The following is a 56,882-nucleotide window of genomic DNA, read 5'->3' as shown; positions in this document are numbered from 1 at the left end:
TCGCATTGTCCCAAACCTGTATGGCTTTGTTTTATATCTGAAGCAAAAAGGAGATGTTTAACAGAATGTTCTCTTGAACACAAAATTAAATGGCCAGGGGCTGTTCAAATCCAGCAAAAACAAAACTGCACCAAGAAACACTAATAAAAAGTGTTTTGCATTGTATTCTGAGTCTAACACTGTGTGAAAAGACTTAGGTAGGCCTACAGTACATGTAACTTTTTAATGAGCCAATAAAGTTTTCATTTTCAACCTGGGTCAGATTTTGGGGCAAATATAAAATATGTGAAAAAAGCGGCACATGCTTGCGGCAAGAAAATAAATGATTTATTGATCATGGACCATGAAAAATGGTAGATCACAGATCTGAAAACTCCACAAGCAGTATTCCTAGTGCTCAACAGGTTTGCCTACTGCCCTTTTTGTTTATTTATTTTATTTGTTAAATATTATTAATGTTATAATGATTCAATTATTCAATTATTACAAAACATTTATTTAAAAAATCAAAACTCAGTACATTTACATTTATTCCTTTAGCAGAAGCTTCTATCCAAAGCAACAAACAAATAAGGGCAAAAGAAACACTTCAAATTAGTATAATACAATATTGATGTCAAAACAAGTTAGTTTAGAAGTTTTTGTTTGTTCTCCCAGAAACATGGAGTGTTTATAAGAAAGTGTCTGGTGCATATGGTGAGGAGAGCGCATGTCTTCTACAGATGGTTTTCTAAGCCCTCTCACCTGAATGCTTGCATTTGTCTCTCCCCTGCTCTGTACATCTCTGCTGAACTTCATAGAGATCGAAAAAAAAAAGAAAGTGTGTGCTAAAGCAAAGCTCTACAACAAGAAGCTTTCAAGTGCAGGTCAGTTTCATCTACTAGTTTTCATCACCTTAACTAAACTAGAAAACAAATGTTTTGTTTAAAATATTTATTTTAACAATTTTTTTGTGATGTAGTAATTTTTGTACACTTGCTGTAAATCTGAAAATGTTTTTTAAAGAGTGAGATGACAGGTTGATATTATACACACACACACACACACACACACACACACACACACACACACACACACACACACACACACACACACACACACACACACACACACACACAGAGTAAAAAGTGCTACCTGGAAAATAGTTTTAAATAAATTAAATTCCTTTTAGATAGGACAAAAATCAAGTGGATAAATTCTGATTAAATTGGAAAATAATAAACACACATACACACACAGAACCCAACAGCAGTATAATTGATTTTAATTTTTTGCAAAAGCTTGTGTAAACATGAAATTAAAAATTGAAGGCATATGAAGCAGACATTTTTCTTATTTATTTACTCCACTGCCTAACTCTACTACTGCTTCTAATTACAAGCAACCATTCATTAGACCAGCCTTACAATTAGCTCTTATAAAAATTGGCTTTTTTCACAAGCTCAAGACATTACATACAGAATCATCAGTAAAAATAAAACCATGATGGCTAACATTTGCATAAATGAGGGTAAGAATTCTGCCTCTAATAACCCACTGGCTTTTCCTCACAGTTCTTCTCTTTTATCAGTAATTGTTCCTGTTCTCATTCTAAACTGATGACTAACGGGTTTGATCCAGTCCCTAGACCAGGGATGGGCAAACTTGATCCTGTTCCAACACTAATCACACACCTGAACATGCTAATCAGTGTCTTTAAGATCACAAGAAATCTATAAGCAGGTGTGTTTGATTAGGGTTGGAGGTAAACTGTGCAGGACACCGGCCCTCCAGGATCGAGTTTGCCCACCCCTGCCCTAGACAGTCTCCTTGTAAAATACAACCCATGTTAAAATAAAGTGGTTTGAAATGTTGAATTCAATACATTAATCTGCAGGCCTATTAAATTACACATGGAGTGGATCAGATAATCTTTGGCGAGAACCACAACATAAACAGGTAACTCAAAACTCAACACGCTTATAAAAAAGGCAGGTTATGTTGTGAAATGAGAACTATCAACTATAAGATAGCCCATGATCGAATGATGGACAAATTTGTCAGTATGTTGAACCATGATTGTCATCCTCTTTTTGTCATCTTCTTTAGTTCAAGATTAATTCAGCCCTGGTGTTATAGGAAACGATACAGGAAGTCTTTTTTACCAACAGTGATTAGATTGTATATAATCAATGTCATAATATAAATTGCAAATTGATAACTGAAATTGTATTGATAGTCATGGACTATCAAAGCTGGTCATTTTCACAAGCAGATAACAACTCCAAACTCAACACGCTTATAAAAAAGGCAGGTTCTGTTGTGAAATGAGGACATCCACTATAAGATAGCCCATGATCGAATGATGGACAAATTTGTCAGTATGTTAAACCATGATCGTCATCCTCTTTTTGAGACATGCAGTACAACTCGTGCAAACTCTTTAAGCTCAAGATTAATTCAGCCCTGGTGTTGGAGGGAATAGATACAGGGAACGATACAGAAAGTCTTTTTTTACCAACAGCGATTAGATTGTATAATCAATGTCAAATTTTGAATGGCAAATTGATAACTGAAATTGTATTGATAGGCATGGACTACTGTCTACTTATTGCTTGAAACTAAGGGGTGCAGTATGGATGTGTGTTTTTCCACTTTTATTATTTACTTATTTCATTGTATGATGAGCTCTGCTGTGACGTGAATTTCCCTTTGGGATTAAACTACTACGAAAAACTAAACGAAATGAACAAAGCTGGTCATTTTCTTTTCAAAAAAAGTAAATATGTTGTTCATAAAATTTTTAAGATTGGCTTTTAGAGGCATTTTTAAAAGAGTGTTTTAGGATTTAAGTTATATGTAAGAAATTTTAATTGGCAAACTTAAAAAACAATCCTTCCTTGACTTCCTAGTTTGTCAATAAAAGCTTGTTTTTTTCTAATTTTACTTCTTAATCCTCTTGCCATTCACCATCATATACTGTTTAGTAAGTCCTATAAATGTCCTTGTCTTCACCTGAACACCATCACATTCCCCTCAGCTGATGTTTGTACAGAAAGCCGGCTTTGAATACAAAGAGTATGGCAAATTGTTCTATGTATACCTCAAATATTTCCTGTTTATCAGATGGAAATAAATGAAATCACTCTCCAGTATTGACAAATAGAGGAATTTCATATCACTCTTGTTTGTTTGTGTTTGCAGAAGCTCAGTCAGCTCTACGTCACTGCTCCAGCAAACAGTATTAAGGCATCATGTGAGCCTGCATCGCAGTTTGTTATATGGCACGTATAAAGGGCTGTTTATGGTCTCATATGAAATACTCTTTCTTGCTTTCATCCACGGCGTCCTGCAGGGCTGGGTCTCTGCGAAGGGCAGCATCTGCTGTCTCTGCAAACTCTGTGCCCTTGGCCTCATTGGTATGATATGTGCCCTTGTGCTGGTACATGTATCGCAGAATGATGGCCAGGAGGAGGAGCAGGACCAGAACCACTGCCGTAATGACAACTAATACACACACGCACACACACATACACAGAGGTTTTATTTCACATTTTTTATGCTAAAGGCAACATTATTCTGCAAATTCTGTTGATTGAGCTTGACTGTAAAACATTATTCCACATTTTAGCTTTTTAAAGATGATTTTGTAAGTAACCTAATTACTGAATTTGTTGTGTTTTTTCTGTTTTGCCTTGACTTATGTAAGTCAGCTGTAAGTACTTATGTTTGTTGCTTCAGCTTAAAAACATGCGCTGAGTTGAGTTTGTCCTAAAGATTACTTTTGTAAATCTGCTGCACTGAAAAATGGCTGTAAATTTAAAGGTAAAAAAATGAAAAAATAATGCAGCAAAATAATAATACGTTTATTTTATTAATAAATTAAAATTAACATTTTTATTTATAATTTTTAAATTTTTATTAATAAAGTTAAATTACAGTACAGTAAATTGACTTTCCCAAAAATGACTGCATGACACTTAATTTAAGATTTTTTTAAGTTACTATGCTTCTTTTTTTTTTTTTTAGATTTTCCTCATCAGTTACTTACAGTGCTCAGCATATATAAGTACACCCCTCACAAATCTATCTTTTAAATTAATATTTTAACAGGAAGCAATACAATCTCATATTTGTGCATAAACATTTGATTTATCAGTACTGAAGCCAAATCTGGAGCTTATCTAAGAAAAAATAACTTAAAATAACAAAAAGAAGTACACCCAAATTTAAATCTTATAGAAAAATATTAAATACAAAAAAAAAAAACAAAAAAAAAAAAACAGGAAAAATATTTTTCCTGAAATTTCCAAATTTGTTGAAATTTTGTATGTTGTATTTTTTTGTTGTTGCAATACTTCACATGAATTTAGTTGTATTATCTTTATATTTCTAAATATGTTTTGTGACTAAAATATTGTTTTAATAAATATATATGTTTAACAAATCTCTTTTGTTTAAATGCACCAAAATATATTTCCCATATTCACTGAGAAATTGATAAAAATATACATTTTGAAAATATGGTTTATTCAATTATGCTGAGCACTGCACATTAGAGTTAAAAATGTCGTAAAAAACACAGAAAAATGGTACTGTAAAAATGTGTAAACTGGTTAACTAAGTTTTACTTATGTGAATAACCGTAAATAAACTTTCCCAAAATCCTCTGTATTTTTTGTTGACATTTCTGTGGTTCTTTATAGGTTTTTTTTTTTTTTTTTGAGTGATGTACATTAGAGTATTATGTTACATCAGATCCACCACTGTTTTGACAGTGTTGATTTTACAAGTATGTATTTTTTCCCATAAAGATTTTAAAATGTCTTAGTTAAAGCAATATAAAATATGAAACAAACCAATCAGCTACGATGAGAATAACATTAGAAACTCTGATTTGATACAAATAAGTCCAAAAGAAAATTGATGAACACAAAGTCATCAGACTTGAACAAAATGGCTTTAATAAGGGAAAAACCTTCAGTGCTGGGTTCCAAACCCCTGGATACTTATTTTCTTTTTTGGTGAATATTTATATTTCCTGACACATCTTTAGCTATTTTCAAGTGGGAATTCAACTGAAAACCATTTTCACCATCATTATATTAAAGTGAGAAGACAGGGAAATGAGGTAACAGTTTGTTAAATTCTGGTGTAAATTTAGCTAACAAAAACACTGACAGTCAAGCATCCAAACCAAACCTACAGAACATGCTGTGTAGAGGATCATAGTAAAACATACAGTGCTAACAAACTAAATTGAACAATGAAATATACAGATTGTATCGTGATATTCAAGTGCAGTTGCTTGAAAAAGGATTTGAGGGCAAGCATCATTAGAACCCTGCTGAGATTTGCTGATTCCAATTATTTCTGTGTATAAGAACAAACCCACACACTGATTATTCACGTGTAAATGAGCTAAAGTTAGACAACTGCGGGTCTGGTACTTCATTTATTTATTTATTTTTAGCACAGCCAGAGATCTTCTGAGGCCAGAAAACATCTTGTGGACAAATTACCTCTCATTTGTACAAAAGTCATCCAAGCCTCTCTGATCATCATTGAAGTGCTATTCTCAAAACGTTCTCGTAACTACACGCTCTAGAGGCAAAAAGCATCTTTCTCCACTAACAGCAGTACATTTGGAATGAATGAATTTTCTTTTCCCAGTAACATATTGGTAATACTTACTTCATTACAGTACATGAGCTATTTTATCAGAGCACAGTTTTGACTTGGAGAGCTCTTTAAAGCATCAAATAGTCTACTAGGACTACATAGTCAGAAATCAAAATTGATATTTTCCCCATATGCTGCCTGAAGTTGTTAGTAGGTTTTGGACTGCCACAAGACATTTACAGCTCAGACGACTGGCTTAAAAACAACTGTGTCTAGACCTAAACATCTATCATGCAAATGATAGAAACCATCAGCACCAATGGTCTCTATGATTTATTAAGGCTTACAGCACTTTTATGGAGCCTTTGGTATTTTGTTACATCAATGGAAATACATTTCAAGGGTCACATCAGGTACACTGTAAAGCCCAACAGGCAACTTTATCAAATGAAATGAGTGTAGTTAACTCAAATTTACTGAAAGTTAATTCTACTCATTTGAAAAGAGTTTTGAACTCAGTGTTGAAGGTAATGAGTTAATTAAATACCTCATTACTTCAACTTAAATGGAGGAAGTTCACAGTACTCATATAAATTAGTTCTTTAACTTAAATGGTTTGTAGCAATCAATCTCAAACGGTTTGAGTTGCCTTAACTTATTAGTTTTTTGTTGTTGTTTTGAGTTCTCTTCATTTATCAGGTTTTACTGTGCTCAAATTGCTTCATTTACTCAAATGGATTGAGTTCACGGAACTCATTAGGATTAGTTTTTTTATAAGTTTTTTATAGTTTTTTTTTTTTTTTTTTACTTAAATTCTTTGTTGTAATCGTTTTCATCTAAAGGTTTGAGTTACTTTAACTTTTTGTGTTTTACAGTGTAAAATAGTGACTGTATATTTTTACATTGAAAGTAAAAAGAATAATTAAAAGTTTTTAAGCACTTACCTCCAACTATGGCTTCAAAATAAGGTCCCCCTTGGGATAAAAAGAAAATAATTTGATTAAGCAAAATTTACTTGATAATGAAAAACATTCATAAAAATACCTGAGTATTGTCACTTTTGATCTCATTTTTTTGACAAAAAAATAAAAAATAAATTAATCTGCCAAGACAAATGTTATGATGTTGTAAAATTATATGATATGGTACTAAGACTTTTTATGAGAAATCTTAATGATTGGATCAAATTAAAAATGTAATTCAGTTTGTTCCACCGTAATAATGGTCAGAAAGCTATTCATGACACAATTATGACAAAAATGTTTATGACACATTTATGACAAGTTATGTTGTCTTGATAATGTCAAGACATCTCAAACAATGTCATCTTTGCATTTAAAATTACATAACTGAGTGAATTACATTTAATAACAGTTGTCATAAAAATCTGTTAACTCTCCTTCATATTCATGAGGTGTCACATTATAAATGTGTATAAAGGTGTAATGACACTCTCATGAACACCTTCTTTAGGTAAAGTGTTACGAATTGGGTACGCAGAATGAATATTTTCATTTACTTTAAACAGAATGATCATATCACATATCCACTTGTTCTCTGATATTTTGATAATATGCTGCCATACTTTTTGGGACAAATATATGCACACACACTGTGGTGCTTAAGAAGTGACAACTAAATTTAAATACAGAAGTGAATACCGTAAATGATCACTGCATGTGCACAAAACACTATTCACGGCTGAAACACTGATGACTGAGAGTGGAGTTATCATGGCACCATAGCATGTTCTGGTGGTGAGTGCCTTACCATCTACCATCTGGTAACACTTTACAATAAGGTTCATTAGTTATTGTGTTTACTAACATGAACTAATCATGAACAACACATGTACATAATTTATTAATCATAATTGAACATTTACTAATGCATTATTATTAAGTCCATGCTTGTTAACATTAGTTAATGCACCATGAGTTAACATGAACAATGAACTACTCTATTTTCATGAACTAACATTAACTAACATTAACTAATACAGTATTAAATGTATTGTTGATTGTTTGTTCATGTTAGTAAATGCAATAATTAACATTAACTAATGAAAAAAACATTCATTCATTCATTTTCTTGTCGGCTTAGTCAGATGCCCTTCCAGCTGCATTTATTTCTGTTGATTATATGGGTTTGTTCTGGTTTGTTTTTTTGTAAAGATCTGGCTACCAGAATGATTTATCTATCCCTGTAATTTTCTTCATTTTTCACACAAATTAGACACATCTCTTACACACATTTGAACACATCATTAATAACTTGTTTGGTTCTATTGCAGTCTCTCTGTGTTAAATTAATGTGGTTCTTACTACTAGTATTTTGTTGCGTATGGAGGGATTTAGCCAGCTGAAACGCTTAGCAATGGACACTTGAGAGCGTGTTTTTCCTACAGCTGAGACACCAATATGATGATGTAATATTCATTCATTCATTTTCATTTTGGCTTAGTTCCTTTATTAATCAGAGGTAGCTACAGCGAAATGAACCACCAACTTATACAGTATATGTTTTACGAAGTGGATGCCCTTCCGGCTGCAATTCATAACTGGGAAACATCTATACACACTCATTCACACTCCTACACTACGAACAATTCAGCTCACCCAATTCACCTATACCACTTCTTTGAACTGTGGGGCAAACTGGAGCACCCGGAGAAAACCAGGCGAACACGGGAAGATCATGCAAACTCCACACAGAAATGCCAACTGACCCAGCCGAGGCTCGAACCAGCAACATTCTTGCTATGAGGCAACAATGCTACCCACTGCGCCACCGCACCGCCAATGATGCAATATAATAATTATTAATAATAAAAAATTCCATTACTGTTATTGTAGTTGTTGTATGACAAGAATGTTTGTGACAGGTGGAGCCTGTGGTACTTGTCCTATTGCTCCTCCATCGTGATAGGATGGATCACTGAAATACGTTGAAATATTTTGGGATGTGGCTTATTTATGTATAAGATACAACATTTCGGTTTCATACTTCTTGTGGGGCATTGCAGTAAATATCTAAATTAGGAGTGTACAGAGCAGAATTAGAATTAGACATCCCAATGATTACCTTGATAACAAAACATTTAAAATAATAAAAATAACAAGGCAAAACTATTTTATTTATCTAAAGGCTAAAGGCTAAATTTGCATTGGATTTTAAATCCCAATAATGCATGTAAACTACATTCATAACACTAGAACCAAAAAAGTGTCAAAAATGTCAAGACTAACACGAATGTCAATTTTTGTCAAGGTTGTGAATTGACATCAAATCGATTAGCATTTTAATGTGTTTTTGATATCAGTTTCTCCTGAGATGATTTAAGCAGTACACTTTCAAAAAATGATAAAAAAAAAAAGATCAAAAAGACTTTCCGTTATCATGTGGTAGTATTTCTGCTCATAGCCTCTGTTGATTTTAAGGATAAGTATTGTTTCATGGTTACATCCTCTCTGAGTAGCTAGAGCTCTAATGCATTTCAAAATAAAAGTTTTTTTCCCCCATAGTAGTGCTGCAGTGCAGTCACGTAACCCTTTCGTACATCAAGTCCTTTCACACTTCACTGATCCCTCACAAAACACATACTGTTGACTTTCTTCTAGTGTTGTAATAACACACGTGAATCTTTCATGATGCTTTGTTTTTATAGACAGCTGTCTCCCCCACTGTATTGCAGCGAGACTCATTCTCTCTGTCACCATGGGGACAAAAAGCTCGTTAAAGAAAGTGATTGAAGATAATCATGAATTATTGCTAAGGCAACATCTGCTGCCTTGACTTGACTTTCACTGAAGGACGGGCATATCAAACATGTTGCTTTCAAAATGGAGATGAATCTGGTGAGACCCCCAAACTATTTTTAAACAGAAAGGATAATGCAGGTTTGACCAAGCAGATGCCCCCAAAACATGAACAATTAAGCTCCCTCATTAGTGTCTAATAACCTGTTACATTGTGATTAAAAGCTCATTGTTATTTGGTGTTTACAGCGCAATTATATTTGGAGTAATTAAGGAGACAGAGAAAGATTCACATTTGGGTAATGTGAAGGGCATGAAGGTGTGTTTGAAGGTGTAACATCCTTGTGATCTTAAATATCTCCTTGTATGAGTTCGGTAATTAGCTGTACTTTAGAAACAGTCTAGTTTTAGAAAAAAGAAAAGTACAAATTGACAAACTCAGAGACTCTGAATCATTTATAAATCAATCAAAAGGTTTTCTCTCCACAGCGTCTCTTTCTCAGAACTCCATTAAAACAAGGAGGACTGTGATATAACAAACTTTGGTGGCATGTGCCAGACTTCTGCAGGCATTTTGTCTTCTAGACTCACATTAAGATCTTCTTCCATCCAATCAATGGTTAATAAACTCGGAAGTCCTGCAATTACAGTTCATCCCAAGACTGTATTAAGCCGCGGGCACAGTCGAGTTTGAAAATGCTAAATTCTATAGTACGATGAAAAAAAGATGATTAGACTTTTAAAAAGGTGAGCAATTGGTCTCTCTTTTAAATTCCTGTACAGAGAGGTCATATTGTGATCTTCGCTTGATCTCACACAGTCACATGACGCAATTTCGCAGGTTAGTAGTGATGTGCGACACTAAAATATTGATATCTCCAATACCAGCTTTGTGTATTAGTAGTCCACTAATACGTGTGAGTGAATTTAAAGCATGAGAGTGCCATTAGAGCAACCTGCTGCTTTTGCAGTTTGTCCGTGCTGTTACTTTATTTAAAAAAATACACTGTATGAAATAACTCTAAGAAATTACCCTCTTTATCATTAGTTCTTAAATTGATGTATAGATTCAGCTATAGGTGGCATCTTTTGGTGAGACATGGGAGTTAATTTGCTATTTATTTTGCCACAGTGCATTATGGGTATTCTTTAGCCAATAAGTTTGCATCAGTTGCACATTTGTTTAAGCAACAACAAACAGAACACATGAGTTCACCTTTACGAATGCTAAAATATCCTTTAGTTTCAGTTGGTAGGAAAGTTGGTCCCTTTAAAAGGTGAAGGACACAATAGCTAGAGTGTGGAAATTCTGCACCATTATTTTCACAGAGCTGAATTACAAAAATAATGATCACTTTTAAATATGCAGAATTGCCACAAACTTAACACTGCTGCTGTTTCGGATGCTAAAACAAATGAAGCATTGCTATTACAGCAAGTACTTACACTTAGTTAGTACAGTATAGGAATGCATAATAAATTACAACGCAAACACATGACACTGGTGTGTTTTTTTTACCCCCAGGCTATTTAAAATATAGGTAATTTTTTTCTTCAGAAGAACATTAAAGATTAAAAACATCTACAGACAAAACAAATATATGCATACGCATAGATTCTTTACACTAAGGTCTTGTGAGGCAAAATGATCAATCTCTGCAAGAAACTGAACACTATACAACATTTTTACCTATACTGCAGCCTTCAAAGAGTCTTGAGTGATGTCAGCTATGTGAACAAATCTTTCTTTTAAGCCAGTTCTAAAAATATTCTTTATAATGTTCTACTGAAGAAATAAAGTCACCTACACCTTAGATGCCCTGAGGAAAGTAGCAGCAACTGCTCATTTTTGAATGAACTATCCAGGGTAGTAGAAAATATTTTAATTATAGGCTTTAAATCATAAAATCTCTGACACATGGATTTTAAAGTGTGGGACGGGGAGTCTTGAAATTCTAACGCTAAAATATATCATGGCTATATTTCTCATGCAGCAGTGTGCATAGTGGATGTTAAGCCCGTTAGAAAAGATCTTTCTAAGTCACACTCAGCGAGAGCCACAGCACCCCAGGACGGATTAAATCTCTGCTAAATTTGCCATGCAAACACGAGGGAGCCTGTCTCGCCTGGAGGCGTCCCCTCGTTAGCCTCGTTAGCGAAATCCGCCAGCCGCTGTGACATGGAGGAGGACATCTGTGCTGCGTGGCCAGATCTGAAGAACGGCTTTTTTTTTTCACAGCCTGTCATGAAACCCGATGGGTTGGACCTGAAAGATGATGAGGGCCAAAGGCAATCCTCCCTCTCTCTCTCTTTCTCTCTCTCTCACTTCTGCCACACAGACCCAGAGCAGAGCAAACCCAGCAGCAAGACATTTGCTTTCATCACCTTCCCAGAAGTGGAGCTAATCTTGCCCAAAGCCAGCTTTTGAAGCACACTGGTAATTGTCTCCCGAAAGGATGGGCAGCAAAATCATGAGCCAAAATGAATTCCAGTCCCTTCAGTTCTTGGGTGGGAAACGCATTAAGCTGATAATTTTCCAGCTTGAATTAATGCAAATTTCTCATTGTTGCTGTGCCCAGTGCCCAAACTGTAAATCTGTCCAAATTTCATCAAACTGGAGAATTACCAAAGCAATGGCATTCAGCTCTGATGTGAACATTTTATTCACGTGGACAACCACCAGTGCCGTGGGTTGTATGCATTTTCCTAATACACACTAGGCTAAAGTAGCCCAAAATTGTCTGCTTTAAGACATCCAGTGCACTAGGAATTCAAGCCAGACTGAAAAGTACGCAGCAATTGATATTATGCTATAAACCGTTCATTCAACTGTTCAAAGTGAAATGCCTGGTGAGTGATGCTGAAGTGTGTTCTGTGGCAGTGTTTTATTATGCTGGTTAATACAAGTATTGCAGTAGTTTGGAAATCAAATGGCATAACAGCAGCCTAAAGACAAACTACTGTTTCGCTTGTAATTTGCATGCAGAACTTTGCATACTGAGTTGATTGATTTTGCCACTCCCTTTGATTTCAATATGGTAAAATGTAGCACAAAAGACCCATCACCTTTCTAGGGAGACTCTATAGTACATTGTCAAAACCACATAAATGGAGGTGCTTGTCTCATCTCGGAGGTGATGAAGTGTCGGGGCAAGCCTTCATGTTTCATGTAGAGAATTAACAGCTTCTCCGATGTCTGTCAGAAAAGCACTCAAGTGTGGCCAACTGCCTGTGCCAAACTGAGAGTGAAAACAGCCACTAAACGCCTGGCTAAACTCTCTCTTAGAAACTCCTTTCCTCTCTCTCTTTTTTGTCTCTCTCTCTCCACCTTTCAGTTGAATGGCTGTTGTTTATTATTCATATCCTTTAGAAAAAAAAGAGCAGTTTAAAAATGGACAGGTGCACTTGAAAGCTGAAAGGCCATCTTATTCAATCTTTTTTCTTTCTTTCTATATATATATATATATATATATATATATATATATATATATATATATATATATATATATATATATATATATATATATATATATATATATATATATATACATACATACATACAATAAAGCAACTACTGTGTATAACATGGTATATGCAGAGCAAGTGTTTCTTCCCATACTGATAAACTTCCGGTGAAGGATAAATGTGACTTTTTCCTTGATGTTGTAATGTAAATAAAATAAAATTGATTTAGTTGCTCAAGTGTAAAATGAGACGAAAAGCTGTTTACTCGCATGTGCCGTCAGAATCGACAGGCTAGTGCTCCATTGAATATACTGGGGTAAAATAAATGTTCATAGACATTGCCGGGAAAATGTAATTTAATGCAGAGCTTCTTGTACAATCTGAGACCCACTTTATATTGAATATCACTCAGCCAGTGGAGATCGCGGATTTTTAAAGAAAACTGACCTTAAACATGCCAATTTTGTAATGGCATAGAGTTCACTGGAAGCGCTTAACCCAGGTTACTGACAAATTAAAAGTCCTTTAGCATACTTCCACATGTAACCTATAAGGCGTCAGTATATACTAAAAACAGCAAAGGTTTTAGTTTTTAAATGCCAGAGACCTTCAAATGTGATCATTCCTATTCGAGTGATCCCCATTCTGAAATGTTAAAGGCAAATATACAGTAGCTTCAACTTCTTTAGTTTAGGGGTCTTATTTGTAAAGCATGCATATGCTCAGAATGGAGCAGTTACTTTTCGAATGTGTGTTTGCGCATCATGCATCACACACAAAGATTAATTCTGATTGGTTATTTTCCAAAAAACACCCCTCAATCACATTCTTGTCTCGTTTTATTAGACAACGAAAAGTCAGTATATATTATTATGTTTGTCATCATCATCACTTGTGACTTGTTCGTTACGAAAATTATGGTAAAAACCTTTATCAACAAAATTAACACTGGCTCAGATTTAATCTGAGAGACTATTTGAGCAGTGTAGTCAGATTTTTCTTAACAGAAAATTAAACGGACCTTTTAATCGTGGCAATGTTGAGAGTGCTTCCATTACATTCAGTAGCCACACATTTCATTTTATTTCATCTTGTTGTATTTCATTTTATTGTACAAGAGAATTTGCATTGTCTTGATTTACAAATGCATATTCATTACATCAGTTATATTTGTACAAAATAAGTTTTTTTTTGTCAGTATATTAATGTCACATTTAAGCATATAAGGATTTAGGACCCACAACCCTGCAACCAGAGTAGACCTAATGGTCTTCGTTGTTCTCAAAGATAATGTGTTCAATGTCAATTATGCTGCACTGGTCAGGACGCAATGTTTGATATCACATGTACAGTGAATGGGAGTGTATGGTTGTTTTCCAGTGATGGGTTACAGCTGGAAGGGCATCTGCTGCATGAAACATATGCTGTATAAGTTGGTGGTTCATTCCGCTAGGGCAACCCCAGATTGATAAAGGGACTAAGCTGAAAAGAAAACGGATGAATGAATGTACAGTGTATACCTTAAATATACTTATACCATACTTTAAATGGCTTACTTACAACTGCCACTTACTATTATAGTAAAATATGTTGTATTAAAAAAAACACCACACTTCAGCTTTAAACCAGCTGGTTGTAAAATAAAAGCTCAAATCCTACTCTGTGAAGGAGCATTAAAAGCTAAGCAGCTTCCTCTTAAACAGCCCATTGCCAATGAGGATAGTGACAATAGCTGATAACCTGAGGGAGCTGCAGAGCACCCTCAACTTATAATGAACCTCTAACAAACCATACAAATGCTCGGCCCAAGTTAATCAAAATATTTTAATTAGAGACATTTTTTCTGTGATGCAGCAGCCACAGTGAGGAAGAATAAGACCACCACAGCCAAATTCTGTGTAGCTTCCTGTAAAAATGACTAATGGATTTCACACTGTTTTACATACTTTCTGTTCTTCAGAGGAGGTAGGAATGAGAATTCATTCCCACAGTCCTTTAGTAGGCAAAACAAAAGCTTGGGGTTTTTAAAAAATAAAAGCAACTACCCAAAAAGTTGTAGGCGAAGCAGTGGTGCAGTAGGTAGTGCTGTCGCCTCACAGCAAGAAGGTCGCTGGGTCGCTGGTTCGAGCCTCGGATCAGTTGGCGTTTTTGTGTGGAGTTTGTTCTCCCTGTGTTCACGTGGGTTTCCTCTGGGTGCTCCAGTTTCCTCCACAGTCCGAAGACATGCAGTACAGGTGAATTGGGTAGGCTAATTTGTCTGTAGTGTATGAGTGTGTGTGTGTGCGGATGTTTTCCAGAGATGGGTTGCGGCTGGAAGGGCATCCGCTGCGTAAAAACTTGCTGGATAAGTTGGCGGTTTATTCCGCTGTGGCGACCCCGTATCAAAAAAGAGACTAAGCTGACAAGAAAATGAATGAATGAATGAAAAAGTTGTATTTATAAAGAGCTACTATGTGTGAGTACGGACAAATGTAAGTGTGATATAATTATTTGCACAATATCTCTTTACACAACACACAGCACAACACAGATTATGAGAAAGGCCATATTTGGGAGGAATTTTAAGCTTTAACAGACAACTGAATCACTGTCTTCACAGTAATATGATTGATGACTTAAGCTCAGAATTACTTGTAACCCCTTATTCGTCTTAAGATTGTAAAGAGGAAATATTGATCAACATGTTATTTACAATGTCTGCAATGCACAGATCCACAAAAAGCAGCCTTGAGTGAAAGCATTGCTGTCCATCAATAAATCTCTCATTTACTGGTCAGGAGCTCTTCTCAGATTCCTCTACACCACCAAGGCTATTCAGACCTTTAAATCCTCCTCTTAAACAGGTTTTATGATAGTCATTTCTATCAGACTTGAGAAAACTAGTCCCTATATTTCTACTTGTATTGTTGGGAATGGAATTGCTCTGCAAGATCATATCAGAAAAATTGATGACTGAGGAAACGTGTCAAGGCTAAAAAATGTTCATCAGCCCTCTCATGCGACGACTAACCACAGCAAAAACTCACTTTAAGTACAGTAAAATTAGTACAAATATATTACAATCAGTACAGCATTTACAGAAATGATTGCCATACCAAGCCACTATCTGTTTATCAGTGCATTAATTTGTGTCAACAACTTAAACACGTTAAAAATGTGCTTGTGGAAATTTTGCTCTCATTGAAATTTTTCTTTTATCCTATTACATTTATTTCTTGTTTTAGGCACTTATCTAACAAGAATTATCCTTAGAAGTTTAAGGTAAATTGTTTAAACAATAATAACAATAAAAGAACAACAATAAAACAATAACAACATCTTACACACAAACCATTTTATAAAGAAACAAATCTCACTAGTTATACAATTAAATCTTTTGATTCCTTGTAAATAAACGAGTGAAAATGAAAAGTGCAGTATGTAAGTTTGAATCCCAGTGGTAACTAGATATTGCACTCCTGGATTAAAACAAAAGCAAGGAGGGGGGTGAGTGATTTAAACCGTGTTCTAAATAAAAGCAACGACACCCGATAGACAGAATATTTTTCATTTTAAAGGGAGGTTTTGTTCTAACCAAGTCCTCCAATTGATATATTAGAAAAGACTTTTATTTCTCACAGGTGAACAACAGAAAACTGACAATGATCACCTCAGGTACACCTCATGTGCTTTATTCAGTGTTAAATTCTAACAATGTGAGTTTGAATGCCATTTACATGACATGTATTGCCATATACTGAAAGCAGCAGCAGCTAGTTCACCTTAGATCTTGAAAATAAATAAACCACGTGGCTTTAATGTACCTGCTCACAGGCCCGTGCAGAGACCGTCCAAAGGGCATGTGCAGGATACATTTTTTGAAGGGGGGGGGGGGGGTGCTGCAGATCTGCAGAGTGGATGCGCGCATACTGAAGAGCGGTGTTATTACGCGCGTACTGATCAGCTGTGTTGTCACGCGCGTACTGATCAGCTGTGTTGTCGCACGCGTACTCAGGAGCGGTGTTGTAGCGCGCCTACTGAAGGGCGGGACCGAAGGTGTGCCGCGTCGCGGGGGCACTTTTGATCATTTTGGAAGGGCACTTTCTATCCAAGACTAAAAAGGGCATGTGCTCTGCACAGGTTGAGGCCTATGTGTGCACGTGCCTGCCTGCTCACCTAATGTTTGCGTTCATTATATTTATATCATTTGCTAATTAATAATCTCATATGGAACTCTGAATCTGTCACCTGTCCACTGAAGGTTGCATTTCAGTCAAAGGTGCATGCTTTGAGAGCATTTCTAAATAAATAAATAAATGAAATACGCGATTTTCCATCAAGGCAAGCCAAGGTGCTGAAAAATAATTGGCTAAAGTGGCATTGGGCAGGTGTCACGGAGACCATTTTTTTAAGGTCCCAAATCTTCAAAAAATAAAAAAGAAAAAGTAAAAAAATAGCACAGTTGAAATAGCACTGTGGTGCAAAGTGCTTTTCCCTGTGCTCAGTGAAAAAAAAAATCCTCCTAAAAGTAATAGCCACTAGCCAGCAAAACAAAACAAAAACATATTTACAAGACAAGTAACACTTGGCTAATGTTTTATTTCTACAAATAAAGGAATCAGATTAACCTACTGCTTCACAACTCCACAACCTTACTCCTGCACCCCACCACATATGTGCTTACCCTGGCCTTTTAATAGCAGGGGAGACTGGTATGGAATAGCTCATACCGTCACAGGAGGTAAGCATCAGGTAAATATATCCATAAACACTTCCTTGATCAACATTTTGATATATGTACACTCCATTTGCATACTATAAAGCTTTACACCATAACTAATTATTTTTTATATTTTATGGTTTTTATAAACCCCTTTAACTTAATTGTCCCCGACAATTCACAGTGTGCACCCTGTGATCGGCTGACGGTGAGTATGGAGTGTGGGGTTTTAATGGCTGTGTGTGAGGAAAAGTTTATATGCCGTTTTGCCGCAGGCTAGTGACAGCATCCTTTGTCACAGCAGATTAAAATTACCAAAACAATGACAGACGTTCTGACACGGAAAATACATTTTCAAAGCAGAATATTTGACTTCAGCATTGTTTTTCAGAATGTTCACTTGGCGTGTTTCTTAAATATCTGCAAACATTGTGTTTATATGCTTTAGAAGAGTCAAAAATGTACATACAGCACCTTTAAGAAACTATTAATTTCTAATAATCTTATAATATAATTATAAGATAAAATTTTAATTAAAATTATAATTCTTATAATTTTGTGGGTTTTCATATGAGAATTATTATATTTAAAGCTGGGCTATCTAATACTAAAACTGATTCATATTCAGTCAGTAGGCCAGAGTAGAACTCTAGCATAGAGACTAGCATAAGGAGGTTAATCACATCAAGTTATTGCATCGATTTACATCATGCAACACACATGCAGCTCGGTGAGCACACAGACAGGGCAGCCACCAGGACAGGTGCAGGTATATTTCACACAAGGGCTCAATGGTGATTATAGTCCTAAATTCATAACCACACCAGGCTGAGATGAAGGAGACAGAATGAGGAAAGCACATGTTAGTCTCCTCCATTCCTAAAAGAAAAATGAGCCGAGTACAGAAGACAGGGAAGGAAACAGAAGTAATGGATGTGACTAATGGAGTGAGATTTCAGCATGTCTGGGAGGAGGAGAGAGGGTGGGAAACGTGCTGAAAGCTTGTGCTGTTACATTGAAGAGAGGAAAGAGGGACACATTTCTGTTATTGAGCTGGGCAGTTTCATAAGGGAACCGATGCTGTAGGAAATGTTATTCTGCCCTACCACGACACAGCTCTGCTGACATTATCACATCCGTTGAAGACTACACAATGACAAACATTGCATATCAGCCCTGCAATACACATATCTCTCCTACACTGTAAAAAATGTCAGTGAAAACTACAGTAAAAAACTGTAAAGCAGCAACAGTAAAAGACTATTTAAACCAAAATAGTATATGACTGTATTACATACATTAAATCACCGTAATTTAAGAAAGAGTACATAACTTTAATTTTTACTCTTTTAATATGTAATAAATACAACTTTTTACAGTAAAAATATATTTTTTTGGTGAAATAAATAAAAAAATACCGTAACTTCTCAAGCAAGTAATTACCCTAAAATCAACAGTATAATTCTGTGTAAAAACACATTTTGTTGATGTGTACTATAAAATTTACAATATAAAACCTTCAAAAATTCAACAGAAACTTACTTTAAATTCTACAGTAACAAGAGGTTAAAAGAATGGTATATGTTAGTCAAATAAAAGGGATAGTTCACTCAAAAAGAAAAAAATCCAAACCCGTAAGACCTTTGTTCATTTTCAGAACACAAATTAATATATTTTGGATTTAATCGTAGTTCCTCCCATAGACAGCAAGGGTTCTTACGCCACAAATTACAATGTTAAAATCCAAAGTATTTTAATTTCTGTTCCGAAAATGATTAATGACATATTTATTTTTTTTTTTGGTCAAACCATCCACTTTGTTGAAAAACAAAAACAAAAAACAGCATATGCTGGTAAGGTATGCTGGTTTCAATGCTGGTCTTGCTGGTCTCAATGGTGGTCAGGGCCAAGATATTACATTGAAACCAGAATACGGGCATCAAAACATAGGCTACATCACCAGCATATGCTGTTTTATTTGAGTCTTTAATGTAAAATGTTATAATATTCTGTCATTTACTGTACTTTTGTGTATTGTTCATTAAATAGGCCCTATGGATCAAATCTGAGATTTAATTGCTAAAGGCAATGAAAAACAAATTCAAGATATAATTGTAAAAATACAAATATATCGACCTTTATGTAATCATTCATTCGTTCATTTTCTTTTCGGCTTAGTCCCTTATTCATCAGGGGTCACCACAGCCGAATGAACCGCCAATTTATCCAACATATGTTTTACACAGCGGATGCCCTTCCAACTGCAACCCATTACTGGGTCCATCCATACACACTCATTCACACACATACACTACTGCTTGTCTTTGGACTGTGGGGGAAACTGGAGCACCCGGAGGAAACCCACGTGAACACGGGGAGAACATGCAAACTACACACAGAAACGCCAACTGGCCCAGTCGGGGCTCGAACCAGTGACCTTCTTGCTGTGAGCACTACCCACTGCGTCACCGTGTTGCCCACTATGTAATCATGTTGTAAAAATATTAGATTTTTCATATTACTTTGTATTTAATCACAACTATATAGGTTAAAGGCTGAAATAAAAGGTTGAAATAAAAGATGCTAGAATGAGCAAAAATAAAAGATGAATTATGAAGACAATTATGAAAGTGTTTTTAATTATGAAATGTGTTTTATTATTGATTATTTATTATTAAACAGCATGTTTTAAAAATTCTGTAAAAAACATGAACACACATGCAGAGAAAAAAAAAATCACGATCTGCATGCAATGCAAGTGGTGAGTCCAATGCCTATTTTAAATTTTTTCATAGGGTAACTTGCAAATTGTGAAGTTGGGGGAAGACTTTTTGTCTGACGCAAAGTGTATTTATTTAACAATTACTTGTTAACTTGAGTATAAATTACGAACATTTATACTATTCAAAGTGCATATTTAAATGTAGTAATAGCACCACTCAGTAAACGAAGGTGAACTGTCAACGTTATTTTATATTTCAGTTGGCGAAAAATGAGCGCGCACACCGTTTAAAATGGCGGAATAGCACCGCCCAATGAGCTAAAGTGAACTGTCGACATTTTATATTTCAGCCGCCGATTTAGCGCGCCCGCTCTTCAACTTGTGATGCTTAGTGCAAACCTTTGGCACCTGCTAACTCCCTGCTAACGAGGTAAGTCTGTTTGACAACACGGTTCTACACTAAAAGTACATTTTTACAGAATCAGTATTAGCGATGTTGAGTTGCAATTTCTGTGGCAAGTCAGTCAAATCATTGAGGGCTTATGTAATACATTGCAAACTTCACCGAAATGAACCGCGTTTATTTAAGTGCTTTGCAGCCGAATGCAAACAGACTTTCTGTACATATGCATCGCTTAAGGCTCATTTTTACAGAAAACATAACGTAAATGCGCCTGTTAACGTTGCTGTCGGGACAGATGTTATGCCTATTAAATGTGCAATGGCGTTATGTGATCGACAGTGTGAAGATGCTAAATCTCTAATAGCACACTTGAAAGACCACATTGTAGAAGGACGTGTTGTGAGTTGTCCAGTAAGAGGATGCACAGATGCTTTTAAAGTTAAATCTTCCTTTACCTCCCACATGTCACGGAAACACAAACATTTCACAGAAAGCACAATTAGTGACTTGTACAGAGACTCGTCGGCTTATCAGTCATCTTCACAATCTGTAACAACCGAATTAACGTCACATGACTGTGGCCATGAATTTGAATGTGATGTAGATACATCCGACGATTTCAACGATCTTTTTCTTAAAAATATTTGTTTATTTTACTTAAAACTGCAAGGGCAGCTCTTAGTGCCTGATTCAACCACACAGAACATTGTTGAGGAGATTCAAAATATACACGAGTTGGGTCAGACATATACTTTAAGTAAACTTGCTTCACAGCTAAAGAATGAAACATCCTTAACAGAAGATGAGATCACCAAAATTTGTCAGTCTGTCAAGGAATCTGATCTGTTTTCTGCATGTCATACAGGGCCAATGAGGACTGCACACACAAGAGCTCAGTGTTTCAAAAAAAATTTCAATTATGTGGAGCCTAAGACTGTTTTGTTAGGAAGGGATGAGAACAGAAAAGATAGGTTTGCCTATTATGTGCCAGTCAAAGAGACTTTAAAATGCTTATTGCAGTCTGATATGTGGCAGGATTGTATGTCTGAGGAGCACCCCACTGACACACCCACAGATGTTTTAACTGATGTTACTGATGGCCAGATGTTCAAATCAAATGAATTTTTTGTTCAGAATCCATCAGGCCTAAAACTAGTACTGTATCAGGATGCATTTGAAGTTGTTAATCCTTTAGGCTCTGCAAAGACAAGACATAAAATATTAGCTGTTTATTTATCTGTAGCTAATTTGCCACTTCATGTAAGGTCAGACACAAACCACATGTCACTTGTTTTATTGTGCAGAGAAAAAGATTTTAAAGAATTTGGGCATGCTAAGGTGTTCTCTAATTTACTAGCAGACTTAAAGTATTTGGAGGAGAATGGAATTCCTGTTTCAGATGAAACCGTAGTAAAAGGAACGGTCTATTGCATTGCCGGCGATAATTTAGGATCCCACTGCATTGGTGGGTTCTCTGAAAATTTCAGCCGTGCAGAACATTTCTGTAGATATTGTCTAATTACTCGATCTGAATTTCAGGGTGATCCAAATCTGTGTGGACCAGCCCGGACAATTCAAAACTATAACTCAGCAATTGACCGCATCCAAGCAGAAGGAGCACAAGACGTGGAAGGAGTAAAATTCAGGTCAGAATTCAATACTTTGAAATACTTTAATGTGTGTCAGCCTGGTCTGCCACCTTGTGTGGGACACGACATATTTGAGGGTGTTTTGTCATATGATGTGGCACTGTATCTGAAATACTTCATAAAAAAAAAAAAAATGGTTCACATACTCTACATTGAACAGGCGTATTAAACAGTTCAAATACTGTGCCTCAGATGCTGCTGCTAAGCCATGTGAGGTCAACCCTCAAGCAGGTAAGCTCACTGGAAATGCAATACAGAACTGGAATTTTTTAAGACTGATGCCTCTCATAATTGGTGATCAAGTGAAAGATGCAGCAGATGATGTGTGGCAGCTGACTCTGCAGCTGAAAGACATTGTGGACATGGTATGTGCTCAGAAAATCTCTGTTCCTCAAATTGCATATCTTGAAGTCCTTATTGAAGAGTATTTAGAATCCAGAACATCTATATTCCCCGAAACTAAGCTGAGACCTAAGCATCATTACTTACGCCATTATCCAGCACTGACTCTGAAATTTGGCCCCTTGATTAGATTGTGGACAATGCGTTTCGAAAGCAAGCATAGCTATTTCAAAAGATGTGCAAGAAATTTGAGGAATTTCAAAAACCTTGGTCTCACTTTGTCTAACAGACATCAGATGTTGCAGGCTTATTTATCAGCAGGCTCCAATAGACAGGCTGTTTTGCAAATTAAAGGTGGTTCTCCATTCTACTCAACACTGTACAGTAAAGGCATTCAGGATGCAGTCAGACAATATGGTTTCACTGATACCAACACAGCTGTCACAGTAGAAATGGTTTATAAAGGAACAGCCTACAAGAAAGGACAGTTCCTTGTCACAGGGTATACTGACTTGGTGGAATTTGGTGAACTTGTGCTCATTTTGGTAAAAAACAACACCGTTTATCTTTTGGTGTCAATGTACACAGCAGAATTCCTTCCTCAGTACCATGTGTACTCAGTGAGGAAAGACAATGAAATGATCCAGTGTTTTAACATCTGTGACATGATTGATTTCTATCCATTGGCTGCTTACATGAAAGATGGACAACGACTGGTTCCATTGAAACACAGTGTTTTGTCACACTAATTATGTCTTGTGCTGTCAAAATTGAAAGTTTTTTTTTTCTTTTTGTCTTTTTACATTTTTTTACTCAGAATGGATGACGTAGAGCCAAGCAACATAAGCAGTGCCATTACTAATGTGTTACCAGACCTACCAACCTCAAATCTAAATATTGTATTGGAGACATTACAATCTTTAGGTGTGGGAGCCACTGAAGATTTACAGTATATTAAGGAAGCTGATCTGCTCACAGTACTGAGACCAGTTCAAGCTAGAAAACTGTTGGCTGCATGGAAACAATCCAGTAAGTACATTATGCAGAAAGTTACATTTACTTGTAAGTTAAGATAAAAAAACAAATTTCATTCTGTACATTTAAATTTCAATTTATTTTACAGCAGAGACAACTGAATTCCATAGTCAGTCAACATTGACCTCTCAAGTGTCCTCAGCGTGCTCCTCAGTCTCACTGTCTTCCTCACCCTCACCCTCACCATCACCCAGACACATGATTGCTACTGCAGATTGGGTCGACAGCTTCCAGATTCCATGGGAGAAGCTCCCAGAAGCCTTAATGCAGAGTTTGGAGAGAGGGAAAAGGCCAAGCTCAAAGTTACGCAGAGAAATGATCCGAATTGTAGTTGCTGAAATGATGCATGCCTCTTCTTCTCCTGGTAAACAATCCTCCACAGAGGTTGCGAAGAAAATGGTAGCAAAGTATCCACTGTCACTGCAAGATGTTATAGAAGGTGATGTGGTAGGAACAGGATATCACTCACTCGTCAAGCAGCTGCAAGCACGAATTGAAAATGTAAAGCGGTCTTCAGTACCAAGAATATTAAAGCGCAGACGGGGGTCAGATGAATTTGACCCAGATGAAATCACAGCTGAACAGAGGGCAGCTGTTCAGGACACATATGGCTGCATAAAGTGGGAAATGAAGTTTATGCCAGTGAGTGAGACACTGGAAAGCCAAGAAGAGAAAAAAGAGAAAATGAAAGTGATATTTGAACAGGCAACCTTCAACACAGAGGAGGTAAAACATCTCATGAAGTGCACATACTTCTCCCAGCGTAAATCAGTGAACAGTGGAACCGATCTGCAATTCCTCATGCAAGAGTGGCCTTTCTTATTCAAGGAAGTTGGCATGGCAGTTCACTTTCATGAATTAACTGGTGTTTCCCTGAAAGAGACTTTCCTCAGTAATGTTGAAAAAAAAGGAAAACGTGTTTTAGATTTCATGAGAAGTGTTTGTGCAGAAAAAAGCAAACATGTTTTGCAAGCGGCCACAAAGCTGAAAATTCTGAGAGGACAGCTGGAGGGCTGCTCAGAAGATGTAAAAGATCTGGTGCTCCTCATCCTCTCCTACTTTAATGAAAAAGAGGAGGACTTGTTCTTCTATGTGGAAGAAACTTGTATGGCAAAAGAAGTACAAGTGGAAGGCTTACCTGTGACTCCATGCATCATTGTATGCGGTAAGTTGATCTGTTTTTTTGAAGGAGTCAGAGCTCATGTGTAATACATGTGTAATAGTTATTTTCTAACTATGTTTTCTTGCAGGAACATCATGTTATGCTGCAAAGCATTTCATGCTGAGTGTTGACCAGAAAATTGTCAACGAATACATCTCCACCTTCATCTCGGCTGTTTGCATGATGTTTGCAACCTACTACTGCCTCAACATTCACTATCCTGTGGGTCTGGGCTCCACACTTGAGTTTATTCAGAGGTAAATAATTTTATTTATTTATTTATTTTAAACAAATCACTTAATCTAGTGGTTAATTTTGAATTCTTGCATTCATAAAGGTGTTTCTTCAACATCAATCCTGAGAAGGGCACAAAAGTGGAAACTAAGAAAAACAAGAAACAGCTAACAGTGAATCCAAGAGTCCTCACACTCATTGCAGATCTCTCAGATCATGAGTGGAGAGAGGCATGTTAAATATGGACTTTCAGTTCACATCATTTGAAGTGTTAACACAACACGTATACACCACTAATTGAGTTTTCAGTTTACCTTATCTGTTAACCACCAACAAAGAAAGTACGCTTTTAGTATTTGGGTTAATGATAATGTTTTATTGAGCATTGTTTTTGTTTAATTGGTAAACTGGCTTATTCCAGATTTTGTTAAAAGTACAATGTAACAGACATTTTTGTTAAAGGCTGCATTTGTTCCATTTTTTTTCTAGTTTTCATTGAGGGAAAGAGCAAATTTATATACTAAATTTATTTTTCTAAAGATGTTACAAAACAAATTCATTATACTCCCTGCACATAGTGTTATATGCTTATGATTTTGGCATTTATAATTATTATTAATTTATTTTTTTTGTTTCAAAATATTCTGGTACTAGCAAGGAGTTCAGAGTGTTTGGCTGATTACATGCGGAGTTTAATAAACCTTTTGGAAAATGCTTTCCAGACACCTTTTTTTCAGTGATTATTGTGACACTTCAGATTAAGTTAATGACTGGTGGGATTGCTAAAATCTAAGAATCTACGTAAAAGTAAGTAAACTAAACACTTGAGAATATTTATGTAATTATTTTTACACAAAACAGCATGTGTAAACACATTCTATAAGCTAAATATTGCATATTGTGTAAAATTAAAGCTTTTATCTTCTAACACATTTCAGGCACTGCATTCAACCTTCACTAGATGATGACTTCAAGGAAACACATTTCTGGACAAAAAGTGTTAATTAATACTTTTTTTTTAATAATGTTTATTTTTTTAAAAATTTCACTTTTAATGAGACATTTTTGTTGTATCCACTTTATTGAACAGCAACACTAAAGTTCATCAGGAAACAATGGAAAGAGATCAGGATTGCAACTTTGGTTGCTGCAATAACGGTATGTGTTGTGTTGAACTTGTTGAGCGGCTTGTGAAGCACAGCTGTTGTTTTTCCCTAAATGTAGCCATTTATTTAGTACATGTAGTGTGCATACTGCTTTTAAAAGAGTGAAAGATATGCTTGAAACATTTTTGTCTTATTTAGGACAATATATTTTCTTATGTCTGCCAGAGTTTGAACACAAGGACTCTCTTTTCCTGACAAGTCTCTATTTGGATAAGAGTCCTTTCAAGTATAAATTTGGGTAAGTTTTGTTGATTATTAAACATCAATTTAAAAGTACTAATTACCTATTTAACTCTTGCTTTACCTTACACAGATGAGCAATTCGGTGCTTCCAACTTTGCAGAAACGGGGTGTGGCCAGGCTCTAAGCTTCAGTGAGTACATATAAATTATAAGCTTTTAAATTAACTGCCATGCATCAATTTGTCAGATCATACATGCTACTGTTTGGTCAGTTGCTCAACTAACCTTACTCGGTTGGTATCACAAAATTGTAGAACTAAAATTACCTTTCATTAAAAGAGTATTTTATTACAACCCAAACGTGTTTCCAATCTTTCCTTGTATAGCAGTGGATTGTCCTAATTTACAATCTCAAAACAGATTTTTATGCTTGATCTCAACTGAAGTGTAATTTTATTTTAGTTTATATTTAACTTAATTTTATGCTAGCTTTTAAAAAATAATAAAAAATTATATTGCTAAAGTTGTCTTGCACATTTACAGAACAATATTACCACACATTCATCACATTGTCATCTTAGTAAAGTTTGTGTTTAAAAAAAAAAAAAGAGTAAAGAAAATCTCAGCTAAATTGTATTATATTTATGTACATTGTTTACATTATTATTATTATTCTTTTGAGTTGGAAATAACACAAACTGCTCAATATTTCGAAACTGCAGCAATATTTACTGTAGCTATTGTGTAAATGCTAAAATTAGTTATATTTATTTAATAACTATTAATGTTAGAATTGTTCCTTTTTTGTTTCTTTTCCCCTGTTCACAGAGAGGACCTTCTAAAAGTTCCGGTTTTCTGAACATTGTATCCTGTGTGTAAGAGACCTCTCTTCAGTCAAGTCTGGACCCAGTCAGACGCCAGTCTTAAGGATAATTGATGGTAAGCAGTGTTATAGTATGGTGTAACAAATGCTAGGTAGACTCAAGCAGTCGTGGGTGATAAAAATTGTTATTTCATCATTTCATTTTTGTAATTAAAAAAAGATACACAGTATAAATACACAAATTAAATAAATGGTGCATTTATGTTTTAGCTACAGTAGGTGTATTTATATAGAGGAGCAGGAGTGCTGGTCAGAAATAAAATGAAGAAGCAAATTATCAATTTAATAATTGAAGCATAAAAATTTACATAAATTACCATTTAAATGGACAAATAAATAGACAATTGTAAAACTATTTATTTAATTCATGTTTTAAAATGTGAATTAATCAAAGCGTAAAAAGTATATTTATTCATTCATTTTCTTTTTAACTTAGTCCCTATATTAATCCCTTTATTGTGGGTCGCCACAGCGGAATGAACCGCCAACTTATCCAGCATATGTTTTACGCAGCGGATGCCCTTCCAGCTGCAACCCGTCACTGGGAAACACCCATACACACTCATACACTACGGACAATTTAGCTTACCCAATTCACCTATACCGCATGTGTTTGGACTGTGGGGGAAACCGGAGCACCCGGAGGAAACCCATGCGAACGTAGGGAGAACATGCAAACTCCACACAGAAATGCCAACTGACCCAGCCGGGACTCAAACCAGCGACTTTCTTGCAGTGAGGCGATCGTGCTACCCACTGCGCTACCATGTCGCCCTAAAAAGTATATTAATAAATACTTTTACTTTGCCACATGATTTCCTCGAGTTAATCGATTTTTTTGTCTATTAACATCATTTTACAACTTTAGATTATAGTGTTTACCATCAAATTTTATATCAATAAACAACAATAGTTGACAACAGAACAGCATTAACAATACCTGCAACACTGTGATTATAATAATATATTAGCATAATGCATTAAAGGAATGGTTCATCTAAAAAAGAAAATTCTGTTATTATGTTCATGTAGTTCTAAAAACGAAAGACCTTTGTTCATCTTTTAAACACACTAAAATATATTTTATATTTAGTCCAAGAACTTTCTTATCCTCCCTTAATAAGTACATGTAATCAGTAGTTAAATAAAAATGTTATGATGATGTAACTGGTGTTATGATATACACTGGGTAATGCTCCCAGTGTACCATGTTATACATCAGAAGTGTTGTTGAAAATGTTTCCCAAAAGTATTATCATTGCTTCACACAAGGAGCATTGCTATCTGTGGGAGGATCAGAAAGAGCTCTTAGATTAAATAAAAATAATAATAATTTGTGTTCTGAACATGGACAGAAGTCTTAAGGTTTTAGAACAACATGAAGGTGAGTAATTATTGACAAAATTTTCATTGTTTGTTCAACTGTCCCTTTAATTATGACCACACACTAAAAATAATGGTTTGGGATAAAAGATAAAGTAAAAGACTCTTTATAGCAGACAATGATGTTTGTATACTCTTTTGAAAAATGTACTGTCAACACAGATCTTTAATTGCAGTTTAAAGCAAAAATGGCACACAATGTAAATATTTTATCAACTTTATATTTAAACTAGTTTTTCTACAAATATATATTTTTAAAAACAATTATTTTATTATAGTTATAGCAATTACTCAACCTAGAAAACTTTATTGTATTTTTTTGTAAGAATGACTAGGATTGTATCTGATGACTCCTATCTGATGATTTAGTACAAATTGTGTGAATTGTTGAATTTAGGCTCCAAGCTGACAGAGTGAAGCAAATACTTATGATAGCTCAGTGCTGAGATGTGTCTATTTCAATCTTTTGCCCTAATATTGATTATTAATTATTGTATTTATTATTAAAGTGGCCTACAAAATTCTATGGTGTTGCTTGTGTGCAGTTCATTGGTAATCAATTAAAGAAAAGAAGACTGAGTTTATTTCAGTTCAAGCATATTTCTCTTGAACTAACTTGTCTTTGTGTCTGTTTTCTGCAGAGAGATCATGCCAGTCCATATTGAAATAGTGACTACATGCAAGACTTCAAGCAGTACTACATTTCAAGTTTGGAACATACACAGTCCTGTGTCTTCCGTCAAGTGTGGGCTCAATACTATTGTTCAACCAGAGCAAGCAGCCCTGATGGATGTACAGTATATGTCTTCATTGATTATCCTTACTTTTATATATGGACACATTTTATTTCCAACATCAACACGCCTTTGTGAGTACACTGGTCAAGTTATTGGATCAGCTCAAACTGTTTTAACACAGTCCCTGTATGTAGTTTCATTAAAATCTAATAATTATAGTTTGTGCCTTCAGTTGCTATAGACTGTATTTACTAGTTCATTTTGCAATTCAAAAACCTGATTGATTGTTGTAAAATCTGTGGCAAACAACTGTAATGTCTTTTGTGTTTTACCGTGTTTTTTACGGTAAAGTTCTGGCAACCACAGCTGCCGGTAATTTTCTGTAAAACTGAACTTTACAATAAAATACTATTATATTTAATACAGTTGTTTTATGTTTATTACGGAAATAGAATGTAGTTAGTTTTACAGTATATTTATTATACACAGTAGTTTACTGTAAAGGAATTTACACTTACGACTGCTATTTTTAAAGTAATTTACTGTAAACATGTTTACAATACATTTGTTTTATTTAACAGAAATTTACTGTAAACATACAGCAGTTTTCAACTGTAAAATTTACAGATCATCAAAAAGTATTCTGTAAAGCATTGCACGTTGCAACCTTATATTTTACGGTGAACTTCTGGCAACCACAGCTGCCGGTATTTTACCGTATATTTCACCCGTTATTTTTTACAGTGTATCCAAGCTATCCATTTAAGATCTTAGAGTTTCCATTAATGATCTAATGAGTGAAATAAGCTTTGTTGTTGGAGTATAGGTCAAGTTAAAAAGTGTGTCTAGCGTTGATGTGCCATCAGTAACACTGTTGTTAAATGCTGTATTATTTTTTTACTACAGGGCTGTTGAATAATTGATTCTTACTAGCTGATAAACATTCTTTCTAAGGTGAGTAATTATATTCAGATAAACATGCAGCTAAATATGTTCCAGCCAGATCTTGACTGCTATACAGTTTCATGCTACTAGTCAAAATGATTTATTGAACTGTGTAAGATATATGTAAGAAATTAACTCCACACAGGAATGGTGTGAGGTTCAAAAATCAATTCAGACAATTGTATTGATCTGAATAATGACTTTATTTGTGGTACATCCACTCTACGTTGAAAACTGACTTCAGTCTATTGAATTCAATGACCATCAGATATTTCTTACATAATGATCCAAAACACTCAAGCAAACTTTATAGCATTATGTTTTATTTATTTTAAAATAATGTTTTCAGGGTTTTCACCTTTAATGTACAGGACAGTGGATATTATAGGGAAGTGAGGGAAGCAAAGAGAGGGGAAGAATCAGCAAAGGACCTCAAGCCAGGGTGGTACCATATAGAGTTTTACACTGTATCAACACTGGTTGTGCCTATTGAAAGCACACATTGATGTAAGTTAATGTTTGAACAGTGTGTAAGTAGGCAAGTAAAGGAGCATCCCTTTTTGGGGGACAATTTTTTAATCTCTCTTGAAATTGTCCCACACTTTGGATTTTTTCCCTGACATAAATACCACATGAACCAGCTGTGTTAATGATCTGTTTGTCTGTACTTTTAAACATCAGCTGAACATTTGATTGATTAAGGAAACTTGTCAACTCCTTTTCAACTGTGACACGTGATGAAGAATTTTCCTATAGAAACTGCTGGCTTACACTTTTACTACTACTCACTAGCCAAGACGAGCTCATTTGAATTCATATTTTGTAAAATTGCTAAGCAGTTTCTAGGTAAAATGAAGGCTACAGGGCAGTATGATGCCAAAAACATGTTGTACTATGTATGTTGTACTTGTGATGCAGAACATCCAGGTATAACACTTTACCGCGCGCATTAGGATAAATCTGTAAAAAAAATTTTTTGACTGTTTTTCTTTTCTTAAAATGGCTTAGCTTGAAGTGCTATGAATAATTTTGAAAAAAAAAATCTTTTTTTAAAGGTACTTTATGATATGTTTGCTTATGGCAACAACGGCCAACAGTGGATCTAACTTAAAACTTACCTTATAATTAATAATTTTTTTGTTTGAAATGATTTATTTGTTGTTGCAGCATTATGAGCTTTAACATGGAAATTATAAATAACACCTTACACACCACAACTCATATTCCAACAGCTTTCATTTATTGCATTCTTTTTAGCTGAATATTATTGAAAACAATCATAATATTGTATTATCATATATACAACATACAGTAAATATAAATACATTCTCCAGTAAATGTTATAATAAATAAATATACACTTTATATACACTTTACTACACCTGTCTTATCTGCATCTGAGCTAACTTACCTGACCTTTCTCAATCAAATGTTCAGTCTGCATTATTCTCATGGTCTCTAAAACCCATCTCATCCTCATTTTCATCTGCAGGAAGAGTCAGTTCTGTCTTTTTCTTGTTTCATTTACAATAGAACATGGTGGTGCTCGCTACTACACTGTTCTCTGTATTGATATCTATTCAAAAGTAGTTTTGCCATTAAAACTAGATTTTATCCATAATGAAAATGTCATTAACACATGACTAATCAACATTATATTACTAGCATTCATGTTGTTATTGTTACAACTTAAAGGTTCACAGCTGACCTTGCAAGCTAGCTAATTTATTGCAATAATGCACATTCCACTATTGCACAGTGTTGCCATTTGGTAACACACACATTTGATCGATTTACAAAAAACTAATTTGCTAAAAAAAAAAATTGAGTTATGAATATGTCATCATAACTTACTGGAGGTGATGTTTCAGATTTTTTTGTGGATCTAACCTAATTTGATCCTTTGTTTTTATTGACATTTACATTTGCATTTAGCAGCTACTCACAATAAACACCAGTCTGTCAGAAATTGCGCTACAGAAAAACCAAAGTACATCATTGACTACTCTAAGGACTTCTCTTTCCAACAACAACAAAAAAAAAATATGTTGGTCTTAAAGAAACAGTGGCAGGGAAACGAACATAAGTATCATGTTGCCATATGGTTACGTCGTGCAGTAGAGGGTTAAGTACAGTGAAGCATGGCTCTATAAAAGAGATTAATCAATGTAAAATCAAGGTAAAACTAAATGGTCACAATGCACTTCACTCTTACATTTCCTTTACAAATATTCTCTTTTTTGTTTTAAATACTTAAAGGGCACCTATGATGAAAATCATCTTTTGTAAGCTGCAAAAACAGTGTTATGTGTGTGCGTGCATGAACATTGTAACGACATTGTGTGTGACTCGTTGTGCCAGAAAGGCTTGAATTAACTCCACAACAAATACATCAAATAATCATTGGGAAAGATAATGTAGTGTTTCTAACAAAAGTTAAGTGAGATCTGCTTCTTTCATGTCTGCCACTGTGCTATTTATCTGATGCAGCTGATTGAGACACACTCTGACAGGCATGTGGGAGCAGTGGGTAGGGAGAACTAGCATTAAAAGGGTGGTCCACTACGACATCATATTTTGAACTTTAGTTGATGTGTAATGCAGCTGTGTGAATATAAACAGCATCTCTGAATGTGAAAAGTTCTAAGTTCAATGCAAAGGGAGACCTTTGTTTTTAGAGTTAGCTTAGCAAAGTCTACAATGAACAAATTTTGGGGACTACAAAAACGAGATCACAATGGTTTGTTTATCGCGCACACACACTGCGCAGCTAAGGGCCGTGGCCAGAGGTGCTGTAAAAATATAGCGCACATGCACTTGTTACAGAAAGTTTACACATTCACACACACACACACACACACACACACACACACACACACACACACACACACACACACACACACACACACACACACACACACACACACAATGGCAAACTCTCTTAAAGAGGCCGCACCCCATTTTTACTCGTTACAGACACTTGTCAGATTTTATTTTAGAGAGCGGCAGAAGGTTGAGTGTTTACACAACAGAAAAGTGCATGCTTGTATGGGCGTGACAGCGAGCCGATCCATGAATCACAGCACATTATGACAATGACCAGAGTTGAGGGTGGGCCTTTCATAGGAACTAGGAAATATATCAGCGGTTTTATGTTAGCTGAGTAGCTGTATATAATCAAAGTGAGATTTATGAAAAATAACATGGTTTCCTTAAAGTAAAACATAAGCACACATTGCTTTGCATTTTATAAACATAACCAAGCATTAAAATTACATTCTGGACCCCTTTAAAGGCAAAGGCAACAAAAACAGCTACATTGTGTTCAGAGCAGAAAATTCCAATATTCTGAAAGGTATAATAAATATTCTGATGGGTGTTTTGAGCTGAAACTTTACAGACACATTCTGGAGACACAAAAGACTTATCTTAAATCTTGAAAAAGGGGTAAAATAGGTGCCATTTCAATCATTCATCTGTCTTAGAAGTTTGTGTGAAATATTGTTTTTATGAGGAGCATTCATGCACAATTTCTGCCTTCAGGCAACAAGTCAGCTTCAAGCTTTCAGACACATGCAGCCATAGCTATGTTTCCTGAAATCTTATGTTTATCATTATTGTCATCCTTGCTGTTACTAGCATTAGTATAGTTTGGTGTAAGCAGTGCTGCTTAATAATTTTTGTGCACGTTATAGGGATGTTTTTAATTAATTTTTTTTTTTTGATAAATGTAAAGTTAAAAAACAACAGCATGGGCTCCAACTATGAAAGAATGCTGAACTGAAAGTGGATCTGCCCCAACAGCTGTTCAAGTAAAAAAACCAGCAGCTCGCTCTTCTACATCATCACATCGCCTCACATCTCTCTTTTTACTTCTGCAACACCCTCACTTCCTATTCAGCTTTAAAACACACAGTCTTGAAGTGGCCATCATCAGTCATTTGTGTATTGTGCGTTGGCAGCTATAGATTTGAAATGGCAGTTTTCCAGTTCTGTATGCATGTCTGTATTTTAACTCGGGTCATTACAGATCCCTTGGCTTTGTCAGCATCTCAAATCTCTTGACTCTTTAAACTCTTAGCTGGTGTGAATCGCCCTTGAGAAAGAGCAAATCCAACATATTCCTTTCAGCAGCGACACAATGAATCTGAATGGCCTCTGCTGCATAGATGGCTTCATTCATCAACTGGAGACATCTCACAATGCCATGTGCCATAATCAAAGCAGCATAATTATTATTATGATATTCATTTCTATAGACAGCACTTGCCCTTGAGAAGGTCAGTCTATCATCTTTGCACCAGGACATCTAATCTTTGTGAGTGGCGAAAGTGTGAGAAATAGATTGAGAATCGCAAAAAATATGTAAGAGAAGGAAATTGCTAACGACCCTCAGGTCACTCGGCCACAGATACAGTTATTCAGTGGCCCAGAAATCAGATTGTGGTGCTGAGGGCGAGGAAAAATCAAATTGAGAAAGAGGACTGGAGGCGACAGAGTGCACATCTATGAAGATAAGAGGAATGTGGAAATATCCACAGGGACCCAAACCAAAAGTGTAAAGAAAGGGTTTTAAAGTTTTCAGACTTTCCATTGCAAGTTTATAAGTACAGACATGCTATTACCATCTTCATCCGCCTGTCCGTCAGGTAAAGGATTAGCCCTGTTTCACACCGCCAGCATTATAGCAGAGCATATGTGAGGCAGAAGAAGCACCTAATCTTACACTACTACTTTTTCTAATATTTTGATGATCTTTCCTTTTACATTACTTGGTAAATGACCCTCGTCTACGCTTCATGTCTACAGTTCACCCAAAAATCAAAGTTCTGTCATCATTTACTAACTCTTGACTTGTTTAAAACCAGTGCTGTGCAGTCCAGTCCAGCACTCGTTTTCTTCAAGATAACTTCATTGGTTGTCTTTAAACATGTGTAACCCTCCTTTGACACCTCTAGAGGTTTAATAGCGCCCAGGAACCTGGTATCTCAGTTCTTTGATGGCAAAATATACTGAATTTTCAAGTATGGTTGTTATTGATGCAGTAACACAAAAACTCTCAAATAGAATAAAGCGGTGCCTCCAAAATGTACCCTTATACGGAAAAGTATAAGCAAATTCCAGTAAATCTGTTTTAGATTAATAAAAAAATATTTATTAAAAGCTATAGGATGTAAATAAACAATATTAGAAGAAAACTCAATTGTTTTATGTAAAACAAACAAAAATGCAATAGAAAAAAAATAGTAGTGTTAAAATAATTAAACCCGTTACCAAAATTAAATAGTCTCTCTTTTTGCCTTAATATCCAAGAGAGCCTTAAACCGTGCAATAAAATAACCCTTACAGGTTTTACTTTACAATTAACACACTTTTCCCTAGACCACTGGGGTGCAAAAAATGATTTAACACAAATATAGGAACAATAAGACCTAAAGTCTTCCAACAATCACACAAAACACATTTCCCTGAATCAAACTGTCATACGGTTCTTTTGACGGATTCAGAGCGATTCAAGTGATTCAAATGAACCGATTCAAATGGAAGTTCAAACAAATAGACTCAAACAGTCGCAGTTTTATCACTCAAAAAGTATATATGTCAGTCTTATGTGTGTGTGTGTTATTAGTTGGGGCCCAGTATCGTTGGTGCACATGTGAAGCAATCGTTTTCCGAGGAAAAAAAGGCAGTCACGTTACTCGCGAATCTTCATGCAGCGATCATCGAAAAGTCCCCATGGCAGAAACCATCCGTGCCTTGATGAAACTTTCAGTTGATATTAGCAGCTGAAGATGATCGAAACATCAGACGAAAGAAAAGTAAAAGTCACCTGGAAATGCGTTGGAGCAGAACGGCGCTAAATCACCAGCCGTCACTCAAAAGTTTCCCGGTCCACCACGAATGTAGCCTAATGTAGACGTCCGTCTTCTGTAACGTTATAACATTAAGATTTGGTCCACAACAGAAACAGAGAACAAAGCAGTCCCGCTAGCCTCGCTAAGCGATGATCAACGTGTTATATTCTGTTTTTAGCAACTTTTCCCGTGAGAAAACAGGCCAGAGCACCTCCGTTGTCTTCTCCTCTCTGTCTCTCCTGCTCTGTTCTCATTGGCCAACATAACCCATCAATCAACTTTGAAACACACACTCATTGGCTTAAGCTATTAGTACAAAATAGAATAAAAATATATTTTCACCAAAATACAGAAAACAAACAATATCAAACTGTTTACATTATTAATGTTGCAAAAGAAATGTTTGAAAATAAATACAAACCAATTCTGTCTTAATATACAGTTTATAATACTGACGTATTTACACATATTATAGAGCTGGTTACACCCTCCCTTCACTAAAATAATAGCATGTCCCCATGCTAATCACATTGGGTGTAGATTTTCCTAAATCTTAGAAACTACCCATGACAATGGTTTCACTTTCTTTGAGCACTCCTTACATAAGGCATGTGGATTACACCACCACATTTGACAAGTACTATTCACATTAGAAATACACCTCGCCAAATTTGGAAATCACTGCAGTTTCTTTACTGGGCTTTCCCAACTGTGGATAAGTAAACCGGGCAGGAGGTTTCCTTTCTCTTTCTGACCTTCTCAACTGAGCATCAGATACAGGGTCTGAGTCACTTTCAGGAACACAGTCAACTGACACACTAATTTGGGTATTACTGCCCTGGGCATCATTCCTTTCCACAGGTACAGTTCTTACAACTTCCTGATCAACAAGCGCATGGATATTACCATCACCAAAGGTAATTACCTTATCCTCAACTGGTTCAGGTAAAAATTTCCTTCACAACAGTAGAATTTTGAACCTCAGACTTACTTATCTCACTAGGTATAGAATCATGAATTAAATACAGCCCATAACCATATTCGGACTCTGAATCAGTTGAAAAAACATCTTGTGCTACACTCAGAGGAGGTTCAGTTACATGTGCTTTCATGTTTCTTTCTCTCAAACGTTTCCTTGAATCTTTGGTATTTTTCTTTTGAAGTTCGTCATTACCCGGACGAACTTGAAACCTCAGGGGCAGAATATGGTTACGGTGTAAGACTTTACTTTGACCCTCACCACTTTCAGGAACCAACTGATACACGGGTAAGTTTCCCTACTACATAGGTGACAGAACTCCAATGGTCAGCAAGTTTCTGTTTTCCTTTCAAACCAAGGTTTCGGATTAAAACCCTATCACCAGGTTTTAATTCGCAAGGATGAACCTTTTCATCGTATCGCCGTTTTTTTTTACTTTGGTTCACTTTGCCAGCAGAGGCAGCTGCTAACTCGCAAGCAGTTGTCAAACCTTTTCTCATATTTTCAACATATTTGGAATGAGATACATTACAGCCTTTCTCGTTTGATGTCCCAAAACAGACATCCACAGGCAACTTGGGTTCTCTTCCAAACATAAGAAAATATGGGGAATATCCAGTCGATTCGTTATTAGTGGAATTGTATGCATGCAAAAGCTGTGGAATATACTGACTCCATTTAGACTTCTGACTTGGATTCAAGGTACCTAACATATTCAACAGAGTCCGTTTAAATCGTTCTGGTCGGGGATCCCCTTGAGGATGGTATGGGGATGTTCGAGATTTCTTTAAACCCAACACATTTAACATTTCTTTTATCAATTTGCTTTCAAAATCTCTACCTTGATCCGAATGAATTCTGTTAGGTAAACCGTAAAGAACAAAGAACTTCTCACATAAAGTCTTAGCCACAGTCAAAGCTTTTTGGTCTTTAGTGGTGTATGCCTGCGCGTATCGGGTAAAATGGTCAGTAACCACAAGTACATTACATACATTGCGACTGTCAGGCTCGATTGTCAAAAAGTCAATACATAATAAGTCTAAAGGATTAGAGCTTTGCATGTGTGACATGAGAGCAGTCTTTTTCGGCAAGGTCTTTCGTACTATACAACGTTCACAAGTCTTGCAGTGTTTTTCCACCTCACCCTTCATACCTGGCCAAAAAAATCTGTCTCTAATGAGAGCATAGGTTTAGGTCGAACCCAAAATGTCAACTCTCATCATGAAGAGATGACAACACTGAATTCCGAACAGAAGTAGGGAGTACGAGTTGTCGTTTCACTCTATTGTCTGACAAAGAAATCACTCTATACAGCACCCCGTTTTCCACCACTAGATTTTCCCATTCCTTTTTCCAAACTTTCAGCTCAGAATTGTCCAAATCTACACTACTGGGTAGTTGCGTCTGGCTAACCGCTAACCTTACTTTTCTCAAATGCGGATTCAGTCCTTGAGCCTTCCTCGTCAGAGTCCAAATTCCTTGGCTCATGTTAAGAAAAGAAACAACATTACTCAAAGCACCTGACACATTCTCATCTGAAGACTTTGAAGTATGGACTAGAGATCTGCGTGGGACCAAATTTTGAATCCTGCTCCCGCCCGCACCCGCCAGGTTTTAGCCCGATCCCGACCGCTCCCGCTTATATTAAGAATTTATTGTCCCGCTGCCCGACCCGCCCCGTTTTCTGGCCGCCGCGCCCGATCCCGCTAAAGAGCGGGGGAGAACAAAACCGAAAATCCCCCAGCTATACAGTCCAGACAGCCAAGCTGTCTGTATAAACACACACACACACAGCACCAAGCACACACACACAGACCAATCTCTGTCTCTCATACATGCGCGCGCGCGCTAACACACACACAAATACCAAGCAGACACACAGGCGTTTGCTGTTATATCAACTCAAAGGCTTGTAATACCATGTATCAAGTACCAATGTAATACCAAAAGGTTTTATATAAAGGTATATAAATACTGAGTCGCGCCAGCTCCGGGCCGCAGCGCACATTACTCTCGGGCCGATTCCGGCTCGCTTACGGCCGTCGCATGTGGCCCAATTGATTCGGGCCGGAATCGGGCAGTGAGTTCACAAGCATCCGGAGTCCGGCAGCCGGAGCCGGGCTGAGTGGTAAGTCTCCGGCAGGCGAGAATCTAGCCGGAACTGGCCCGAGTGTATTTTGCTATCTGGGAAAGCTCTCTCTCTCATTCGTGCGCGCACACACATACACACACACAAGCACCAAGCACACACACAGGCAAAGCTCGCTCGCTCTCTCTCTCTCTCTCTCTCTCTCTCTCTCTCATTCGCATAGCAATATCCGCGATATTGCTAGACAGCCCGCTCCCGTCCCAAATTAAACCCGTTACCGACCGCTCCCGCGATTTATTCGGAAATTTATTCCCGCCCCGCAGAAATCTGGTCCTGCGGCGCCCGGGTCCTGCGGCGCCCGCGGGACAGCCGCGGGAATGCAGACCTCTAGTATGGACCCTCCTTTCAACTGGACTTCCCTCACTCTCACATGTCATGACAGACTGACACAAAACCCGAACCCCAGGAGCTGAAATCTCCACCCACTCATCATCAGGTGCTGCACTAGAATGGCAACGTCTGGACAAAGAATCAGCATCCACGTTATTCTTTCCGGTCCTGTACTTCAGACTGAATGTATATGTTGATAAAGCTGACAACCATCTGTAACCTGTAGCGTCCAATTTTGCAGATATTAAGATATAGGTCAACGGATTGTTGTCAGTTCTCACTTCAAAATGAACACCATAAAGGTAGTAATGCAACTTATCAACAACAGCCCATTTAAGAGCAAGGAATTCCTGTTTATGAGCTGGGTAATTCTCTTCTGATGGTGAAAGGCTGCGGCTAATAAAAGCAACAGGGCACAATCCCTCTGTGTGTTGTTGATACAAAACGCCACCTAAACCGTCTCGGCTTGCATCTATGTGAAGTATGTAAGGCAATTGTGGATCAGCAAAAGCCAAAACAGGAGCTTTAGTCAGACAAGATTTCAACTCTTCAAAGGCTTTCTCACATATTTTATTCCACCTCTTTCCAAACGGATCAGTTGGCTTAAAATAATCCACCGCAGTTTTTATAGCCATCTTGTCTTTCGGACTTGAATTTGGTGGGTACCCCTTAAGCTTCCCATAATTTACCCATAATTTCGAATAACCTTTTACAAAGTGTCGGTAATACCCGCAGAAACCTAAGAAAGATCTTAATTCAGTCAAAGATTTAGGCCTTGGCCAGGTGGTCACAGCTTCCACTTTTGATGGATCTGTAGCAATTCCTTCCTGAGAAACTACATGACCGACATAAGTAACGGAAGTTCGATAGAACTGACATTTATCAAGGGACAGTTTTAAACCCTCCTCTCTTAACCTGTCTAAAACCTTGAACAACCGTTCTTCGTGTTCTTCGATTGTTTTGCCAAAAATGATTAAATCATCAAGGTAAGCCAACACTTTAAGGAAATTCATATCACCCACTGTTCGTTCCATGACCCGCTGAAAAGTAGCAAGTGCTCCAGAAATCCCTTGAGGCATTCTTTCAAATTCAAAAAACCCTAACGGACAAATGAATGCAGTTTTCTCCTGGTCAGCTTTGTTCATGGGAATCTGGTAATAACCGCTTCTCAGGTCAAGCACAGAAAACCATTTGCTACCGGATAAACAATGCAAAGCATCCTCAATTATCGGAACGGTATACTGATCAGGTATTGTTCTCTGATTCAACGTCCGATAGTCCACACACATCCTCACACTTCCAGTTTTTTTGCGTACTACTACAATTGGTAATGCGTACGGACTCTTGGATTCTGTGATGATGCCACACTTTTAATCAAATGCTCAATCAAATGCTTTCGCACATCTTCCAAATCTTTAGGAACTAACCGACGTGATCTTTCACGAAAAGGAGTGGAATTCGATAATCTGATTTATGAACAGTACTTTTGGAACATCCAACATCCCATTCGTGAGCAGAAAAAACATCGTGCCTCTCCAAAAGCTTCTCAATCAAATATTTTTTTGCTTCCTCGGGTAGGGGAGTTTTACCAAAATCAAAAGAATCAAAAGACATATTCGGGGCTGACACATCAGCTTTGGGTGTCAACTGAGGTACCACATCTACCGGAAAGATGTGTGCAATAGGAGTACCACGCTTTAAAATGACTTCCTTACTGGACATGTTCTTTAAAGTCACAGTAATCATCCTATTTGTAACAATTGAAGCAGGCTGTAATTCAGGCTGCACAAATAATTCTTCAGGAGCAATGGTGTCAATTGCATGATCAATCAGTACATGTTTCTCACACACTTCACCAAAAAAAGTTCACTCGCATTCTGAATAGTCTCATAAGCTGCCCTAACTACTGGATGAACAGTCAAAACATTCATAAAATTCTCGCCTGCCTTCTCTTTGCAAGCATTAAACAACTGTCGCACCAGAGAAGTATTAGTCCCAACTAGTATAGCAATATGTTGCTCAGGCTTGGGATCAGGGCAAACTAGAGCAAGTTTGTCAATTGTTTGAGGTACTCCAGCCACAGCTTCTGTAAATTTAAGGCGAATGGGCAAGTAACCATCATAAGGATACTTATCAGAACTCAAACCCCAAATCTCCAGATTCTGCACGGGCTTCAGTGGTAGGTGCTTCAAGTGAGTATAGTAGAAATTTCTGTACAAGATTGTATCCTGTGAACAACTATCTAATAATGCTTTAGCTGAGACTCCTTCTATTTGCACAGGAACCTCAGACGTTGGACCTACTAATCCAGAAGGAAGATCAGAAGAATAGGTTGGTCCAACAAGAAAAGAATTGGAACGTATTTTCACTGGAGTCTGGTGTCGTTCCTTCACAGAACTTCCTTGGAGTTTCCCGACATGCGGCTATATTTAATAAGCTTTTGATTAACCTTCCTCAGGTTCTCTTCTCCTTTACATTCTCTTTTGGTATGTCCATCTTCACCACACTTGTAGCAGAAAATACCTGGTTTGACCAGCACAGCATCATCCTCCCTCACCTCTTTAAGAAGGTCTGAAAAATTTGGCGGGTCACTCAAGCTGTAAGTCACTCGTAATCTTATTGCTACCATGTCAGTAGTAAGAGCTCCTTTAAAAATCTGCTCCATCCGCTTTTTGTTCAAGTCTTCCACTTTTACACAACCTTTCAGGAAAATACGGTGGAGAATCTTATCAAGTCGGTACAGAAATGCAGAAAGTTTCTCACCTGGCTCTTGATAAGTGCTACCAAATTTCACCATCAAGTCTGACTCACTCTCAGTACTGCCATAAGCTGTCTCCAGGGCCTTAAGATAGTCAGCAGCAGTGGAAGTTGGACTGCTCACCTTTAAAAACCTGACTATGTCAGCAGCAGGCCCTCTTAAACTTTCCACAATGCGCTGTCTCTTTACAATTTCAGCGCATTGCCACTCCCCAATCATCTGAGCTGCCTGTTCCATCCAGGATTCGTTATCCTCTTCCCCAGATGGAACAGGTTGCACACCTGAAAACACTCTCAGTTTTCTGTAAGTAAGCGCATCACCTGATCCTTGGGTACACTTATCAACAAGGCTGTCAATTGCATTTACCAAGTTCAGGTTTACATCAACATGCGGAGACTGTTCTGGTTCCAGTACTGACCTCACTTCATTTACAGACTTCCCTTCCTGTTCCATAAACGACATTAGTTTCTCCTTAAAAGTGCCTTCTGGATCAACAGGCTCTACAGTTTCCAGGAGGTGAACACTCCAAGGCCCCACTTCTCCAGGAATACCTACTTCTGGTGGTATAATACTTGGATCAACCTCCATGCTAGTTTCAATCAACAGAAACAAATTCATTCCTGTAGTGTCTCCCCGCCTTCCCCGCAATGGAGTTCGTCAAAATGATTTAACTGTGGCTAACACTTCAGAAATTGTCTCATCTTTAACATCTAAAGGAACACCACTAAGTATAACACAGTTATCTATCACAGGATTGACTTCGACCTGGCGACTCCACTCGGCTACTTGCAAAAGATCTATGATGTACTTCTCACCAACACTGGAATAAACAAAAACTTAATTTAGACAACCATACAAGGAAAATGATCCCAGCGGTGCCTCCAAAATGTAACCCTCTTATTAAACCTCTAGAGGTGTCAAAAGAGGGTTACACATGTTTGAAGTACAGTTGCAGATACATTTTAATGCCATATAGCTCTATAATATCTCAATTATTCATAAATGAAGTTGACAAATCTTTTTTGTTGCCTTCAGTAGTTTGTTGCAAGCTGAACATTGTATGACAGGACTATTCAATTGGCGGCCCCTGAGGCAATTTGTTCCTGCCCTCCAAATAGTGTGATCAAGACTTCAAAAATACATTTAGTTTAGTCGAAAAATAGTCGCTATAGTTATGAAGTGACTGCACCTGTTCAATACAGCACGAGCTACAGTTGAAGGCTGTGCAGAGAGTGAGTCAAGTGACATTAAGCGACTGAAGCAGGCGGCTGAAAACATTTGGATATGTTTGTACAAAAGGGCTTCTGTACAATGCATTGATATCATTAATAGGGATGCAAAGATTAGCTGATTCCACTATTAACCGTGCTTTAATTCAATATGGTTAATTAATTTTAAAGGCTTCTCAACAGTGCGTTTCTGTTGCACAAAACAAAACTGCTGCAACTAAACATAGTTATGCCACCAGTGCACTAGTTTAAATCTCCGAGCTCATACAGGGGCTAATATGTACGCCGATGGATTAACTATAGCAGCAGGCCGTTCACATATTGCTTCTTTTCCTCATGCAAGTTTACTATTTCTAATGGAGATTTGTGCATTTTGGGAGCGGTCCGCACACGGCTCGCAAGCGAACTGAGGCACTTGAGCCCTCCAGGCACACACAGTAGAAATGATCTCACGGTGTAGCGGTGAGAGTTGTGTGTGGCTTTCAGTGCAATGTAAACAAAAGATCCGTTAGACGAATTATTACAAATGATTAAAATGATTATGTATGTATGAATGCAGCTAATAACAAGTTCATTCAAATTTTTAGCAAATATATAGCTTAAATTTACATTAGACAAAAAACTATTTTTAATTTATTCTTGTTCTTATTCATTTATTCACTTCTGTCATTTATTTTCTTTGTAAAATTATCACTCACGTTTAAATTAAAAACTTTTTCAAATCTAAAAGTTCAAAAGGAGAAATGGACTATCGTTTGTTTTTCTTAATATTTTGTGCTGTATTTGGTTACTGAGCAGTAATAAATAAAACTTTAAAATATAATCAGTTTTCTTGTGATTTTGTAAAGTAAGTGTTTTGAATTTAATAAATGCATAATAATCGTAACAACTGTGAAACCATCATTATTATTCATTGCATTCCTAATTGTTACGCAGTTTAAAACATAACATATGAATGTGTTTGAATGTAGAAGCCTCCTTGAGCAATGCACTGCTTTTGTTGTGCTTCGAACATACAACATTTGAATAGGTTTGTAAAAAAAAGCCACCATGTACAATGCAGTGATGTCATGTAGTTTCAAAATTCTATATATTAATGAAGAAAAAGCAATGTGGTTGTCTTAATGAGCAAACATATAACATATGGGCTCCTTTATTGCTATTATATCTCTCTGGCCCCTCATTTTGGATGCTTTTCAGGAACTGGCCCCCATGACAAACTAATTGAATGGCCTTGTAGTACAGTATGTACAGAAAATAAGTGCTAACCTACATCCTCTCCCCACAAAAGAAAACTCCTTACAAAACAGTTACAGTATAACATATTTTCCTGTCATTTACAACCCATCTTGACAAAATTCGAATGGTCAAACATATACGTCACAGCATCCATTCCAAATACAGCCTGTAAACAGAAACACATTTCTAACATCCTTCTTCTGAGTTAAAGCTCAATTGTTTGTGAGCCAGTCATGAGATTCTGAACACAAACACACACTCTCTCTCTCTCTCTCTCTCTCCCTCTCTCCCTCCTCTCAGTCCTGTTGGAGCCTCAGTTAAAGAGCTATTCACTATTCCCCTCTCTCTGCTATTCTGCAACTGATTTCCTCAAACAATCTGGTGTTTCTTCCCGTCTCTCTCTTTCCTTCATGGCCTGAGGTCACATCTGCCTGGGATTTGAGGCTCAAGTGGTAACGCTCCTATCTCACCCAACCATATGTCAGGCATCTCGCTTCGAAAGAAACCCTCTCCCCTTCTCTTCTCTATCACACTCTCAGATTCTCTCATTCAAGCTGAGAGTCAGTGAAAAAGCCCTTTCAATGAGTTTACTAATGGGCATGTGCTCTCATGAGCCAGTCAAGTGACTGCAGGCCCACTGAGGTTGATTATAGACAGCTGCTGGAGAACAGTGCCTGGTTCCATCAGCAATAATATAAAGAGTCCTCTGCTGATTTTCTAGCATTCCAGTGGAGGGATATATATATATATATATATATATATATATATATATATATATATATATATATATATATATATATATATATATATATATATTTATATATATATATATATATATATATATATATATATATACATATATATATATATATATATATATATATATATATATATATATATATATATATATATATGAAAAGTGTATATACCTACCTACCACACCATTTTCTATTGGTTAAACTTTCCAGTATTTTCAAATGTTTTTTTTGGAAAACATGCAACGTGATAAGATCTAATACTTCCTATATCAAGTGTAATTTTTACAGCACTCTTTTTGGATTATCTCATGATCTACATTGTGTTTAATGTATTTATGCTTGTCTGAAATAGGGGAAAACTGATTGGTAAACCTTTACTTGCAGGGGTGTTCATAAGACATGTCATTAAACATTTATAATAAAAGTGTTACCAAGTGATTTAAATGAACATATATTTGATCTGCTTACCTTAATTAACATTTGGTAAAGCTAGAAAAAAATGAGCATACTTGTTCGGTCTCTACCTGAAAATTTATATTTTCTTGAATTTTCTGGAAAAAAAATAAACTAACAAATATTTTAAAGCATAAAATCTAAATTATTAATGGAAATTGTGTATGTCACAACCCTCCTTGCACTGAATAGGATAACTACAATAACAACCAAAAAAAAAAATAAAAAATCCAATCTTGAGTTAGCTCTGCTGGTCCGTTACAGCTACAAACACAGATTTGCAAACTGTCCTTCATTTAACAGTTACCAATTAAGGGGTGTTCATAAGACATGTCATTAAACCTTTGTGATTAAAGTGTTACCAACTGATTAAAATTAATGTATTTGATCTGCTTATATTGATTAACATTTGGTGAAGCTGGAAAAAAATGCATACTTGTTTGGTCTTTACCTGAAAAATGATACATATATTGTTTAAAGTTGAGACCAATGCACCAATTTGATAAGACATACTGTATATGTTATGTTTGATAATTATCTTATTTTAGGGGACATTTAATGATTTTATTTATCAGGTCATATCTTCTTTAATTATTCAGACAAAAAAAGCAAAACTAACAAATATTCTACATCATTAAATCTAAATTATTAATACAACTTTTGTAAGTCATAACCATCCTGGCACTGAATATGATAACAACAGCAACAACAATAACAACTACAACAAAACAAATCCATCCGTGAGTTAGCTCTGCTGGTCCATTACAGCTACAAACACAGATGTGCATACTGTCCTCCATTTAACAGTTCCCAATTAAAATCAATGTCATGGTATACTGTAAGTGTCAATGCAAGGTGAATGCACACACAGCTGTTGGACTGAGGCGAGATGCATTGGATACTGTGGGACTTGAATGTGAGGGCTGTTTTAGAACAGAAGATAAATCAACATTCTGGCTTGCTGTTTTGTTGCTTTGAGGAAGACATACACACTCACACAGCATTTGTCCTGCTGGAAAACATCTACAACCCCTCTGGTTCCAACATTGTTTTATCCTCCTCCAAGAACAAAGCAAAGTCTTGTCCTATTTCCTTTATTTGTTCCCTTTCTTCTCTGGGCTTCAGATTCTTCTCCCTAACGTTTCGGTCTATCACATTCCCTGTTTGAGATCCATTTAATTATTGTTATTTCAAAATAAGCCAAAAAAGTAGAATGTGCAAAACTTTAGCAGCCACATCAGGAAGTCATAAATTAAGATCAGGATTGTATTACTTATATCCACCTTCAGGGACAATGGAGGCTTAAAACTTATTGAAAGCAGCACTATGCCAACACACAACAGGTGATGTGCTGGGTTCTTGATCCTAAAATTGATCTTAAAATACAACCTTGCAACTGGTCACAATTTCCAACGTACACAGTGACTTTAATCACAAAGCACACAGCATCTTTTAGAATGAAAAAAAAGGCAAAAGTGATGTTGGGGAAAATGGCAAACATTATCATTGTTACTTTGAGCTTAAACATTTTTTTCTCGTGGCTCTCATGAATCTCTTTTCAATTGAGGTCACTCACTTGTTTGTTTTTTTCTCACTTACTCTTGTAGTACAAAACAAAATCAGTTTCTATTATGTATGTTTATTTATTCCTTTGTTTCTCAGTTGTAATGATTTTAACAAGCCTCACTGACATGTCAAATTAATCTATTTGAAGATGCAGGGATAAAGAGCAACTGCATCTTGTGACCCTGCAGCACAAAAGCATTTTTTTCAGGTATATTGTTAGCATATTAAAGATCATGTTCCATGAAGATAATTAGCTCATTTCCTATGCTGTAAATGAATCAAAACTCAATTCCTGATCAGTAGAAAGCGGTGCTAGGAACTTAATTCAGACAACTTAAAAAGGCAATTTCTCAGTATTTTTATTTATTTTTTCCAAACCCTCAGATTGCAAAAATTCAAATAGTTGTATCTCAGCCAAATTACAGTCATATCCTAACAAATTAAACAATAATGAAAAAATCTTTGATTATAAATGTTTTCCATCAGTGTGCTACCCCTGTCAGTGTCTGTTGGAATTGGCTGATGTTCATTTTTGTTCAGGTTTCAGCATGAATAAACTCTCATAATAATAATAATAATAATAATAATAATAATAAAAATAATAATAATAATTAATCTATCTGTCTGTCTATCTGTCTGTCTATCTGTCTGTCTGTCTGTCTGTCTGTCTGTCTGTCTGTCTGTCTGTCTGTCTGTCTGTCTGTCTATCTATCTATCTATCTATCTATCTATCTATCTATCTATATATATATATATATATATATATATATATATATATATATATATATATATATATATAAATTTATATTTATAATATATATGTTTTCAAACTAGGTTAACTAGGCAGGTTAGGGTAATTAGGCAAGTTATTGTATAATGATGGTTTGTTCTGTAGACTATCAAAAAAAAAAAAAAAAAAAAAAAAAAAAAAAATATATATATATATATATAGCTTAAAGGGGCCAATAATGTTGACTTTAAAATTGTTATTAAAAAGTTAAAAACTGCTTTCATTCTAGCTGAAATAAAACAAATAATACTTTCTCAAGAAGAAAAAAATAATATCAGACATACTGTGAAACTTTCCTGGCTCTGTTAAAAATTATTTGGTAAATATTTAAAAAGAAAAAAAAAATTAAGGGGGGCTAATAATTCTGACTTCAACTGTGTGTGTATATATATATATATATATATATATATATATATATATATATATATATATATATATATATATATATATATATATATATATATATATATATATATATATATATTTATATATATATATATATATATATATATATATATATATATATATATATCTTGTTTAGCTGGTAAAAAATAAAGCTCATTTATGACATAAACTTGTGTTAAGAGATGACACAGGTTGTGTTGCTTTTAACACATTTGTTTTAAGAGTGTAACAGGTCAAATAATTTAGTTATTGTCCACATTGGTTGTTGCCTGCAGGATTAATTGTTATTTAGCCTTATGATGTAATTTCAATTCCTATTAGCATTTTAACAACTACTAGTTGTTAATATAGACTAGCCTCATTATAGATTGCACACAACTTGCAAGACGCTGCTGTTACCTCCCAAAACTCAGACCTGGCCTGTGCTTTTGAAAATTTCATCAAGCAAACGACACTGAGGACTAATTTTGTGTGTGTGTTTTGCTTCCTGATTTGCATAATTCCACTGGGTGCTAAAACAATGTAAACAGTGCGTGTCAATAAAGGATTTTATCAACTCGCTCAATTCATTCATGCTGAGAAATCCCCAAAGTGTACTAATACTGATTTCAGTTGATTATCAAGAGGTTTGCTGTATTCTGACTCTTTATGTGCTTGTTATGCTGTCGGCTATGTTTTCACAGCTGGCTGTTCCTGGTCTTGTAAACATATTTCATATCTCACATTCAGAGCTACAACACCCCCTCACCCACACTCAAACAGATCTATGCCAGTGGTTAAAATTCTAGGGCAACAAAACACATTCGGGAACATCTAAAGATCAACAAACTGGTTTGATATTTCAGTTGTGCCAATTTACTTTCTTGTGATACAACAGTTACTATTGATATTCTATAACATGGGCAGGAAAACATATGAGGTGTCATTTAATAGAACAGTCCAAATGTTTTGGGGTCAGTATGATTTCATAAGAGACATTAATGTATTTTTAATCAATCAATCAATCAATCAATCAATCAATCAATCAATCAATCTATCTATCTATCTATCTATCTATCTATCTATCTATCTATCTATCTATCTATCTATCTATCTATCTATCTATCTATCTATCTATCTATCTATCTATCTATCTATCTACCTACCTACCTACCTAGCTACCTAGCTACCTACCTATCTATCTATCTATCTATCTATCTATCTATCTATCTATCTATCTATCTATCTATCTATCTATCTATCTATCTATCTATCTATCTATCTATCTATCTATCTATCTATCTAATTTATTTTTACATGCCACTGGCCACAAAAACAAACCACAAGTCCTTGTTTTAGTTCCACATAGTGTGTGAAATTCAGAGTAGTCTGCTCTCCTAAATGTCATCAATCCACATCCAAACACAACCATTTGATAACGCTGCACTCTGCTGTCACAGACACTCATATAGTGCTCAAAACTACAAAATACTTACGAGTAGAGTCTCTGTTAGCAGTTTGTGCATTTTGGTTGTCCATTCCAGATGTGCGAAGGGATATTTGGCAGTAAGATTAAGGGGGACAGCTGTGGGAGAGGGTACTCAGGGATGAAGGGACATCTGTAACAGAGGGAGGAAAAGCAGAACAGTTTCCTTTCTAGTTTATGCTTTGAGATAAAGCACGTAAAAGATCATATCATCAAAACCCCAATGTGAATATTCAGTGATAATTATACTTTTCTTAGGTCTATATACAGAAACCAAATTATAAATATGACTCCAAAGACAACAAGATGCTCTGCATTGCAAGATTGTTCCAATCCTTCTGAAGACAGCATTAGGAAAGTAGGTAGCACTTTACAATAAGGTTCATTATAGTTAATGCATTTACTAACATGAACTAATCATGAACAACACTTGTACAGCATTTATTAATCATAATTGAACATTTACAAATGCATTATTAACATCCAAGTCCATGCTTGTTAACATTAGTTAATGCACCATGAGTTAACATGAACTAACAATGAACAACTGTATTTTCATTAACTAACGTTTATTAACATGAATAAATACTGTAGTAAATGTCTTGTTCATAGTTTGTTCATGTTAGTAAATGCATTACTTAACATTAACTAATGCACCTTATTGTAAAGTGTGACCGGAAAGTGTAATGATTTTCCATTTTAACAACGTTTCAGATAAGTCAGCAAGAACTTGGTCCTTTGTTTACTTCATTTTACTGTGGATTCCTTTACAAAAAGGGGACAATTTTCAGGTTTGCAATATAGATCCAACAGTAATGTTGCATTAAGTAACTATTTTTATTATGAGGCCACTATTGCTATATCTGTTATTACAGACTGATTTATATGTAGCTAGCATTTAAGCTTGAAACAGTATTTACAGTAAGTTAAAGTGCCTGTATTAAGGATTTTTCAAAATGAGCTATTTTGCAGTTTGTAACACACGTAGGTGAATGAAAACAACCTGCACAATTATACAATCTGAGAGTGAATTCTGTATAAAGATATTGTCTCTTAAAATAAAGAATAATATCATAGTCAGGGTCATTGCACCATGATTTGTGCCACACAAAAGGAGGAATTAGAAAAAAATATTTTGATAGTTTTTAGTTTGGAAGTCATTGAATTAATGACATGGAAAAATGAAGGCCCACTGAAAGTGTTTTTGACCTCGCATGGCTGTCAATCTGTTCTTGGGGGCTCAGAAACCAAAATATGAGCTTTAATAGAGACACTTTAAACATAGTTCTCATTAGTAATAGTTTTATTATAAAATATGTTATAATACTCTTACAGTCCACCAAACCTATTCAAACAGAGATGAGGATGAACAAACAGGACACAAAATAGCATTGCCTCTTTTCTATGATTCTTAATGTAAAGCTTGGTAAAGTTTTAAGTGGATCTCAGAGAAGTACCAAATAAATGAAAAGGCAGTTTATGCCCCTTTACAAAAACCAACTAAACATTTGAACAACAGTGTACATTACTGCAATCCCCTGACTATGACTGAGGACAGCTTATAAATCTGAACTAAAGTTAATGCAATAGCCAGTGCTCATATTGGTCAGTGCTAATAGAGATGGTAAGGTGCTAAACTCTGTAAAGAGCTGTCAGGTATACAGTAGATCTTATATGCTGGTGTGTATGCTTTACAGTGCTTTTGCGACACATTCAATAAAACGCCATGGCTCTTATCTAGCCTTTGTTGAACTTTCTGGCAGATAATAGACAAGGGAAGAGGCCTTTACTGACTCTGGGCCTTATCACCATAGAGAAACTAAGAAAACACTCACAGTATTTCCTTTACTCATTGTCCACACCCTGTGCTTCCTTCCTGTAATCCGGCAATGGACATGTTTCTGCAGTACATTCATTTACTGGCATTCTTGTGAATTTAGATAGTTATATTTGCACAATTAAAAGGCTAGATACAGAGAAAAAAATCTGAATAACAGTGATTTTTCCAGGTAAATATATTTCTAGAGATGCTGTCCAACTAGACTCAAATCTTGAGTAAAAACCCAAACAGTCCACAAAATGTGTCATTTGTAGTAACAATGGAATGACAGAAGAAGAAGGCAATGAACTGTTGAAATGTATTTAACACCTACAGTTTTTCTCAGTTGCTTTGGTGCATTTCTCACTACACTATTTACATTTGCACAACAGTTAATGCATTTCTCAAAACAATTAGTGCAAACTGCAAAACCTAGCTGATAACCTGCAAAAGTGTGTCACATGCTCAAAATAGATAGTTCATTCTTCAAAAGCAAGTATTCATGTCAATCAAAGTGTCAGTATCGTCAAAATGAAAAGTCCTGACACCATTGTTTTTGAGCAAGATAGTCAAATGACTTTGTCATGTTTTCATTATGACAGTTTACTCTGGACAATTTTTCAATGCAAAAAAAAGTACAAGACAGCACTATAGACTATTTGCACAGCCATTTGAAAACTACAGTAAAGTGAGACATCACTGCATTGAGTGAGGTATCTGAGTACAAGACACTAAATATGTATGTTTCACATTTTTACTGCATTTGCTCTTTGCAATCCTAATTTACTCACAGCATTGTGCAAAAGAATAAACAAACCCTTATTTACAACAAACATAAACTCCCTTTAGGTAGAACTGTGCACAACTGTAAACAATATTGCAGTACATATTGGAACTGAGCCTACAACATACACAGGTCTGTATATCATTCATCAAATTGTTCAATTTTAAAGACATTTTCAGGAAAATAAATATTTAAATTTGTTTTATAAAGTTTGTTTGACAGATTTTGACAACTAGTTCACCATTTTTGTATATAATGACTCAAGTAATGAAATGAGGACTATTAGTTTTATATAGAATGACTATTCAGCATTTACAAGTTTAGTTCATTTTGACTGACGTGACAGAAGCAAATGATAATGTTATAAATTGCAGAGAGTTGTGTGAAAGCAATTGATGCATGTATGAAAGCATTTACAATTTGTTGAAAAGAATGAGAAACTGCTACTAGGATGTGCACAAATGACTAATTGTTTTGAGAAATGCATTAACTGTTGTGCAAATGTAAATAGTGTAGTGAGAAATGCACCAAAGCGACTGAGAAAAACTGTAATAAGTATTGTTTTAGAAATGACAACTACAAAACGCTTCTTGTGTGGCTGGACCATGTTAGCAGCTTTATTTTCTTTCTGTGAAACCAGGTGAGAGTTTCCTTGGCTGTGTTCATTGTCTTGCTAAAATGTCCACCCTAGTTTCATATTCATCTTGTGATAAATAATGTAGGTATTGGGACTATAGCAGCTACTAATGTTAATTTACACTGCTTTCTAACAACTGAGAGATTTCAGCTGCAGCTTTCCATGCTTTCCATGGTCTTCTGCGTTTGATTTGTTTTACTATGTAATGTCATTTTATTATATATGAATTAATTTTTAAACTACTTTGTTTAATTGTAAATTTGTGTATGGATTACTTTGGTTGTCACTGACATCTGAAAAAAAAAAAATTAGAAAGGGTCAAGTCACCAGCACGTTTATAAAACAGGTTTTCTGTGAAAAATGGTGGCATATTTTATTATGAAAAGAAAAACATTTATAACAATGTTTTTGTCCTTGACTAAAGGAGGGAGGAGCTCTCATACATAAATGATGATGGCAAACAGTGATGATGGTTTTCACTTTCACTCATGAATTTAATATTACTGTTATTCACTTCCCTCATCATAATTAACTATTAGAGTAAAGCACGTTCTAAACTTGTTTTTGTTTTAGTTCTCCATTTTCAAAAGCCTGCAGTGTTAATGCCAACTTCACTCCACTATAACCTTTGTTCACACTTGCTTTTATTGTAATATTTTACACTTACAGCTAAGAAACTTTAATCTAACTGTATATAGGCCTAGGTCATACCCATTTTTCATTACTGCTTTGATGAAATACAGTGACAGATTCAAAATGAAAATTAAAAAGAAAATACGATCTTAAATCTAAATCCAAGACAAAGTTAAATAGAGACATGTTAATGTCTTTTCAAAACACCAAGATAAAATACTGTACAGCCACAAGTTTCCAAAATACATGGGAAGAAGACAATTTCAAAACACCTCAATTGACAGCCCAGAACTTAGACTACCTATTACCTAACATAACAAATTTAATTGTCTTAATCTTTTTATAATTCAAAATAACTATCATACTACAATAACAGGTTAGTGGAATAATAATTAGTCATTTATTCACTCTTACATTCCAAAACTATTGGACGTCCATTTATTGTTATATAAAACAGTAATTATTCTCATAAACATTTTGTCAATTCAAAGAACATAAATGGGGTCCAATGTGGTTGTTAAAAATATACTGTCTTCTATTTATAAACTGAAGTAAGTTGTACAGGTTTAAAATAACAGAAAGCTCAGTAAATTATTTCATTTTTGGGAAGTCCATATTATATAGACACCATCCGGGTTGTGAATGTGCCAACTGTTATTGAATTAGTGATATACTGTATGTATATGTAAAGAAGTATGTGCGCTTCTTAAATTAGCAGTGACAGATGTCACTCACAACTGTTGGGAGGTTATTTGCAGACCTTGCATGTTTCATCTCTGTCACTCAACAGCTCTAATCTACTCCGAGACCTGTCGAGAACCAGACACTCTTTTAGATACAATGAAAGCTACAGTTTTAAGCATAAAATAAAGTTCAAACTTAGTTAAAGCTGGGGTGAAAAAAATATGCTGTAACATTGGACAGCTGAAGAACAGAACTTGTTAATACTTGTGTAAAAAGTCCTTAACTCACTTACCTACTACATTTTACATCTTACAACTTAATCCGTAAAGAATATGTTAGTTTTCGGACAGCATGTTTTACTTGCAACACAAAACTGAAATCTAACTCACCAACTTTTCCTCAACAAGTTCTCCCACAGCCTCCAAACTGTTCTCCTGCCCTTTTTCTAGGAACAAAAATATGTCCACTACTCTGTTGTTCTTTCACTTTCTAACTGCATAGAAATAACTTGAGAAATCATAGCAGAGGGCTGTTTTTAGATCCGTTAAGTTTAAATGTAGAGCATGTGAACTTCCCCTTTCAGTCCTCTCCACCCTTAACATATGCTTTACTAATGGTTTCTTATGCTCCACCAATGGCTAGACGGACTCCTCCTTCTCCTGAATAAGGCACAACTGAACAGACTCCTCCTCTGGAATAACACACAGCTGTTGTCAGACAGAGCGTAGGGAAGGATGAAGACTGTTTGGCTGAGAGGAGAAAAGGCAGAGGCAGGCAGCCACAGTTATGCAAGGGTTCCAAATGTATTATCAAATCTTGCATCACTTTACTTTTTAAAAAACAGTTGGTAATACAATTTTTGTTTTTGCTGTTAAGTTTTTTTAAGTTGTGCTAAAATTATAAGTTATTACAGAAAGTGTGATTAATTAATATTTGTAAATCACTTTTTAGAGATAAATTTTATGATTTTTTTCTCTTTTTTAAATTTGTATTTAATATTTTTCTATAACATAAATATGGGTGTACTTGTTTTTGGACCATTATTGTAAGTTATTTTGTTAGGTAAGCTCCAGATTCGGCTTCAGTACTGACTAATCTAATGTATATACACAAATATAATATAACTTCCTATTAAAAATAAGGGTCCCACTTTATATTAAGTGGCCTTAACTAATATGTACTTACATAGTATTAAATAGTTTGTTACAATGTACTTATTGTGTAAATACATGTATTTACTGTGTACTTAGGCTTGTTTAAATACATGCATGTAGTTACATCTGTAATTAACTTTTGTAATTACATTTGTAAATACACTGTTGATCATGCCTTACACCTCAACCCACCCTTAAACCTATCCATGCCACAAAACCTGTCCATAACCCAACCTCTATCCCAACTCAAAAGCACCACAAGTGTTCTCAAATACATTACAAACACAGTAAGTACATTGTAATTATTTTTTGATGTAAGTACATAGTAGTTAAGGACACTTAATATAAAGTGGGACCAACATATGAATTTAAAAGATAGATTTGTTAGGGGTGTACTCATATATGCTTAGCACTGTAGATATAATTTATTTAATTGATGACAAGCTATTATTACACAATGACTTGCCTAATTACACTGACATGCCTAATTTATCTAGTTAAGCCTTTAAATAGCCATTTTAACTGAATATACTAGTATATTGAATAAATCTAGTCAAATATTATGTACTGTCATCATGGCAAAGATAAAATATATCAGTTATTAGAAACGAGTTAATAAAAAAATTATGCATAGAAATGTGTTGAACAAATTATCTCTCCATTAAACAGAAATTAGGGAAAAATACACAGTGGGCTAATAATTCAGGAGGGCTAATAATTCTGACTTCAACATTAAATACATATAACTGTACAGTACAATTTAACCTATTTTAAATTTACATTTTTAAAAAGCTTATTTTAACTTAATACATCTAAACCACTGGTTCTC

The 56,882-nt window shown here is 35.7% G+C and overlaps 2 protein-coding genes across 4 annotated transcripts; one reads left to right on the top strand and one right to left on the bottom strand.

The window, feature by feature from the left end:
- Positions 1–2,387: 2,387 nt before the first annotated feature.
- Positions 2,388–55,404, bottom strand: gypc (glycophorin C (Gerbich blood group)). Its single transcript, NM_001005394.1, is given in 4 exon segments — positions 2,388–3,486; positions 6,546–6,575; positions 50,353–50,475; positions 55,289–55,404. Coding segments are annotated over 3 exon segments (270 nt in total). The 5' UTR covers positions 50,396–50,475; positions 55,289–55,404; the 3' UTR covers positions 2,388–3,289.
- LOC103911639 (uncharacterized) lies at positions 18,720–29,840 on the top strand. Of its 3 annotated transcripts, XM_073912678.1 has the most exons (11): positions 18,720–22,294; positions 23,457–23,668; positions 23,763–24,839; positions 24,925–25,093; positions 25,174–25,877; positions 26,009–26,067; positions 26,161–26,228; positions 26,402–26,474; positions 26,550–26,609; positions 27,247–27,357; positions 29,326–29,840. In XM_073912678.1, exons 1-5 carry the CDS (start codon positions 20,739–20,741, stop codon positions 25,307–25,309), a joined length of 3,150 nt encoding a protein of 1,049 aa, XP_073768779.1. In that variant the 5' UTR covers positions 18,720–20,738; the 3' UTR covers positions 25,310–25,877; positions 26,009–26,067; positions 26,161–26,228; positions 26,402–26,474; positions 26,550–26,609; positions 27,247–27,357; positions 29,326–29,840. The 3 variants fall into 3 exon arrangements, with proteins under 3 accessions (XP_073768779.1, XP_073768778.1, XP_073768780.1); XM_073912679.1 differs by having other exon boundaries at positions 20,571–20,675; positions 22,188–22,294; positions 25,174–26,228; XM_073912677.1 differs by having other exon boundaries at positions 25,174–26,228.
- Positions 55,405–56,882: the final 1,478 nt, after the last annotated feature.

This window comes from Danio rerio, chromosome 9, assembly GCF_049306965.1.
Source record: "Danio rerio strain Tuebingen ecotype United States chromosome 9, GRCz12tu, whole genome shotgun sequence".
Taxonomy (NCBI): Eukaryota; Metazoa; Chordata; class Actinopteri; order Cypriniformes; family Danionidae; genus Danio; species Danio rerio.
Note: the sequence above shows the minus strand (reverse complement) of the source record. Positions and strands in the feature narration are given on the sequence as shown.

Excerpts from the sequence above, each read along its gene's own strand:
- LOC103911639 (XM_073912678.1), top strand. The coding sequence starts at position 20,739 with ATGTTGAGTTGCAATTTCTGTGGCAAGTCAGTCAAATCATTGAGGGCT. Across the intron at positions 23,669-23,762 it reads GGCTGCATGGAAACAATCCA|CAGAGACAACTGAATTCCAT; the intron begins GTAAGTACATTA and ends TTTATTTTACAG. Across the intron at positions 25,094-25,173 it reads ACACTTGAGTTTATTCAGAG|GTGTTTCTTCAACATCAATC; the intron begins GTAAATAATTTT and ends GCATTCATAAAG.